The sequence below is a fragment of the Bos javanicus genome, chromosome 2 (genome assembly GCF_032452875.1).
Source record: "Bos javanicus breed banteng chromosome 2, ARS-OSU_banteng_1.0, whole genome shotgun sequence".
NCBI classification, from domain to species: Eukaryota; Metazoa; Chordata; class Mammalia; order Artiodactyla; family Bovidae; genus Bos; species Bos javanicus.
In genome coordinates this window covers 48,503,883-48,575,971 of record NC_083869.1, presented here as the reverse complement: position 1 = coordinate 48,575,971, position 72,089 = coordinate 48,503,883, and the positions used below count along the sequence as shown (strand labels likewise).

At 39.3% G+C, this 72,089-nt stretch overlaps 1 long non-coding RNA gene across 1 annotated transcript; it reads right to left on the bottom strand.

The window, feature by feature from the left end:
- Positions 1–39,738: 39,738 nt before the first annotated feature.
- On the bottom strand, positions 39,739–65,563 carry LOC133260298 (uncharacterized). Its single transcript, XR_009740734.1, has 5 exons — positions 65,261–65,563; positions 62,680–62,795; positions 48,224–48,615; positions 47,308–47,450; positions 39,739–40,084 (listed from the first exon to the last, which is right to left on the bottom strand). It is a non-coding gene; the product is annotated as an uncharacterized LOC133260298 (long non-coding RNA).
- Between the last annotated feature and the right edge of the window lie 6,526 nt (positions 65,564–72,089).

Here is a 72,089-nt window from a genome sequence, read left to right as displayed (position 1 = left end):
CTTAATATCTTCTGCTTCCATTAGGTCCATACCATTTCTGTCCTTTATTGTGCCTATCTTTGCATGAAATGTTCCCTTGGTATCTCTAATTTTCTTGCAATGATCTCTAGACTTTTCCATTCTATTGTTTTCCTCTATTTCTTTGCATTGATAGCTGAGGAAGGCTTTCCCATGTCGCCTTGCTATTCTTTGGAACTCTGCATTCAAATGGGTATATCTTTCCTTTTCTCCTTTGCCTTTCCCTTCTCTTCTTTTCTCAGCTATTTGTAAGGCCTCTTCAGACAACCATTTTGCCTTTTTGTTTTTCTTTTCCTTGGAGATGGTCTTTATTCCTGCTTCCTGTACAATGTCACTAACCTCTGTCCATAGTTTTTCAGGCACTCTGTCTATCAGATCTAATTCCTTGAATCTATTTGTCACTTCAACTGTATAATCGTAAAGGATTTGCTTTAGGTCATACCTGAATGGTCTAATGGTTTTCCCTACTTTCTTCAATTTAAGTCTGAATTTGGCAATAAGGAATTCGTGGTCTGTGCCACAGTCAGCCACATGTCCAGTTAAGCATCTTTTGAGGTAAACTTCTACAAATTTGCCAACCTCATCATCCTCTTAGAATTCTACTGTATTTCCATTATATAACTAAACAGATGTTTGTTAAGGTGCAATTAAATGCAATGAGTTAGCCCTTGAAGCTTTAAAACATTGCTCTTGGCTTTAGCTTTCAAAGATCTGGTGAGCATGTCTATACCCACTCTGCTCAGACCCTTCGTGACTTTATAGACTTCAATCACATCCCTGCCAGCCTTCATTTTTCATATTATTCCTTCCAAACTAAAGACATCTGAGGATTTGAAACATTTGGAAGCATTCCCTTTCATTTCCAGCCAAGACAAGAATAGAGGGTTCCATTGTGCTCTCAAGGGAAAAAAAGTTTATGTTTTTGGAACTTGGGGCTGCCTCCAAAAATGAGATCTTACAGAGTACATCTCTATAGAAGACATACAAACGAGAGACACTTAGACCTACAAAATACCCAAAACCAAAAAACCTACACTCTACCTCTTGCTGGCAGCCATCTTTCCAAACTGGAGATGCTGACCCATTTCCTTCTTTTGTATGCATAGAGGGAAACATTGCCAGAGGAGGAAAGTATAGTGTCCCAAAAGAATTCTTCCACAAAGTATCTTTTTATCTTTATCTTCCACATAGATGTTCGTGACTTCTTTTATTGAATAAATCCTATTGATTTTTTTCATGTAAGATTTTTTTTCTCCTAGCATAAGTTGTAAAATGCAAATGCCCCTGAGTTAATTTATCAGTTATCTAGATTTCATTGTGAACTGCTTTGATCAGATTGCTTTCCTTACTGATACTCAGATAAGATGAAGAGTAAAAAAGAACTGTAAGTTTTTGACTGGAAAATAGAAGCACAGGGCACTGACAAGAATCTCAGGTTTAAATTGGTACATCATCAAGAAGTACTAGACCACTAGTGGGTAATATAAGGTCCGTGATTCTTGGGTAGCAGAAGAGAAGAAAGAGGGAGCACAGACAGAAGAGACAAAAGAATGTAGGAAGGAATCTGATGCACCCAGACAGCTGTGCTGCTGTGCTTCGTTGTTCAGCTGTGTCCGACTCCTTTCAACCCCATGGTCTGTAGCCCTCCAGGCTACTCTTTCCATGGGGATTCTCCAGGCAAGAATACTGGAGTAGGTTGCCATGCCCTCCTCCAGGGGATCTTCCCAATCCAGGGATCAAACCCAGGTCTCCCACCTTGCAGGCAGATTCTTTACCATCTCAGCCACCCAGGAAGCCCCCAAACAACTGTAGGTATTTTCAAAAGAACATTTATTGAAATTTTACATTCACTATCTCATTTAATCCTCAAAACTGCCTTGCAGATTACAGATTATTATGCCAATTTACAGATACAAAACTGAGGCTCAGAGAGACTAAGGGAGTTTCAAAGTTCACACAGGTAATCTACCAACTATGGAACATTATGTATTTTATATAAATTTTTTCATAGAAACCTGATAAAAATTCTGTAAAGTAAATAATACTATCTGTATTTTAAAGTTGAGGAAACAGAGCCTTAGAAAATTTAAGGTATTTTTAGGCATCCAGAGCTTGTAAATGACAGAGCTGGGATCAGAACCCAGGTGTTTCTGACTCAACAGCCAAGGCCAAGCCACTGTGAAGCACTATCCTTCTACCTCAAAGTCAAAGCTTTTCTTCTACCTCACTACAGCCCAGTGCCTTGGTCACAAAGATCCTAGTTTGCTGCATGGGGCCTTGAGTCAGTGATTTTTCTAGGAGGCTTTTTTGTAACCCCTTCAGCCTTTTTTTGCTGATCAAGATTACCCAATAAACTATCATATTATCCTCAGTTACTCATGTTTGCTCACAAAGCTTTTGCCAGGAAATCAGATGTCCTGGGTATTGGTTCCAGATCTCCAAATGACTGGTTATCTACCTTTGCATCAACTGGCCTGGCATGCTGCGTGGTTCATGGGGTAGCAAAAAGTTGGATACGACTGAGCGACTGAACTGAACAGGACCACTAGGGGAAAAAGTCACATCGATGAAATGAGAGAATTGGAGCTCTCCTAGCATCACAGTTCTATAATCTTTTGCAGTCTTCTGTCATTGATGCAATGCAAATCTTTTCCTAAGTATTAAAACTTTGTGCATATTTAGAAGCTACTGGAAGAGGTAGGGAATAGGAGTAGAGGATTTGTCGTTAAAGCTCCATTGCTTCTCCCACCACACACAATGCAGTGTTGGAGATAAAACATTTGTTGTTTCTAAGTATGGATACTCCACAATACTAGTTTTGAGGCTTAGTTTATGTTGGTTTAAGTCCTTTTGCAAGCTGGATTCCACACTGTCACCAATAGTAAAGCATTTTTTTTTCATTCAACATCTGTTGAGTACAGAATATATGCCAGAAACTCAAGGAATGAACATGAATGCTGACATATGAATTATTCCCAGTAGGAACTCACAGGGCACAAGAGGGGCCAGATAATTATCATAGCTAGTAAATTTAATGAGCATCCAATGTATGCCAAGCAATGTTTTGAGCACTTTACATGGATTATCTCATTTAATCCTCATTTTAGTTCTGTGAGATAGGTACAAGTGATATCCTTATATGACAGATGAAGAAACCAAGACTAAAACAGTTATTTAACTTGTCTAAAGTCACACAGATAGTGAATACTAAAGCTTGAGTTGGACTTCAGGCTTTAGGTTTTAGCTTATACACTTGCCCTCCCAGCTGTGCTACTTTCTTAGAGTGCTTGGAGTAAGTGTTATGGTAAAGGCATCCGTGGGAAACTGTGATCAAGAATGTGATTTTGCTTCATTAAAAAAAAAAAAAAGGAAGGAAGAGAGAAACAAGGGATGTGGTAGATGTTTTCTGAAAACACCAACCTGAAACTGTCTCAGTTTACTTTAGACTTAGAGTAAACTCCTGGGCCAGGCTTATCTGACATATTTCTATTATTTTCCTCAAGCACAGATCCCAGTTGCAACTCCATCTTCTCCTGTTGTTATGTTATGGTTTTTTTTTAAATTCAGAAATCAAAGATGAAGTTCAGACTGGAGATCAAAAATGAATTGTCCATAGGATGCATTTGTGGGGATTGAAAGGGAAAAGTAATGAGAGCCAGAACTTCCTTGCCCATTATCATCCCTGCCCCCCACCACCACCCTGGGTTACTACAAAGAAGAGCCATTCATGTAACCTCTGGCAGATGGTGAAATTCTTGAGAGCATTCTCACCATAAGAAATGGCAAGGAAGCCAAAATAAACAACACAACTTTAAGGCTCATACCCATGAAGGTTTATGACAAAGGGCATTGATAAACTCATTCTCTCCCACTACCTCCCAAAACTCCCAAACCCACTGTACCCTAAAACAGAGTGGTAAGCCTTGCTTGACTTTGACAATTATTCTCAGGTCATTGCTGCTGCTAAATCACTTCAGTTGTGTCCGACTCTGTGCGACCCCATAGACGGCAGCCCACTAGGCTCCTCCGTCCATGGGATTTTCCAGGCAGGAGTACTGGAGTGGGTTGCCATTGCTTTCCCCTCTCAGGTCATTAGGCACCATCTATAGACTGAAGCCTGTACACTGGCTAGCTGGAAACTTTGTGATACCAAGTACCAGTGGGTAAGAGCTTTTAGACTTATTTTCCTTACCTTTCTTTGCCACTTAAGCTGTGGCCCATCTATACCCCCACAAATCTCCAAGAACAGATCTTACTTACCTACCTTTTACCTACTGACCTCCCAGAGAGTTGTTTATTTTTAAAGATGACTTCCTGAAGATAGCTGACTAGAAAATTCTGGGCTTTGAAGCATCTCTAATTGCTTCCTCATTTTTATCCAGTTTTTTTGTATGTTTCAAAATAAAATGCCTTTGAGCTCCTTTACCAAACAAATCTTGTTATGTTAGCCTTCTAATCATTTCACTGTTTTGTTTTGTTTTTTAAAATTTCATTCTAGTCCAGCCAAGAAGCAGAGGACTGAATAAAGCTATCCCCTTGATCTCACTTTCAATTTCAAGACTTCATGATCACTTTAGAATTTTTACTAGAAGTATTGGTGCCAACAAAGAAAAGCAACTATAAATGAAACAGGATTGGCTTAAGTTTAACAGAAAGAAAGAATTCCTAATGATCTGGATAAGTTAAAACTAGAACTTTATATAATCCTTTCCATGGTAGACTTAAGAGTAAACTCATTCTGCCTTTGAGGATAGAAGATGGAACTTGATTATTTCTTGACTCCTTCCTATTCAAAGACAATTTTATTTATACTTTAAATCAGTGTTTCTCAAAATAAGCTCAAGAGCCATCATTTGGAATTACTTAGGGAGTTCATTAGTAGTTAAGATTCCTAGGCGTCGTCAACCCAGAATGTACGTTTTTAACAAACCTTTTAGTTGATATTTATGTGTCCTAAAATTTAAGAACAATTACTGTAAGAAGAGACTTCCAGACAATATTGCTGAGTGTTTCTAAATAGGTACAAATTAGGTATTTATGTGGAAATCTTAGCTCCCAGAGATTGGCCCCCTCTGTTTAGTACCAAATCATAATGCTAGAGATTCTGAAGAAGAAAAGTGATCTAGTAAAAATCCCTTAATCTTTTCATCCGCTCTATCTAAGTTGATTCTTTAAAACTCACTACAGAATGTTTAAACTCTAAAGAGTCTCAGAATCTGTTCTGATCCAACCTTCTTACTTTACAGAAAAGGAAACTGAGAGTAGAAAGGTTCCAACTCATCCAAAGTCAGTCAGCTAGGAGGGTCAATGAACGGTTAAAATAAACCTCTTGGCTGTTGTTCTACTCATTTTACTTCACAAGGTGAATTTCTATCTATGTGGACTATTTCCACAATGTGCACTTTTGACAACTGTTCTGTGTTTGTTTTTTTTTTCATCTTAATGACTAAAATTTATTTTTAAACTCAAAGATGAACAAGACACAAAATGTACCACTCGGTATTACAGCTCAAATTTTACTAAAATTTTACCAGAGCTATCCTTTAGCACCCAATGTGGGTGGTGGTTACAACTGTATTTTAAATAGATCAATCAATCATTTGATATACAGATGATACACATACACATATGGTGGCTAGGCAATTCTTAGAGACGTTTCTAGCAGAGTTATTCAATATTCTAGAAACAGGGTCTCCTATCACACTGCTCATATATTGTATTAATGTTCATATTCATGTATTTAATTGATATGTGTTGAGTGCCAACCATGTCCAGGTATTATGCCTTTCCAGTGGAGTTGCATCTTTTGTGAAAATTGAGTTCTAGGGTCAGCACTTAAGGCAAAAATCATCTTCCCAGAATCAAAATTACCCTCTGAAAAAATTATTTATGAAGGTATAACCCCATTTCTCCCAGTTTTATCTCCGATTGAGCACCAGATGAAGTTGTTGTTTAGTTGCTAAGTCGTGTCCAACTCTTGCAACCCCACGGACTGTGTCCAATCAGGTTCCTCTGTCCATGCTATTTCCTAGTCAAGAGTACTGGAGTGGGTTGCCATTTCCTTTTCCAGGGGATCTTCCTGACCCAGAGATTGAACCTACATCTCCTGCTTTGGCAGGCAGATTCTTTACCACTGAGCCACTAGAGAAGCCAGATGAAGTTAACTTGCCTTTAATGGCCATGCTGTATGAAATTAAGTCTCATTAAACATTTCAGTTAAACTTGGTGCAAAGAAATGCCCTGTGTGCGAAGCACATCAAAACTGAGACCAACCCAGGGAGCAACTTGGGTTCACATCTCCTGTCTCTACTCATTCATTAGGTGGAATGGCAAGCCACTCCATTTAAATTATTTCTCTCTTTCTCTCTATCTCTCTGCCCAAGTAGATAGAGCTGAATTTCAGTAATTAATCCAGGTGTATTTGGACCTCTTGCTGTTAGTCATAACCTGTCCTCATTCTGCATTATCCTGCTTAATCTACATGATTTTATTATATTTTCTCATCTGTACTCACTGCAGGGAAAAATATAAGGTACTTTTTATCAACATGTCAAGAGGGGAACCTCAGTTTCAAACTCTGTTACTAGTATCTTCAGTCTGCTACTCAGTTGTGGGCTAGCATTTTACCATCTTTTTGACCTTGACCCCTAGCCCTCACTTTGGCAACTCAAACAGCTGCTGACCTGTGAATGAATAGGGTTCTCTGGATTGAGGATAGCTGATGTCTTCCCATAGTGCTCTTTATGTTGTCGAGCCAATCATGGATCCCAGCTTTCTTTAACTTTCAAGGTATTTGCTTTCTGTCATGTCCCATTTTACATATGAGCCCCAAATCCTGGAACAACTCCAAATAACATATTTGGAGCAGTAATAAAGTTTGGTTACACTTCTGTGGTTTATTCTATCAAATTGCCTAAGCACTGAGGAGGGAGAGAGAGATTGTTTCCAGAAACCGTTCAATTCACCGCTAATTTATCAACCCTATGGAAAAAAGGATACCATGTGGCACTGAATAATGGGGATTCCTGTACATTAAAAATAGGATTGACAGCAACAGCTTATTTCACAGGATCCTCTAACTGGAGGTCATTACATCCAATGACTTCTTGATTGCCTCTGAATTAGAAACCAAAAGATGAAAGAGTCCACTTTTCCCAACTCTAATCTTATGAGCCACTCAACCTAAATCCTGGATTTTATTGTCAAGCATAATACTACATGGAGCAGCATAAAAAACTCCTAACCAGATCAAGCTCATCCAAGCTATAGTATAACAGCATCAGGATTAGTAACTTCCAGGCTAGTGACCATAAACCATGAAGAGCTAACATTTCTCTACTTCAGAAAATCTGGAAACATCATGCCATCAAAAGAAACAGTCATGGAACAGCTTGCAAGCTCTGAAGTTTTGGACTCAGTTGTATTTTATTTGCTTTTATTCCTCAGTTTCATTTTTTTCTGCCCTTATCCTTTTCAATAAACATATCTTAATGAAAGACATTAAGAAAGAAAAAAGTTACTGGAAACATGTAAAGAAATATTCTTTAATACATAAGTGGTAATTAAAATGTAAGCAAAAACACAGACTGATTGAATGGATACAGAAACGAGACCCATATATATGCTGTCTACAAGAAACCCACTTCAGACCTCAAGACACATACAGACTGAAAGTGAGAGGATGGAAAAATATATTCCATGAAAATGGGAAGCAAACTGGAGTAGCAATACTCATATCAGACAAATATACCTTAAAATAAATAAGATTACAAGAGATAAGGAAGGACACTACATAACGATCAAGGGATCAATCCAAGAGAAAGACAACAATTGTAAATATCTATGCACCCAACATAGGAGCACCTCAATACATAAGACAAACACTAACAGACATAAAAGGAGAAATTGACAGTAACATAATAATAATAGGAGACTTTAACACTCCAGTCACACCAATGGACAGATCATCAAAATAGAAAATTAATAAGGAAACACAAATCTTAGATGATACATTAGATGAGATTGATCTCACTGATATCTTCAGCATATTCCATCCAATTGCAAAAGAATACACCTTCTTTTCAAGTGCACATGGAACATTCTCCAGGATAGACTTCATCTTGGGTCACAAATCAAACCTCAGTAAATTTAATAAAATTGAAATCATATCAAGCATCTTCTCTGACCACAACTCTATGAGACTATTTATCAATTACAAGGGGAAAAAAAAACTGTAAGAAACACAAACATAGATTAAACAGCACATTTCTAAATAACCAACAGGCTACTGAAGAGATCAAAAGGGAAATCAAAAAATATCTAGAAACAAATGACAATGAGAACACAACAACTCAAAATCTATGGATGCAGCAAAAACAGTTCTAAGAGGGAAGTTTATTGCAATGGAATTCTCAAGAAATAAGAAACCTCAAGAAATTTCTCAAGAAATCTCAAACCTCAAGAAATAAGAAAATAATCGAATAGACAACCTAACTTTACACCTAAAGCAACTGGAAAAAGAAGAACAAAAAAACTCCAAAATTAGTAGAAGGAAAGAACTCATAAAGATCCAAGTAGAAATAAATGAAAAAGAAATGAAAGAAACAATAGTAAACATTAATAAAACTAAAAGCTGGTTCTTTGAGAAGATAAACAAAATTGACAAACCTTTAGCCAGACTCATCAAGAAAAAAAGAGAGAGAATCAAATCAACAAAATTAGAAATTAAAAAGGAGAGGTTACAACAGACAATGAAGAAATACAGAGGATTATAAGAGACTATATGAGCAATTATATGGCAATAAAATAGATAACCTGGAAGAAATGGACAGATTCTTAGAAAAGTTCAATCTTCCAAGACTGAACCAGGAAGAAATAGAAATTATGAACAACTCAATTACAAGCACTGAAATTGAAGCTGTGATCAAAAATCTCCCCGAAAAACAAAAGCCCAGGACCGGATGGCTTCACAGGAGAATTCTATCAAATATTTAGAGAAGAGCTAATGCCTATCCTACTTTCAAAAAATTGCAGAGGAAGGAACACTTCCAAACACATTATACAAGGCCACCATCACCCTGATACCAAAACCAGACAAAGACAACACAAAAAAAACTACAGGCCAATATCACTGATGAATATAGATGCAAAGATCCTCAGTAAAATTTTAGCAAACAGAATTCAGCAACACATCAAAAAGCTCATACACCATGATCAAGTTGGGTTTATTCCAAGGATGCAAGGATTCCTCAGTATACAGAAATCAATCAATGTGATATACCATATTAACAAACTGAAAGATAAAAACCACATGATCATCTCAATAGATGCAGATAAAGCCTTTGACAAAATTCAGCACCTATTTATGATTAAAATTCTTCAAAAAAATGGGCATAGAAGGAACCTACCTCAACATAGTAAAGGCCATATATGATAAGCCTACAGCAAACATTGTTCTCAATGGTTAAATTTTAAAGCATTCCCCCTAAGATCAGGAACAAGACAAGGGTGTCCACTGTCACCACTATTATTCAACATAGTTCTGGAAGTCCTAGCTACAGCAAACAGAGAAGAAAAAGAAATAAAAGGAATCCAGATTGGAAAAGAAGTAAAATTCTCACTGTTTGCAGATGACATGATACTATACATAGAAAACCCTAAAGACAGTATCAGAAAATTACTAGAGCTAGTCAATGAATTTAGCAAAGTTGTAGGATACAAAATCAATACACAGAAATCACTTGCATTTCTATATACTAACAATGAAAAATCAGAAATAGAAATTAAGGAATCAATCCCATTCACCACTGCAACAAAAAGAATTAAATATCTAGGAATAAACTTACCTAAGTAGACAAAAGAATCAAATAAAATAAAATCAACTAAATAAATAAATTAACAATTTAAATAATAAATAATTTTAAATAAAAAATAAATAAATAAATAAGTTTAAATACTAAATAAATTATTTAAGCTAAATAATAAATAAACTAATAAAAGAAATCAAAGATGACATAAATAGATGGAGGGATATTCCATGTTGCTGGGTAGGAAGAATCAATATTGTGCAAATGAGTATACTACTAAATGCAATCTACAGATTCAATGCAATCCCTATCAAATTACCCATGGTATTTTTCACAGAACTAGAACTAAAAATTTCACAATTCATATGGAAACACAAAAGACCCTGGATAGCCAAAGTAATCTTCAGAAAGAATGGAGCTGGAGGAATCAAGCTTCCTAACTTTAGATTATACTATAAACCTCCTCTGAGCCACCAGGGAAGCCCCTGGTGGCTCAGAGGATAAAGCATCTACCTCCAATGCAAGAGACCTGGGTTCGATCCCTGGGTTGGGAAGATCCCCTGGAGAAGGAAATGACAACCCACTCCAGTATTCTTGCCTGGAGAATCCCATGGACAGAAGAGCCTGGTGGGCTACAGTCCACAGGGTCGCAAAGAGTCGGACATGGCTGAGCGACTTCACTTTCACAAACCTACAGTATGGTGCTGGCACAAAAACAGAAATATAGACCAATGGAATAAGATAGAAAGCCCAGAAATAAACCCATGCACCTATGGGTACCTTATTTTTTACAAAGGAGGCAAGAATATACAATGGGGCAAAGACAGCCTCTTCAATAAATGGTGCTGGGGAAACTGAACAGCTCCATGTAAAAGAATGAAATTAGAACATTTCCTAACACCATTAACAAAGATAAACTCAAAATGGATTAAAGACCTAAATTTAATACCAGAAACTATAAAACTCTTAGAGGAAAACATCGGCAGAACACTCGATGACATAAATCAAAGCAAGATCCTCTACGACCCACCTCTTAGAAACAAAAGTAAACAAGTGGGACCTGATTAAACTTGAAAGCTTTTGCACAGCAAAGGAAACTACAAGCAAGGTGAAAAGACAACCCTCAGAATGGGAGAAAATAATAGCAAATGAAACAACTGACAAAGGATTAATTTCCAAAATATACAAGCAGCTCATACAACTCAATACCAGAAAAACAAACAACCCAATCAAAAAGTGGGGAAAAGACCTAAACAGACATTTCTCCAAAGACATACAGATGACTAACAACCACATGAAAAGATGCTCAACATCGCTCATTCTTAGAGAAATGCAAATCAAAACTACAATGAGATATCACCTCACACCCATCAGAATGGCCATCATCAAAAATTCTACAAACAATAAAGGCTGGAGAGGGTGTGGAGAAAGGGAACACTCTTACACTGTTGCTAAGAATGTAAATTGATACAACCACTATGGAAGATGGTTTGGAGATTCCTTAAAAAACTAGGAATAAAACTACCATATGACCCAGCAATTCCACTCCTAGGCATATACCCTGCTGCTGCTGCTGCTGCTAAGTCACTTCAGTCATGTCCGACTCTGTGCGACCCCATAGATGGCAGCCCACCAGGCTCCACCATCCCTGGGATTCTCCAGGCAAGAACACTGGAGTGGGTTGTCATTTCCTTCTCCAATGCGTGAAAGTGAAAAGTGAAAGGGAAGTCGCTTAGTCGCGACCCCATGGACTGCAGCCCACCGGGCTCCTCCATCCATGGGATTTTCCAGGGAAGAGTACTGGAGTGGGTTGCCATTACCCTGAGGAAACCAAAATTGAAAGAGACACATGTATCCCATTGTTTGTTGAATCACTATTTACAATAGCTAGAATATGGAAGCAACCTAGATGTCTATCGACAGAGGAACGGATACAGAAGTTGTAGTACATTTACAGAATGGAATATTCAGTTCAGTTCAGTCACTCAGTCGTGTCCAACTCTTTGCGACCCTATGAATCGCAGCATGCCAGGCCTCCCTGTCCATCACCAACTCCTGGAGTTCACCCAGACTCACATCCATCAAGTCAGTGATGCCATCCAGCCATCTCATCCTCTGTCATCCCCTTCTCCTCCTGCCCCCAATCCCTCCCAGCATCAGGGTCTTTTCCAATGAGTCAACTCTTTGCATGAGGTGGCCAAAGTATTGGAGTTTCAGCTTCAACATCAGTCCTTCCAATGAACATTCAGGACTGATTTCCTGTAGGATGGACTGGTTGGATCTCCTTGAAGTCCAAGGGACTTTCAAGAGTTCAAAAGCATCAGTTCTTCGGCGCTCAGCTTTCTTCATGGTCCAACTCTCACATCCATACATGACCACTGGAAAAACCATAGCCTTGACTAGACGGACCTTAGTTGGCAAAGTAACGTCTCTGCTTTTTAATATGCTGTCTAGGTTGGTCATAACTTTCCTTCCATGGAGTAAGCGTCTTTTAATTTCATGGCTGCAATCACCATCTGCAGTGATTTTGGAGCCCAGAAAAATAAAGTCTGACACTGTTTCCACTGTTTCCCCATCTATTTCCCATGAAGTGATGGGACCAGATGCTGTGATCTTCGTTTTCTGAATGTTGAGCTTTAAGCCAACTTTTTCACTCTCCTCTTTCACTTTCATCAAGAGGCTTTTTAGTTCCTGTTCACTTTCTGCCATAAGGGTGGTATCATCTGCATATCTGAGGTTATTGATATTTCTCCTGGCAATCTTGATTCCAGCTTGTGCTTCTTCCAGCACAGCATTTCTCATGATGTACTCTGCATATAAGTTAAATAAGCAGGGTGACAATATGCAGCCTTGATGTACTCCTTTTCCTATTTGGAACCAGTCTGTTGTTCCATGTCCAGTTCTAACTGTTGCTTCCTGACCCGCACAAAGGTTTCTCAAGAGGCAGGTCTGGTGGTCTGGTATTCCCATCTCTTTCAGAATTTTCCACAGTTTGTTGTGATCCACACAGTCAAAGGCTTTAGCATAGTCAATAAAGCAGAAATAGATGTTTTTCTGGAACTCTTGCGTTTTTGATGATCCAGCAGATGTTGGCAATTTGATCTCTGATTCCTCTGCCTTTTCTAAAACCAGCTTGAACATCTGGAAGTTCACAGTTCATGTATTGCTGAAGCCTGGCTTGGAGAATTTTGAACATTACTTTACTACTGTGTGAGATGAGTGTGATTGTGCGGCAGTTTGAGCCTTCACTGGCATTGCCTTTCTTTGGGAATGGAATGAAAACTGACCTTTTCTAATCCTGTGGCCTCTGCTGAGTTTTACAAATTTGCTGGCATAATGAGTGCAGCACTTTCACAGCATCATCTTTCAGGATTTGAAATAGCTCAACTGGAATTCCATCACCTCCACTAGCTTTGGTCGTAGTGATGCTTCCTGAAGCCCACTTGACTTCACATTCCAGGATGTCTGGCTCTAGGTGAATGACCACACCATCATGATTATCTTGGTCGTGAAGATCTTTTTTGTACAGTTCTTTTGTGTATTCTTGCCACCTCTTCTTAATATCTTCTGCTTCTGTTAGGTCCATATCATTTCTGTCCTTTATTGAGCCCATCTTTGCATGAAATGTTCCCTTGGTATCTCTAATTTTATTTGAGAGATCTCTAGTCTTTCCCATTCTGTTGCTTTCCTCTATTTCTTTGCATTGATCACTGAGGAAAGCTTTCTTACCCCTCCTTGCTATTCTTTGGAACTCTGCATTCAAATGGGAATATCTTTCCTTTCCTCCTTTGTTTTCTGCTTCTCTTCTTTTCACAGCTATTTGTAAGGCCTCCTAAAACAGCCATTATCCTTCAATAAAAAATAAATTTTTTTTTAAATGTGAGCATACCCTGAGGGCAGAAAATGGATACCTCTTTTAGGAATTTCAAAGCTAATAAATACAGCAATATAAATATACCATTAAATTGCATTGTAACCAACAAATAGACTTATGAATTATTGAGCCATAGTTAAACTTCAGGACCTACCTGCAGAAAAGGGTAAACGCAAATAAAAAAGGTCCAAATTAACTGAGCAAGTAATAGAATACAAGAGGGTAAAAAGTTTAAAAATGGAATAACTGAAGCCCCAAAGTGTAGATTCTCAAGAGAATCCCAAATGGAGAGAGAGATTAGAAGAGAAGCAACATAGAAGAGGTCATAGGTTGTTCTGATAAATGCATACCTTGTGGTTTAGAGCTCAGCACCAATGCCAGTTTGATTCTGAAGACAATGTATATCTAGCAGCATAGATGTAGAAAGAAAATGGGATTTTGTTTTGAATACAACATATGGCACTGCCTCTTTGCTTTTATGAAAGTCTACCATAAGCTTCCACTTCTGGTCATGTTGGACTATCAGAGGCCAGATTTACCTGCCTGCCTTAAATAATTTTTAAAAACTGGACTAAACATATGAAACAATAGTTTTCAGACACTGAGCCAGAGAAGCAAGTACAGTGATCCCTGAATAAAGGTAAATAATCCAGATGAGTTCTACCTCCAACATCCCCTTTTACTCCCTAGAGATAATTTCTAGGCTGAAACAAAGAGAGGAAACCCCAACAGTCCCTGGCTTTCTCCCTGATTGGAGGAGATAGAGCTGATTATTTAACAAAGGTGCCCAAGAAGGCTCAAGTTGAGAGAACATGGTTCTGGAGAGAGGAGAGCTTCACATGCTCAGGACTTCTGCAGAGGATTCTTTGTGTCTTCAGCTAAGTACTAACTTATACATGCATCTGAGGAAGCTATCAATACAAGGCCAAGTAAAGACCACTGTAAAGAAGCAATGCACAGAGCTCACATGTCTGGAAATAGTTCCATTTTCCCTCACCCCATCAGAATGAAAAACCTCATAACACACCGGGCATCAGATAGAGTACTCATAAGGCTATTGACTCATAATGAGGAAAATCTTTCCGTAGACTAAGGGTTACTGTGGTCCCATCCAACAAAGTTTAAAGATTAGCCTATGGGATCAAACTGTTTCCAAGTAACTTAAATGTGTTCAGCACAAAGCTCAAGAATATTTTTAAAAATACAAAAATAACCAGCACCCAAAAAGATAAAATTCACAACTGGCATCCAGTGAAAAAATCACCAAGCATGCAAGGAAGCATAATGAAGAGAAAAAATTAATGGAAACAGATTCATAAATGACACAGATGGTAGGACAAGTGGACAAATATATTAAAACATACTGTAATTGGGTTCCATATGCTCAAGAAGGCGGAACATAGTTTCTCAACCTTTGCACTGCTGACATTTGGGGACAGATAATTCTTCATTGTGGGGGCTGTCCTGAACATTATGGGATGTTTAGCAGCACCTTTAATCTCTAACCACTAGATTCCAGGAGCATTTTGCCACCCACCTGTGACAAGCAAAATATCTCCAGAAATTGTTATATGTCTCCTGGGGGGAAAGATCACCCCTGGCTGAGAAACACTAAGATGGAAGAAAGTATGAGCACATTAAGGAGATGTTTTTCAGCCCCTCAGTCATGTCCAACTCTTTGCAATGTTAAGGAGAGATATGGGTAATACCTAAAAACCCAATTACAGTTTCTGTTGATGAAAAACACAATGTCTGAGATGAAGAACACACTGAGTAAAATAAGCAGCAGATTAGACACTGCAGAAAAAAAATTATTGAACTTGTTGTTGTTCAGTCACTAAGTTGTGTCCGACTCTTTGCGACCCCATGGACTGCCTCACGCTAGGCTCCCCTGTCCTTCACTATCTCCCAGAGTTTGATCAAATTCATGTCCATTGAGTCAGTGGTGCTATCTAACCATCTCATCCTCTGCCACCCTCTTCTCCTTTTCGCTTCAATCTTTCCCAGCATCAGGGTCTTTCCCAATGAGTCAGCTCTTCACATCAGGTGGCCAAAGTATTGGAGTTTCAGCTTCAGCATCAGTCCTTCCAATGAATACTCAGGGTTGAGTTCCTTTAGGGTTGACTAGTTTGATCTCTTTTAATGAACCTGAATCTGAAGCAATAGAAATACTCCAAAATGAAACACAGATTCTACCATGTTGTACAGTTATTTATTATAGTAGATATTCTATAGGTGGAGTTAGGAATACCAACTACAAGGCTATTGTAGCAAACCAGTCCAATGAAGAAGGTGACAGGGTGAAAATAGCAATACTGATGGTAGGAAATTAATACAGCTACTACTCCAACTAATAATGTAGTAGTATAAGGATTAGCTAACATTGAATTTTTGTACCAGTCACTTTGCTAAGCAATTTATATACACTTTTTCATTAAATATTCACAACAATCTTTAGAGACTGGTGTCACCATCCCCTTTTACAGATATGAAAGTTGACTTTCATACAGTTTAAAGAAATAATAAAGAGCACAAGAACATAAGGGCACACAGCTACCAATGGTAAAGGAGGAATTTGAGCCCAAATCTGCCCTGCGCTAGAGCCTGCCCTCTTAACCACTAGGCTTCCCAATATGGAATGATTGGTTGAAAGGAAAGCAGAACTATTTCAAAGAATCAAAATGAAATTGAATGACTGACTTGGGTATGGAAAAGGGAAAACACAGCAAATGGAAAGCATATTATTCAAGAAATAGCAGAAGAGTCAAAAATATAAATAAAGCTGTATACATGTACAGTCTACAGAGCTTTAGAGCTAGAGGGAGTATGAATGATAATCTCTTCCAGACAGAGATGTGCACACACACAGTACACACACCTCCAAATAGCAAAATAAGTACAGATTTGGAGATTTTGCTTTCCTTCCCCACATTTACTGAGTGTTTTAAATGACTTGCTTAGTTTCTCCAGCTAGTTAGAGGCTATGCCAAAATTGGAGCTGTAATTATCATGTTCTTTCTACTCTGACACCCTGCTTCCCCTGAATAAATATGTAAACATGCCTACCCCATGCCTAGCACATGGCAGATTTTTAATAAATATTAGATGTTTCTATTGACAGACAATTAAGCCATTCAAAATGACTTATGTATATAGTCACAGCATTACTGCATGGGGGCAGATCCACTCTGAAACTGTCTCAGCCTTTTCTTCATGGAATAATCTTATTTACTATCAAATGATGTAGCCAAGTCACAGTGACTCGGGAAAAGAACAGTTTTTAGGATTATTTCCCATCTTATAGTGTGTTCTTGAAACCTCCGCATGTTAAAGTGCCTAACACCCGAGCAGAATGGGAATAGAGTAACTGTCTTTACATAAACAACATTACCCATGTTTACAATCCTTTCCACAGGAGGGAATCAGCTGATGGAGGCAGCCAGGCTGTACAATTATAGAAGCATGACAGAAACCAGGTGAGCCATTCTCCACAGGGTTCTGTATTATCCAGATCCCATGTCAGCCCCAAACCAAAAGACTGGCCTTAATCGCCTCATCCCCACATTCGCCTCACACAATTGGTATGTCCAGTTAGAGATGTCTTTCTCTGCATGAGACTGCTGTTCCAAGCAACATGTAAAACGGTTTGCCTTTAAAGAGCCTATCGCCCTTGGCACCAATATTTCTTAATGTTTATGTTTTTGAGAGAAGAGTGTGGGTGATAAAGCTCTCGGTCACACGGAGGTGCCTTTTTGCTCCAGCAGTTCACAAGATATTCAGTTTTATTTAATGGCTTAACTGCTTCATAATTGCTCATATTCAGCTGCTCCTAAGCCTGAATGATCTCAGCTTTTAATATGCCTTGTCTAATTTTTAGCCACATCAATCTATACAAATAGCTCATCACTACTCTGAAATACTAATGCTTGTCACATATTTCAATCGCCTTTATAAGACCTTGTTCCTGTGTTCATAAATCTTGTTAACATTTCAGGTCCTTTATTTTCTTGTCCAATGATTCAGAGATATATATACACATATTTATAAAATGTCTAATCTTCTCCAAGGATGAAACTCTTTTAAAATGTGGAATAAAAAAGATTTGACCTCCTTTTTCACTAAATCTACATAACAGTATTTGTAATTATTTGTAGCATTTGCACCATTTGCCTTCTTTGTATAGTTGGCCTCATATTTTTCTTACCTCCTCTTCTTGTTTGTAAACACCTTGGGATAAACCAAAGAGATAAATAACAGCTGGGGGTGGGAGGCAGCTAGAGATTGGATGGTCAGAGGCCACTCTGTGAGATGAGATTTGAGCTGAGAGCTGAAAAATGGGAACAGTTAGCCACAGTGAAGACTGGTCCAGGACTCCTGCTTTCTGTAGGAGAAAAGCAAGCTAGTCATCAGTCACTGTGGGACAGTGACCTATTTCATCAGAATACTAATTTCTTCAGTAAAGTAACATCATCAGAAAGGGGTAGAGCATTAAGAAGAAAGTTTCCGACACACCTGAGTCGACTTCAAGTCTAAGGACTCCATTGAGAACAGGACACACTGGATATCAAGTAGAGATCCATAAAGGTCTTCTAAGTCACTGAAGTGTATTACTGTATTTATCTGATTAGTAAGAATATGCTGATATGTTGTTTAGTCACCCAGTCATGTGCAACTCTTTGCAACCCATGGACTATAACTCTCCAGGCTCCTCTTCTGTGGAATTCTCCAGGCAAGATATATTAGTCTCTCCAATTACACTGAGAGCTCCTCTGAGATATTATAGAAACAGTTTCTCACATGACAGCTCTGCATCCTTGTTATTTATTGTTTCTTATGTATCACCCCCACTAAATATAAGCTCTGAGAATCCAGAGACCCTGTTATCTTGTTCACAACAGCATACCCAGTCCTGGAATAGAGCACATAGTAGGCACGAAGTGTGCCTACTAAATAAATGAATGGAACCAACCTGGTATCAATGTGAATGTAAATTGTTTTCCAATAAAACTGTATGTCCCTTGCATCTAAAGGAGAGTCCTTATAACTAACTTAGAGTCTACTTTTAAATCCAATAAAATGTCCCTACGATAAATGACTATTACAGTGGTCCTATATTCTTTAGGCTATAAGAGGTAGATGTGGCAGAAATAATCTGCATGTCATCCCTGCCCCTCTTCCAACTCCATGTACCTCAGAAACCCAGGCCCAGTTAGAAAGCAAAAAGCAGAGGTCACAAGAACCCTCTCTCTCAACCATTACTGGTCATAGGAAGGACTGCTGTCTGACTCACATCTCCCAGCTCTCCTCTTCCTCACACTCTATTCTAAGCTGTGAAAATACAGGATTTCTCTCTTTTCAGGAATCTAATAACATGTAGCATCATAGATTGCACATTCAATGTTTGTTTCAATTTCTACATGTGAATATCCATTTGCCTTAAACCCAGTGTCATTACCTTCAGGGTGCAATCATTCACAGGACTGTTTCAGGTGTATATACCAGAATTCATCATTACCCAAGCACTATAAAAATCACTTACAGATCATGGTCTTCCCTGAGAGCTGAAAAATAAAGTACTTGTCATATTCTTAACTGCATTGACTGGACCTTCCACAAACACTACAGTGAAAGAATTGTCCTTTCTTCCTCCTCACATGCTTATTACCCTTAATAATACCTGTTATGACTGAGGCCTTTAGCAAAAAGAATGTTAGCTTAAAATTGTATGTTATTAGTTATAATTTGCCTGCTGGGAAAAATGTTGCCTAAGTAATAAATACATTTTATTAATAGAAAACTAGGTCAGAATAAAAAAAGGTCCACTCTCCAACCACCTATCTTCTCTTTCTCTAATGTGAGCTACTTTCCAAAAGCTGCGGGTGCTTGCAGAAACTACCATAGCAGCTGGGAATGGATTCTTCTTACATGACCAACCCTAGGGAAAACACTTGGATCAGTCAAATTGGTCTCCTGTGTTCTGGCCTCACTTTCTTCACCAATTAGCCCACATTTAACATTTCTCCTCTTTCAAGAATGTCATACAGCATCATGAGCTGATAAACTAACTCACATTAAACCTGAGGTATTGGAAGTATAATGTCACCTCACTCAGGAGTATTTTTATTTCAACAAGTGTGGGAAAGAAAGGGCAGCGTTTCAAATGGAGAAATAAATTCATAATGGTGGTCTTTTCCATCTACCTGTAAGATCCAATTATGTGCAAAACTCAGAAGCATTCATTTGTTCATTCATTTATTGTCAGTCACCAAATATCTTTTGAGGGCTTATTTTGTGCCAATCACTGAGCGAGGTATTTAAGATGTTATGACAGACCTAGTCCTTGACCTCAAAGAATTCATGATACACAATTGTTTTGACTTTGGTTCACATAAGAACACTAAGCTTTGATTTAACATTTTGACCAACATACTTCAGATACTCTTTATTTCTTTGGAATCCCCCAAATCTTAGAAGTTTCTATACTAATTTTAGCTGAAAAGCATTACCTAGTTCTCACTTCAAGTCTTTCATTTCTCTTCACCCTCTGTGGTGGAAGAGATGATCTCTCAGAAGCTTTCCAAAGTTTTTCTCTAAAAGGCTTCGAGTCAGTTTCAAACTAACAAACTGGGGAGATCTTTTAATTTCTATATAAAATAATCCTTGAAATGGAGGTAGCAACTTTCTTCAAGGAGGAAAGCCACTTAGCACTTTAGAAAGCAAGACACCTCTCTTTATAGCAGCCCGTCAAAAATATTTGTAACAGACCAAATGACCGCAGGCTTGAGAAAATTCAGACAATACCAATAATCTAGAAAGGGCAGTTGGTGTCAGGAAGCACTGGGATAATTGCACCAGATGCTTACATCCAGCCCCCACCTTCATTGTTGGTGTCTGTGCCTTACCCCTGGATTACACCCCTTTTAATCATTTCTTTTTAATATTCATATAGATTCTTTGTTTTTACACGAATCACTAAATATTTTTCTATTCTGTTTAACCTCATCAGTTTAAACTGGATAGTACATCTTTTTCCCATCCTGTGAAAGGGAAAAAAGGCAATATTTCCATTGAAACTCAAAGTATTTCATCAAGATATGATGAAATTTATTAAAGAAGACAGTGACAGGCAAAAGACACATTCCCATATTATCTGAAATTTCTAGGTAAAATGTGAGTGTCTGTACAGGAGCATTGCAAAATGATGCATGCTAAGTCACTTTCAGTTCAGTAGAGTTCAGTCACTCAGTCGTGTCAGACTGTTTGCGACCCCATGAATCACAGCACGCCAGGCCTCCCTGTCCATCACCAACTCCCAGAGTTCACTCAAACTCACGTCCATTGAGTCAGTGATGCCATCCAGCCATCTCATTCTCTGTCGTCCCCATTTCTCCTGTCCCAATCCTTCCCAGCATCAGAGTCTTCTCCAATGAGTCAACTCTTCACATGAGGTGGCCAAAGTACTGGAGTTTCAGCTTTAGCATCATTCCTTCCAAATAAATCGCAGGGCTGATCTTCTTTAGAATGGACTGGTTGGATCTCCTTGCAGTCCAAGGGACTCTCAAGAGTCTTCTCCAACACCACACTTCAAAAGCATCAATTCTTCGGTGCTCAGCTTTCTTCATAGTCCAACTCTCACATGCATACATGACCACAGGAAAAACCATACTCTTGACTGGACGGACCTTTGTTGCCAAAGTAATGTTTCTGCTTTTGAATACGCTATCTAGGTTGGTCATAACTTTCCTTCCAAGGAGTAAGCATTTTTTAATTTCATGGCTGCAGTCACCATCTGCAGTGATTTTGGAGACCAAAAAAATAAAGTCTGACACTGTTTCCACTCTTTCCCCATCTATCCCATGAAGTGATGGGACCACATGCCATGATCTTCGTTTTCTGAATGTTGAGCTTTAAGCCAACTTTTTCGCTCTCCACTTTCACTCTGATCAAGAGGCTTTTTAGTTCCTCTTCACTTTCTGCCATAAGGGTTGTATCATCTGCATATCTGAGGTTATTGATATTTCTCCCAGTAATCTTGATTCCAGCTTGTGCTTCTTCCAGCCCAGCATTTCTCATGATGTACTCTGCATATAAGTTAAATAAGCAGGGTGACAATATGCAGCCTTGACGTACTCATTTTCCTATTTGGAACCAGTCTGTTGTTCCATGTCCAGTTCTAACTGTTGCTTCCTGACCTGCACAAAGGTTTCTCAAGAGGCAGGTCAGGTGGTCTGGTATTCCCATCTCTTTCACAATTTTCCACAGTTTATTGTGATCCACACAGTCAAAGGCTTTGGCATAGTCAATAAAGCAGAAATAGATGTTTTTCTGCAACTCTCTTGCTTTTTCCATGACCCAGCAGATGTTGGCAATTTTATCTCTCCTTCCTACCTTATCTAAAACCAGCTTGAACATCTGGAAGTTCACGGTTCATGTATTGCTGAAGCCTGGCTTGGAGAATTTTGAGCATTACTTTACTAGCGTGTGAGATGAGTACAATTGTGCGGTAGTTTGAGCATTCTTTGGCATTGCCTTTCTTTGGGATTGGAATGAAAACTGACCTTTTCCAGTCCTGTGGCCATTGCTGAGTTTTCCAAATTTGCTGGCATAACAAGTGCAGCACTTTCACAGCATCATCTTTCAGGATTTGAAATAGCTCAACTGGAATTCCATCACCTCCACTAGCTTTGTTCATAGTGATGCTTTCTAAGGCCCACTTGACTTCACATTCCAGGATGTCTGGCTCTAGGTGAGTGATCATACCATCATGATTATCTTGGTGGTGAAGATCTTTTTTGTAATGTTCTTCTGTGTATTCTTGCCACCTCTTCTTTATATCCTCTGCTTCTGTTAGGTCCATACCATTTCTGTCCTTTATCAAGCCCATCTTTGCATGAAGTGTTCCCTTGGTATCTCTGATTTTCTTGAAGAGATCTCTAGTCTTTCCCACTCTGTTGTTGTCCTCTATTTCTTTGCATTGATTGCTGAGGAAGGCTTTCTTATCTCTTCTTGCTATTCTTTGGAACTCTGCATTCAGATCTTTCTTTTCTCCTTTGCTTTTCACTTCTCTTCTTTTCACAGCTATTTGTAAGGCCTCCCCAGACAGCCATTTTGCTTTTTTGCATTTCTTTTCCATGGGGATGGTCTTGATCCCTGTCTCCTGTACAATGTCATGAACCTCCATCCATAGTTCATCAGGCACTCTATCAGATCTAGTCCCTTAAATCTATTTCTCACTTCTACTGTATAATCATAAAGGATTTGATTTAGGTCATACCTGAATGGTCTAGTGGTTTTCCCTACTTTCTTCAATTTAAGTCTGAATTTGGCAATAAGGAGTTCATGATCTGAGCCACAGTCAGCTCCTGGTCTTGTTTTTGCTGACTGTATAGAGCTTCTCCATCTTTGGCTACAAAGAATATAATCAATCTGATTTCAGTGTTGACCATCTGGTGATGTCCATGTGAAGAGTCTTCTCTTGTGTTGTTGGAAGAGGGTGTTTGCTATGGCCAGTGCGTTCTTGGCAAAATTCTATTAGCCTTTTCCCTGCTTCATTCCATATTCCAAGGCCTAATTTGTCTGTTACTCCAGGTGTTTCTTGACTTGCTACTTTTGCATTCCAGTCCTCTATAATGAAAAGGACATCTTTTTTAGGTGTTAGTTCTAAAGGGTCTTGTAGGTGTTCATAGAACCGCTCAACTTCAGCTTCTTCAGTGTTACTGGTTGGGGTATAGACTTGGATTACTGTGATATTGAATGGTTTGCCTTTGAAATGAACAGAGATCATTCTGTCGTTTCTTAGATTGCACCCAAGTACTGCATTTCAGACTCTTTTGTTGACCATGATGGCTACTCCATTTCTTCTAAAGGATTCCTGCCTGCAATAGTAGATATAATGGTCATCTAAGTTAAATTCACCCATTCCAGTCCATTGTAGTTCACTGATTCCTAGGATGTTGACATTCACTCTTGCCACCTCCTGTTTGACCACTTCCAATTTGCCTTGATTCATGGACCTAACACTCCAGGTTCCTATGCAATATTGCTCTTTACAGCATCAGACCTTGCTTCTGTCACCAGTCCTGTCCCCAACTGGGTATTGTTTTTGCTTTGGCTCCATCCCTTCATTCTTTCTGAGGTTATTTCTCCACTGATCTCTAGTAGCATATTGGGCACCTACTGACCTGGAGAGTTCCTCTGGCAGCTGCGATGGTGCACAAGCATGGCTGAGAGGAGCTACCCCACGTCTGAGGTCGGGGCAGAAGCCCAGAGAACCCCATGCCCAAGGGGTGGCGGCCAAGAGGAGCTACCCCACGCCCGAGTTCAGGGGTGGCAGCCAGGAGGAGCTACCCCGCATCCGAAGTCAGGGCGGCAGCCAGGAGGAGCTACCCCCGCCCGAGGCCAAGGGCTGCGGCAGGGAGGAGCTACCTCATGCCCAAGGTCAGCGGTGGCAGCCAAGAGGAGCAACCCCACGTCCAAGGAGCAGTGGCTGCACAGGCGCAGGACGGCCTAGAGGAGCTACTCCACATTCAAGGTCAGGAGGGGAGGCGGTGAGGATATACCCCTCATCCAAGGTAAGGAGCAGCGGCTGCGCTCTGCTGGAGCAGCAGAGAAGAGATACCCCACGTCCAAGGTAAGAGAAACCCAAGTAAGACGGTAAGTGTTGCAAGAGGGCATCAGAGGGCAGACACACTGAAACCATAATCACAGAAAACTAGTCAATATAATCACACTAGGACCACAACCTTGTCTAACTCAATGAAACTAAGCCATGCCCTGTGGGGCCACTCAAGACGGGCGGGTCATGGCGGAGAGGTCTGACAGAATGTGGTCCACTGGAGAAGGGAATGGCAAACCACTTCAGTATTCTTGCCTTGAGAACCCCATGAACAGTATGAACAGAATGAAAAGTCACTTTAGTCGTGTCCAACTCTTTGTGACCCCATGGGCTGTAGCCTACCAGGCTCCTCTGTCCGTGGGATTCCCTGGGTAAGAATACCCAAGTGGGTTGCCACACCCTTCTCCAGGGGATCTTCCCAACCCAGGGTTTAAACCTGCATCTCTTACATCTCCTACATTGGCAGCCAGGTTCTTTAACAGTAGCACCACCTGGGCTACTACCATTGTGGTGGTTTAGTCCATAAGTCATGTCCGACTCTTGCGACCCCATGGACTGTATCCTGCCAGGCTCCTCTGTCCATGGGATTCTCTGGGCAAGAATACTGGAGGGGGTTGTCATTTCCTTCTCCAACTACCATTGTGGATGGTAACAGTAGTCAAAAGTGCATTGAATCAAAGTTATGCTTGTAGTGAAGGAAAAGGGTGTCATTTAGAGCAAACACCATTCGTAAATTTGGGGACAGCTGATTTAAATTAGTAGGTTGCACAGAAACTTATTTCTGGAAACAATTTTCAGGGCTGCTTTTGCCAGCTTTGAAGACCAGGAATTAGAGATACTTTTAAAAACTGTTCCCTCTATATATAGGAAAAAGAAGCTATATAAAGTAAGTAAAATATTCAGCTGGTTCTATATGAAGCAGAGCAAAGTCTTCTCTAGTAATTTTTGCATGTGAAACAATGCTGTAGTTACTTTAAAGTGACTAAGGTTAAGTTGGAGCACCCAAACAATATTACAGGTATTTAGACAGTTATAAATAGTTACTAGGACATTTAGAGGATAAGTTTAGACATATCATACAAATCATAATGATGACTAAAAATCCTGACCAAAAACTATAAATAATCACTGTAAAGACCTTAAATTTTCCTTTGGATTTAAGCCAAAAAATTTGCATATAAATTTCACCTACAGGTTTGATGTTGAGATATCTATTTTATTTATTTATTTTAATTTTTACTGAAATATAAGTTGATTTACAATATTGTTTCAGATATACAGCAAAGTGATTCAGCTATATATATTCAATATATCCACTCTTTTTAAGATTTTTTTCCATATAGACAATTACAAAGCATTGAGTAGAGTTCCCTGTACAGTACAGTAGGTCATTATTAGTTATCTATTTTTTATATATAGTAGTGTATATAGGTCAATCCCAATCTCCCAATTTATCCCTCCCCACCTCTTTCCCCCAGTAACCATAAATTTGCATCCTACATCTGTAATTCTATTTCTGTTTTGGAGATAAGTTTATTGTTCCATTTTTTTAGATTCCACATATAAGAAATGCCATATGATATTTGTCTTTCTCTGACTTCACTCAATATGACAATCTCTAGGTCCAGCCATATCGCTGCAAATGGCATTATTTCATTCTTTTTTATGGCTGAGTAGTATTCCATTGTGGGCTTTCCTGGTGGCTCAGTAGTAAAGAATCCACCTGCCAATGCAGGAGATGTGGGTTTGATCCCTAGGTCAGTAAGATTCCCCTAGAGAAGGAAATGGGAACCTACTCCAATATTCTTGCCTGGGAAATCCCAGGAGGACAGAGGAGCCTGGCAGGCTCCTCTCACAAAGAGTCAGACATGACTTAGTGACTAAAAACAACAATACTTCATTGTATATGTGTACCACATCTTCTTTAGACATTCCTCTATTGTGGATATTGAAGTTGTTTCAATGTCATAGCTATTGTAAATAGTGCTATAATGAACATTTAAGTGCATATATCTTTTCAAATTATCATTTTCGGGGGATATATATCCAAGAGTGGGATTGTTGAATCATATGATAGCTCTATTTTTCAGTTCAGTTCAGCCGCTCATTGTGTCCGACTCTCTGCGACCCCATGGACTGCAGCACGCCAGGCCTCCCTGTCCATTGCCAGGTCCCAGAGTTTACTCAAACTCATGTCCATTGAGTCAGTGATGCCATTCAACCATCTCATCCTCTGTTGTCCCCTTCTCCTCCTGCCTTCAATCTTTCCCAGCATCAATGTCTTTTCAAATGAGTCAGCTCTTCGCATCAGGTGGCCAAAGTACTGGAGTTTCAGCTTCAGCATCTGTCCTTCCAATGAACATTCAGGACTGATTTCCTTTAGGATGGACTGGTTGGATCTCCTTTCAGTCCAAGGGACGCTCAAGTCTTCTCCAACACCACAGTTTAAAAGTATCAATTCTTTGGCACTCAGCTTTTTCACAGTCCAACTCTCACATCCATACATGACTACTGGAAAAACCATAGCTTTGACTAGTTGGACCTTTGTTGGCAAAGTAATGTCTCTGCTTTTTAATATGGTGTCTAGGTTGGTCATAACTTTTCTTCCAAGGAGCAAGTGTCTTTTAATTTCATGGCTGAAGTCACCATCTGCAGTGATTGTGAGCCCAAAAAAAATAAAGTCAGCCACTGTCTCCACTGCTTCCCCATCTATTTGCCATGAAGTGATGGGACCAGATGCCTTGATCTTAGTTTTCTGAATGTTGAGTTTTAAGCCAACTTTTTCACTCTCCTCTTTTACTTTCATCAAGAGGCTCTTTAGTTCTTTTCTTTCTGCCATAAGGATGGTGTCATCTACATATCTGAGGTTATTGATATTTCTTCTGGCAATCTTGATTCCAGCTTGTGCTTCATCCAGCCCAGAGTTTCTCATGATGTACTCTGCATATAAGTTAACTAAGCAGGGTGATAATATACAGCTTTGACATACTCCTTTCCCAATTTGGAACCAGTCTGTTGTTCCATGTCCAGTTCTAACTGTTGCTTCCTGACCTGCACAAAGGTTTCTCAAGAGGCAGGTCAGGTGGTCTGGTATTCCCATCTCTTTAAGGATTTTCCAGAGTTTGTTGTGGTCCACACAGTCAAAGGCTTTGGCATAGTCAATAAAGCAGAAATAGGTGTTTTTCTGTAACTCTTTTGCTTTTTTGATGATCCAACGGATATTGGCAATTTGGTCTCTGGTTCCTCTGCCTTTTCTAAATCCAGCTTGAACATCTGGAAGTTCACGGTTCACATACTATCAAAGCCTGGCTTGGAGAATTGATCATTAGCGTGTGAGATGAGTGTGATTGTGTACCAGATAAAGCGTTCTTTGGCATTGCCTTTCTTTGGGATTGGAATGAAAACTGACCTTTTCTATCCCTGTGGCTCTATTTTTAGTTTTCTTTAAATAATACTATTTATTTTATAACTGTGCTGGGCCTTCGTTCCTATGCAGGTCTTTCTTTTGTTGTGCACAGTGTTCTCATTGTGGGGCTTCTCTTGTTGCGGAGCATGGGCTCTAGGGTGCCCAGACTTCAGTAGTCATAGCACGTGGGCTGAGTAGTTGTGGCTCTTATGCTCTGGAGCACAGGCACAATAGTTTTCGTGCATGGGCTTAGTTGCTCCACGGGGTGTGGGATCTTCCCAAATCATGGATCGAACCCATGTCTCCTGCATTGGCAGGCAGATTCTTTACCACTGAAACACCAGAGTTGCCCCTATTTTTAGTTTTTTAAGGCACCTCCATACTGTTCTCCATAGTGGCTGTACCAATTTACATTCCCAGCAATAGTGTAGGAGAATCCCCTTTTCTGTGCACCCTTACCAGCATTTATTATTTGTAGACTTTTTGATGATGGCCATTCTGACTGGTGTGAGGTGATACCTCATTGTACTTTTGATTTGCATTTCTCTAATAATTAGTGATATTGAGCATCTTTTCATGTGCTTTTTTTTACTCTTCTCAGATATTAAATGAGTATCACCCATCTTCTCTCTTAAGGTTTTATGATTATAAAGTATATAATGCCCTCTTGCTATCACCCTCAGCTTCTTCCTTGCAAGGAGACAGACAAGCTGTATTCATTGTATAAAGTTAAATTCCCCAATGCCCCATCTGTTGAATGCACACACACGTACACACACACTCTCTCACACACACACTGACACTTATCTTCTTTCCAAACAACCATCCTTCCCAGCTATGTAGAAGAGGCTAGGCCTTGGGAACAGTACTCTTGCCTGAAAACATACGTCCTCAAGAATCACAGTCTCAGTGAATATGAGGTCGAATAATTCACTTGTCACTATTGATTCATAGTCCTTGCTCATGAATTTTTTTTCATCTCCATGATCCAAAATAGTTTACCTTGTCCCTTGCATCAGACTAAATTCTATTAAGGCTCCATTCAAGTTCCACATCATCCACACCTTTTCCCTAATCCAGCAGATGACTTAAATGCTTTCTTCTCTCTGAGCCATGTGTCTCCCATAGTAACAAGCTTCCTCAATAAAAAAATTTAGGGAAAACTCAATCAGAGTAAATGCTTCTCAACCACAGACTGTGTAGGGTTAAATAATGCCCCCTCTAAAATTTATGTCCATCCAGAACCTCAGAATGTGACTCTATTTTAAAATGAGGTTTTCTAGATATAATTGGTTAAGATGAAATTTGGGCTTAGGGTGGGCCCTATTCTAAGAGCTAGAGTCCTTATAAGGATAGAAACACAGATACACAGAGGGAAGACAGCCAAGGAAAGACAGAGGCAGAGTTATGCTACCACAAGCCAAAGAATGCCAAGGATTTCCAGAAAACATAGAAGCTAGAACAGTCAAAATCAAATTCTTCTCTGCAGCCTTTGGAGGGAGTATGGCTCTATTGACACCTTGATTTGAGACTTCTTACCTCAAGCATTATGAGATAATAAATTTCTCTTGTTTTAAGCCACACGGTTTTTAGTAATTTGCTTTAGTAGCTCTAGGAACTAATTGACCATGTCTTTTATTTCTTCAGATTTCAGAGATTTGGGGGGTTATGGCTGGCGATCAATAATCAATGCTTATTGGTTGACAGGAAGATACTTTGATGATTGTTAAAGTCAGGGCAGTTGGTCTGTGTAGCCATAACTGAATAGCTTTCAGTTCAGTTCAGTCACTCAGTCATGTCCGACTCTTTGTGACTCCATGAATCGCAGCACGCCAGGCCTCCCTGTCCATCACCAACTCCCAGAGTTCACTCAGACTCACGTCCATTGAGTCAGTGATGCCTTCCAGCCATCTCATCCTCTGTCATCCCCTTCTCCTCTTGCTCCCAATCCCTCCCAGCATCAGAGTCTTTTCCAACGAGTCAACTCTTAGCATGAGGTGGCCAAAGTACTGGAGTTTCAGCTTTAGCATCTTTTCTGCCAAAGAAATCCCAGGGCTGATCTCCTTCAGAATGGACTGGTTGCATCTCCTTGCAGTCCAAGGGACTCTCAAGAGTCTTTTCCAACACCGCAGTTCAAAAGCATCAATTCTTCGGCACTCAGCCTTCTTCACAGTCCAACTCTCACATCCATACATGACCACAGGAAAAACCATAGCCTTGACTAGATGGACCTTTGTTGCCAAAGTAATATCTCTGCTTTTGAATATGCTATCTAGGTTGGTCATAACTTTCCTGCCAAGGAGTAAGCGTCTTTTAATTTCATGGCTGCAGTCATCATCTGCAGTGATTTTGGAGCCCAAAAAATAAAGTCTGACACTGTTTCCACTGTTTCCCCATCTATTTCCCATGAAGTGATGCAACAGAGCACTTGTGAAGCACAAGAGTCCTGATAGTAATTTCCTAGTACCATAGATAGATTCAAGTTCAAGAGGCAGAGAAGAGCAGGTGTTTTCACAGATTTATTATTGGTGGGGGGATTAATGCATCAAATATATTTTCTATTTAAAAGCATTTTCTCTTAGCTACAAGTTACTTATTTACTCCTCTCTTAAAAGGGAGCTGTACAGTTATAAACAGAGGCAAAGATTTTGCTCTAAATCTTTGATATGCTAATATGATCATTAACTTCCATGACCATACATAGTTTTCAAATTTCCTATTTGTTTTATCGTGGGATACTTTAGGTTGGAGAGCATAGCCAAGGAATAATATTTTGAGTTACACGTTTTGGGAAGCTGACCTAATTAATAACCTTTGCCTCTTATATTGAGATGCTTTAGACTGAAAGTAACAGGGAAAATGACTTAGAATGGCTCAACCAGTAAGAGTTATTATGTCATGTAAGAAGAAGTTCTTCACTGGGTGTCTCCAGGGATGGTTAATTCAGCTGGTCAGTGGTGTCACCAGGCCCTGTGAATGTCTCTCTTTTTTGCTTTATTCAGTGTGTTGTGTGGTTCCCTTCAGGGCTACAGCAGCACCAGCCATCAAAACTATATATGCCAGTCAGAAAGGCAAATCAGTCCCAGAAGCCTCCTGCCCCGTTCCCCTCCCATCTTACTGGCCAAGATAGCACCACATTTCCCTACCTAACCCAATCACCGGTAAGGGGAACTGGGCCACTGTGATTGGCTTAAATCACTTACACTCCTGATTCATTCTCTGAAACTGGGAAGGCAGCCTCCCAGGACAAATGAGTCACACTCCTGTGATAGTATGGAGGAGAAAACAAAACCGTGATTCTGTTAGTGGGGCTGTTGGTTGCCCCTCAACAGCAGTCTACCCCTTCTTCCTTACCAACAGAACCATTGTTTCTGTGCAGAACAGTGAAGTGTTCAGCCTCCATTGTTTGAATCATGATTAGTGAAGCCATTCCTAGAAATCTCATTCATTTTTGCCAGATACCAGCTTTCCCAAACTCTTGTATTATGGGTGCCATTGGACATGGTTCTGGCCAATGACACATGAGTAAATGTCTTCTGCAGTTTTTAATATATCTACATATCTATATCTACTTATAAATCTTATATGTCTAATATAGCACTCTGTAGAGCGAGACAGAGACAGAATCAGCTTAAGCCACTTCTCCAGCCTGCTGCTACTCCCACCTCTCCTTTAGGCCTTGGAATATGGTCATGTTCCCAGGAGTAGTGGTAGCCCTTATGGCCCTGAGTTAACCAGCACAAGAGCCAAATACCAACACACTGAGAATGACTGGGCAGAAGATGGAAAGGACCTGTGAGCTACAGAATCCACCCTGGATGCTCATACCCTGAACACTTTTTATAACACCTCTTCACACCAGGCTGAACATCCACAGAACACAGAAAGCAAAATGCCAGAACATCTAAATCCTAGAGTGAAGACACTATTGAGGCCAAATCCCCTAACCATGACCCCCTCAAAATAAAGGAACAAAGAGATAATTGAATTAGGGAACAGTATGTCAAAGACAACCAGAAAAGCACCCACAAAGGCAGGTATCCCCAGAACTTTGATTTCCTGCACAGTTTGGAGGTGATCAGGGAGGTGCTCAGAGGCGCCTCTCTGCTCCCAGTGTTGTGGGGAGGGGGCACACAGGGAATGGGGAAGAGCATTTCTCTGCTGTGGGGAAAGCGGTTGGAGGAGCCTCAGGGTGGTCATAGATCAGGAGAATAGGCAAGTATTTCCCTTAGTGATTTACACGATAATCATTTTAACCAGAGTTTATCTGCACAAATCTGTGAGGTAAAGAAAAATGGCCCAACCAGGATCATTGGCACTAATTCTATATCAACCAACTACCCTCACCCCCAGGATGATCACAGCAGCAAGCCACTCTCTGGGCTACCTCTCTTCACTCCCTCCCCCTAAACTCCCTCTAAATCTCCTAGTCATTTGTGACCACAGTTTTGTAAAGTACAGTCAAAACACGAAACTTCAAAAGTATGCTTGGAAAGCGGGGACTGAAAATGTCAGTAATGAGATGAGCTGGCAGAGCAGTACAGGCTTGGTTCTGTACCAGTAACAGAGAGAACTTAGCCAGTGCACAGAATCAGCCCACTTACTTTCCTCAAATTGTGACCACACCTTTATTCTAATCAATTATACAAAAACAATTTATATGTCATGCACTTTCATCAGATGTCATGTAAGTTTAAAACACTTTCATTTGTTTATATATTACATTATTCTACGAAGTATTCATTGATTCATGGCTTCTGAAATTTTAACAACTGAGTTCAGGTCAAATGAAGGAGGAAGAAAAGGAAGAATCAGGAAGGATGAGAAGAAAAATAAATGATTTTCTAACTAGAGGTCTCCCTACAGATTTCCTCATTCCATGCCCTTTCCTATTCAGGCAGGGAACAGAGAAATTAGTTTTGTGCCAGCACAAAAATCTATATTTCTACAATTCTCTTCCAGTACTATTCTCAAGGGATTCATCATTTTAATTTCACCACCAATTCGTCAGACTGAAGGGTGGGAGAATTTTAATCATAAATTATTTGCATGAAAGCACATCAAGAACTTGCCACAAAAATATACATTCCTTGAAATATGTAAAAGTATTGCTTTTCAAACTTTCTAGCTCTTTGACTGTAATGATTTCTGTTAGGCTCACAATAGACCCATGGACTTAAGAAGGCTTCTCAAACACAACCATGCTGTCTATCAGGGGACAAACAGGCCTGACAAATATTCAGCCAAAAATACCATCTGGAATCACAGTGTTTCAGATAAAGGTTTCTATTTCATTTAATTACTGGAGATCTTGTGGGTCCAGATCAAACCCCTACATCCTCAAGGAGGGGCATGGGCAGGGGGAGATGGGAAGGAATGTCTCAATGATACAATGAAGCTTCAGGCATTTCCTTCAGCTCCACCTTCCAGAACTTCCTTCTTAACTTCCTGGTTCTCCCTGGTTTGCACCCTGCAGCCCAAGGCCATGTAACTGATTTTCATATCTATTCAGTTCCTACATATGTTCAGATCCTCATTTGGACAGCTGTTGGAGCTCCCTACCTTGGCTCTGCTTTTAACAGTCAGTGAGCCAATCCCACCTACCCAATAGCCCCTGACTCCCCAGGTCCTGCTAACCCAAATCAAGACCTTTAAAACTGCTGAGGGATTAAACATTAGCAAAAATGAATCAGTTTTGCCTTGAAAGGTGGGCAAAGGGAAACAAAAGGATGATGAAACATAGATTTGGCTTTGGTCAACACGCTTAACTTGGCTTTGGTCAACCATAGGGAAAATCCTATGGTAATAGCTGTTCCTACCCCACCCATTTCCCCAGTTCAATGAATGTTTAAATCATGATGAGAAAAGTGGATTTACAGTATTGTAATCTGATTCTTTTAAAGTTCTGGAGGCTCTAGTTCAAAAAGAATATTACCAATTTGCATCCTACTTGGAACATCTAAATATTGTATTAGAAGGCCCAAACTTAAAGCATACATAATAAAATATCAATCCCCTGGGCTGTATCAAGTACAGCACAGAATGTATGTTTTGTTTTAGTTTAATCACATTCTCCATAGGAAAAGTACAACAAGGATACAAATGTTCCTGCTGAAGTAAGGAAGATATTCAGTAAGTAAGACTTGTCCCTGACAAATACTGCCTTCCATTTCCCTGATACATCAGATTTCTACAGCTCTCCAACCAGTTTTCATTTCCCAGAAGTCTTACTCCTAGCTGACTGTCAAGTGTTCTTTCTAGAGATAATGGCTTTTAGCTGATATTGGTTTAAGGTGTTTCTTTTCCCAGGTGTATTTGCATCTATAAGTGAAAGCTTCAGATCATCAGCCTTAGGTTTAAGAAGCTAATTATGATATGAGTAAGGGGGAGGCGGTGGGTTGGGGAGGCTGTGGGTTGGGGGGGTAGGGAGTAGGGTAGAAAATAGGAAAGTGTTTTGGGAAATTCTCCGTTTGTCAACCCGTCTATCAAACGTACAAGACAGAGGGATACAAATGGACATCAAGGTACTTAAACCAGAAACTGTCACCTGCTGGACTTTCAGATTTCTTTTTGTTGCAAGTGAGAAAAGCACAAATCATCTTGAGCAAATATGGGACTTTGCTGGCTCATGATAGTCAGGATAAGAGACATAGGAAGAGCTAGGTTCAGAGATGCTGCCGAACCTCTGAAATTATTGGAATTAAGTTCTCAAATGCAGTGTGCTTTTTCTCTGTTTCCTGTCCCTGCCTGTCCACTTCATCCTCTTCTCCTGCAGAATGATTTTGTTTTTTCAAATGACAGTTGCTAATTTTCACATCTTACAGACTTACCCCTAGAAAGAGGCTGCCCTCAAGTTCTCTCTGACCCCAAGAAAAGTACTCATTACCTCAGCTTAAATCAGCCCTGGGATCAGTCCTCTTTCGCCAGAGGGAGGGCTGCTGGGATTGGTTCAGTTCCCAGGGTGGACCTGGCAGGTAGAGCCTGGGAACAATACTCAGGTGTTAATTCCTGTGTTAACTGTGAAGATAAGGAAAAGGGGAAGAGACATTGCTGAGCAAAGGGATGTTGGCACACACTCCCAGGTGCCAGATGTCCTCTGCAACTGGCACAGCACAGTGCTGCTTAAAGATCCAGTGTCTCACGTTGGCAAAAAATCCCCACTCCATCAATATGGAACACCAAGTGGTTTCAAGTCCCTGGGGACTGTAAAGAACATAGCCTTTTGGGTTAAACTTGAAATATAGAGACAGCAACAAGATAATGTCATGGGGACACCCAAACAAGAGAAAAGGATTTGGAAGATACTATATGTCCTACCAGTATCCACTGGTCCACACCTTCCAGACAGTCTCTGGGAATAGTTGAAGGTGGGGGCAGAGGGGACCTTGGTGGAGGCTGGAGTTTCTGCAGTAGTAATTAGGAGGTGCTAGAAATGGCAACCCACTCCAGTGTTCTTGCCTGGAGAATCCCAGGGACGGGGGAGCCTGGTGGCTACCGTCTATGGGGTCGCACAGAGTCGGACACGACTGAAGTGACTTAGCAGCAGCAGTAGCAGAGCTAACTGAATAAGAATTAATGCTACTAGTATAGGACACTGCGGATAGGGCTAAGAGCTGGAGCCTTGCAGCTAGACAGGCTGGGTTCAAATTCTTGCTGCACCACTTCCTAGCTGTGGGATCTTGGGCACATGGCTACTAGTACCTCTGTCCCTTAGGTTTCTCACCTGAGAAACGAGAATAATAATAGTACTTACCTCACAAGATTATTTTGAGGATTAAAATATGTAATAGCACTTTTAAAAATTGATTTCTCAGATACATGCAGACAGAAACTTCTGGAAACTATAGCATCTCCAGATCCAAATGAATGAATTTCTAATGGTAAAATTATAAATATTATTACGATATTTCAGGGCAGAGAGTTATGCCTAATACCTCTGTCTGTCCAACATATTAACACCTACTTACTCTGATTTTAAATTCACAGTGCCAGGCAGAAGGGAACTATTTCCAACTCTTACTCTCCTCTTACCGTATCACTAAAAGTCTGATCTCAAGTAGATTTTGATGGCTTAGAAATTCTTGGGCCTAGACCATGAAGACCTCTCAGTCTGGGCCACATCCCCACTGACCTAGTCTCTAAAACCTGGAACTTCAGAGTCTCTAAGAATTATTGGGGAGAGGTCGGGGAGGAAGGGGAGATAAATCCTGAGAGGACTGAGAAACATCTCGCAAGAGCCCACTAAAGGAGATAAGAAATAAAAAGGAAAAGTATACATCTGTGCAGCCTGGCTCTGTGGTCCAGGCTGTCTTGGAGACAAATGATAACACCCAGCTGTCCTCCAAGACAAGGTCAAGGCAAACAATTCATCTTTGGCCACCTACCCGCGGCTCTGAAATAACAAGGAGTTTGAAGACAACCAGGTTAATCTGGGGCACTTAAGATCAAAGAATAGCAGCATCCAGGTCAACTGAACTACTTCTTCCTGAAGTCAGGGAAATGTTAGCTCAGATACAAACTGGAAAAGTGGACTCCTTGGAACTGATGACTGAAGATAACCATTGGTTATGAGTGCAGTGAGTGTTTTTCTTCCTCTCTCTTTTAAAAGGAAGTTCTAAACTTGTTACTGGAAAGAGTCAGATTCCTTAGATTGTTCCATATGCCCAAATCTGACAGTTACACTGGCACACTTTGATTCCCCATTTCAAAAACGTGTGTGGAGACGCAACTGAGCGGCTTCCATGTCACATCCTGTTCTCTCAATCCAGCTTTTGACATTTGCAGAGGACTCTTCCAAGGGAGTAAACTAAGCACAGATAGAACTCAGTCTTTTCCCTTTCAGTCACCTCTTCCTTTAACATATTCTTCATCAAAGATGCACTAGAAAACACTGTCTAGTGCGTAGAGAAGGTGTAATTTTTCAGTTTCTCACTGAGATGCAGGTTGGCAAATAGGTTAATTTTAACTTAACAGATTGCAAGGTGTGTGAATAGAACAGCTCTATCAAGAACAAAATAGAGCTGAGAAGAAAGAGCTGCTCTGAACTACTAAGCTGTTTCCTCCCTAAGGTCACAGAGGGCATAGGGGCTATTGCATTAACTGCTGAAGCAGCACTGAGTTAAAGAACTTCAATAGTAACTGCCTCTTTGGTTCTTATCAGGAAAATAGAAGGGTGTGGAACATGAAAGAAAGAAAAGGATATCCAAATTTTTCATGGATAATAATTATAGCTACGTTGATTAAGTGCTTGCTGCCTGCCAGGCACCTGACCAGGAATATGACACACGTGATATTTAATTCTCACCACAACTCTATGAGAAAGGGACAGTTTCAATCTCCTTTTATAGATGAGGAAGCCAGGGCTCAGAGAAGGTAAAATATTGCTTGAAATCACATAACTGGTAAGTGGTGGCAGTGAGATTTGCACCAAGGTCTGTCTGGCTTCAGAACCCAAATCCCATTTCTCTATCCTGGCTTGTGCCATAAACCCAAAGATAAGAGAAAATTACTTACTGTCAGCCTTGAGTTGCCCAGGGCCTCTTAACACAGTTTAGGGATTACCCAGCCTCTCAACTCTGTCTTCCTAGCATGCATTTGTTAGACCCTTCTTGAGAAGAACAGATGCTTAGGGGCTAAGGGCTGGGGAAAAAGGAAAAAGCACACAATTGATCTGACACACCCGGAACCAAACCCATGGAGGAAGTAATTAAAACCAATGGGTAGAATGAGATTTAAGGATTATCTGCATGTTTCAGTTATCAGAAGTGTTCACTGTTCTTCATAAACCTTCATAATCAAGCTGCTCCACAGCAGTTTTGTTTGCTCTGCTCTTTTACCCACCCAATTAGCCTAGACAAAGACTTCACCTCTAATTTTAGATGAACGAAGTCATTCTGTATAAAACATAACTGGTTTTGCAAGTTGTATAAGAGTAAGGGCCCACCCTTAGATTAAATACAATTTAAGGCCAATAATGAACAAGGTCATTAACTCATTTTAGACCTCTTACTCCTACTGCCTACCTAATCAGGGTGTGCTTATTCATTTTCAAAAGTCAGAAAATTCTAAAGAAGGGGATCTTGCTCATCATAATAATGCATGGATCTTAAAGGGTGTAGCTTTAATACAACTGACTTGGATTCATAGTTTGGTCATTCTCTGGGCATAGACCCTTGTCTTGGTGAGAGAAAATATAAAAACACACACATACAAATATATACTCAAACAAATGTTTGCAATGATAATATAATGAATCAAGTAAAGCTTTGTTAAATTCTTTGTTAAAAAAAAAATAAAACAACTGAGTATTAGCCTGAGGATATTAAATGACTGTCTTGGAGAATAAAGGCAGAAAGCTCTTCCTATTTGATCTAGGGGCAAAGCAGATAGCTTAGGGCAACATGGAGTACTGAAATTTTGTAAGCTTGTATACTGAAACAAATATTTCTTCTTGGATGAATTCACAGTTATAGGAATGCTTTGTAAAAGAGGCTCCCTTTTAAATCTTTCTGAAAAAATTTATCCCTTGAATAAAACCTATCTGTTTCCATAGGTCACAACAGCCATTGATAGATAGATGAACACTGTGGCAGAAATTGCCAGCTGCTCATTAAAATCTGTGTTTTAAACTTCTTCCTGGAAGCACAGGTAGCCTGTGTTCACCATTCTTCTCTGCAGTTAGAGGTGACCATTTAGCCAGGGGGAGATGGGCAGAAGCGATGGGTGCCACTTCCAGGCCCATAAGAGTCTTCCATGCTTACTCCTCTCTGCCCCTTTCCCTACCAGCTGTGTACCTAGAGCCAAAGGGTAAAGATGGCTCAGACTCCCTACACCTCAGCCCTTAAGTGACTTCATGAAAGAGAGTCACCCTCTGCCCTGTTCACTTGCCCAGGATCATCCTGTGAGCAAGAAATAAACTTCATTGTGTATTATCCATAATATATTTTGGAGTCTATTCTTCTGGCAGTCAGTCTACCCTAACTAATACAGACACATTTTTTTAAGGCAAAAATCAGCTCCAACTCTTTTAGAATCATTTTGGGTTTGATTGACCTCCTAGGTGTGACTCAGTGGAGGCATTAACCACCAACAGCTAAGTCCCTATTGTTATTTACTTAACAGCAAAGCTCCAAGGAGTAGCTTGACTGCAAATTAACATCTGTAAATCAGAACATCTGCCCTTGAGACTTTTCACTTAAGACTCATTTTGAAACACCTGTTGGTTTTCTCTGTCCAGGGAGCCTTGACACATGCAAAGTAGCTTTTCAGATTCACGGGCCAACAGTTTCTAATGATGCCTCCATCTCAGCCTATCTAGAGAACGAATACCTATCTCTTTGAAGTGGTCCCCCGGAAACTCACAAGTGAATTTCTGGTATGCCATATCGTAATTGCCTGAGTAAGGTTACTTAACTTTCTTTAAACAAACTGTGCATCAATTCCCATCTCAATTGAAAGCATAAAAAGAATTTTTAGTTTTTTTGAACAATGTGAGGACCAACTAGAAAACAATGTGCATAAAACTAGTGTAAGGTAAACGCTGTTTTCTTCAATATTCCATGCAATTACTCTGAAGTATTTTTAAGTGGTTTCCAAAAAACATTTTAAGACGATTTTTTTTAATCTGCATAAACAGCATGTATAAATTATCTTTTGAAGTATGCAAATTATTAGTTCACATACAAGAACACCACCGCCCCCTTCTCCACCCTCCCCTCCCCACTGTTGAAGAACAAGTATTGTGAGCAAGTTATTTAATTCCCTAGTTCTGACTTCACAGATTGCTGAAACAGGAAATCAGAATAGGGTTCAGGGCAGAAGCCAGTTCTAGAAATTGAGGAGGGAGATTAGGAGGAAAACAGAATACGAGGGGCAAGAAAGAAGCACTAAGCTTGAAAACAAGAGAAAGAAAGCGCCACGCTCAGACAAACAGGCAATAAAGGGCTGGAAACAGAGCTGAGGGTGTTAAGTAGTTAGTTATGCAGTGACTGAAGGGGAGGATGGGTCAGGGACACCCCTTCATAGGCTTCTTGAAGCAGCTCAGTAATGTGACCAGTATGTTATGGTTTCACTGACCTGTGAATTATAAATTCAGAGTATATTAACTTTTAATGCTCAAATCATAATAGTACTCTCGACAGATGAAATTCTTAGCCTCCTTGCCCAACCCCTGCAAAGTGCTACCCCCACGTTATTTGTGGAGCCCCCAAAGGAGTGAGTACTTTGTGTCTACTAGTAACCTGTTGGTGTCCTCCGTGGTTGGTGTCCACTCTTTGACTTGAAGGAGCCTCTTGGTTGCCACTGATAAAACATCTGTTATGAGATCACCGACCAGCTCAGAGGTGAGAAGTTGAGGGTGCTTATTGCTACAGTAAAATGAAAAAGTCAAATGAATGACCTGAGGCTGGACATCCACCTGCCTTCTCACCCAAATTCAGCTTATGTTCATCACTGGCCAAATTAAGTAACTCTTTGGTGTTATGTCCTCTCCACACTGAGTTCTTCCTCTGTTCCTCTAATCTTGATTTCTCTGTAAACATGTGTTAAAGGCAAAAGGAATTTGATCTCAAAATGGATTCCTGTTTTGGTTTTTGAGGTCTGCCAGTGATTTGTACCATCTAAGGACATCAGAAGCAGCTATTTTGACCATAACCAGATGGCTGCAGCTTCCCAAATTATCTGTATCTTCAGTATAACATTTTTTTCCATTTGTTTTATGAAACTTTTTGTGAATCTATTGGTATCTTTTATTTCAGCAATTAAAATTCCCTCAAGGAACATCTTTTCTGTCTCCCTCTAAGCTTTTTCCTAATAGTTATAAATTGTGAAGTTAAATATGAATTAAATAATCTGTTCAACTTTATAATGCTGCAAAGAAACATCAGTAACTCCCCAGTAAGCCATGCTAGTTTATATAGAGAAACTAGTCTAGCTCCAAATCTCAATGTTTCAATAACCATGACTTGGCTTCTCAAAAAACCAGCCTCAACTCAAAAAAAGAAAGAAGAAAGAAAGAAATTTTTAAAAATCACAATGTGTACTGTGAGGGCATAAAGTTTTACATACTTATTATATGTATCTTTACATATATATTGTATGTATATATATTTACATATATAATATATATATTTATATATATTTACAAATATATGGAAAACTTTATGCACTTTATATATAAATAAAATGAATATTATATATGTATTTTAAAATTTATGGAGATATGGTTACATGGGAGTCTAAATTTCAACCAAAATTGGGAAGAAGATGAAAAGGAAACCCTGAACTCAGGTTCAGTTCAGTTCAATCACTCAGTCGTGTCCGACTCTTTGTGACCCCATGGACTACAGCACACCAGGCCTCTCTGTCCATCACCAACTCTCAGAGTTTACTCAAACTCATGTCCATTGATTTGGTGATGCCATCCAACCATTTCATCCTCTGTCATCCCCTTCTCCTCCTGCCCTCAATCTTTCCCAGCATCAAGTCTTTTCAAACGAGTCAGCTCTTCTTATTAGGTGGCCAAAGTATTTGGCTGATTTCCTTTAGGATGGACTGGTTGGATCTCCATCTTCTCATCAGGTGGCCAAAGTATTTGACTGATTTCTTTTAGGATGGACTGCTTGGATCTCCTTGTACTCCAAGGGACTCTCAAGAGTCTTCTCCAACACCACAGTTCAAAAGCATCAATTCTTCAGCGCTTAGCTTTCTTTATAGGCTAACTCTCACATCTGTATATGACCACTGGAAAAACCATAGCTTTGACTAGACAGACCTTTGTTGGCAAAGTAATGTCTCTGCTTTTTAATATGCTGTCTAGGTTGGTCATAACTTTCCTTCCAAGGAGTAAGCATCTTTTTATTTCATGGCTGCAATTACCATCTGCAGTGATTTTGGAGCCCCCAAAAATAAAGTCTCTCATTGTTTCCACTATTTCTCCATCTAGTTGTCATGAAGTAACGGGACCAGATGCCATGATCTTAGTTTTCTGAATGTTGAGCTTTAAGCCAACTTTTTCACTCTCCTCTTTCACTTTCATCAAGAGGCTTTTTAGTTCTTCTCCACTTTCTTCCATAAGGCTGGTGTCATCTGCGTATCTGAGGTTATTGATATTTCTCCCAGAAATCTTGATTCCAGATTGTGCTTCATCCATCCCAGTATCTCTCATGATGTACTCTGCATAGAAGTTAAATAAGCAGGGTGACAATACACAACCTTGACATACTCCTTTCCTGATTTGGAACCAGTCTGTTGTTCCATGTCCAGTTCTAACTGTTGCTTCCTGACCTGCATAGGTTTCTCAAGAGAAAGGTCAGGTGGAGGGCCACCCAAGACAGATGGGTCATGGTGGAGAGTTCTAACAAAATGTGGTCCACTGGAGAAGGGAATGGCAAACCACTTCAGTATTCCTGCCTTGAGAACCCCATGAACAGTATGAAAAGGCAAAAAGATAGGACACTGTAAAATGAACTCCCCAGGTCAGTAGGGGCCCAATATGCTACTGGAGATCAGTGGAGAAATAACTCCAGAAAGAATGAAGGGATGGAGCCCAAGCAAAAACAACACCCAGTTGTGGATGTGACTGGTGATGAAAGCAAGATCCGATGCTGTAAAGAGCAATATTGCATAGGAACCTGGAATGTTAGGTCCATGAATCAAGGCAAATTGGAAGTGGTCAAATAGGAGATAGCAAGAGTGAACGTCAACATTTTAGGAATCAGTGAACTAAAATGGATTGGAATGGGTGAATTTAATTCAGATGACCATTATAACTACTACTGCAGGCAAGAATCCCTTAGAAGAAATGGAGTAGCCATTATAGTCAACAAAAGAGTCTGAAATGCAGTACTTGGGTGCAATCTCAAAAATGACAGAATGATCTCTGCTTGTTTCCAAAGCAAACCATTCAATATCACAGTAATCCAAGTCTATGCCCCGACCAGGAATGCTGAAGAAGCTGAAATTGAATGGTTCTATGAAGACCTACAAGACCTTCTAGAATTAACACCCAAAAAACATATCCTTTTCATTATAGGGGACTGGAATGCAAAAGTAGGAAGTCAAGAAACACCTGGAGTAGCAGGCAAATTTGGCCTTGGAATACAGAATGAAGCAGAGCAAAGGCTAATAGAGTTCTGCCAAGAGAATGCACTAGTCATAGCAAATACCCTCTTCCAACAACACAAGAGAAGACTCTGCACATGGACATCACCAGATGGTCAACACCGAAATCAGATTGATTATATTCTTTGTAGCCAAAGATGGAGAAGCTCTATACAGTTAGCAAAAACAAGACCAGGAGTTGACTGTGGCTCAGATAATGAACTCCTTATTGCCAAATTCAGACTTAAATTGAAGAAAGTAGGGAAAACCACTAGACCATTCAGGTATGACCTAAATAAAATCCCTTATGATTATACAGTAGAAGTGAGAAATAGATTTAAGGGACTAAATCTGATAGATACAATGCCTGATGAACTATGGAATGAGGTTCATGACATTATACAGGAGACAGGGAGCAACACCATCCACAAGAAAAAGAAATGCAAAAAAGAAAAATGGCTGTCTGAGGAGGCCTTACAAATAGCTGTGAAAAGAAGAGAAGCAAAAAACAAAAGAGAAAAGGAAAGATATATCCATTTGAATGGAGAGTTCCAAAGAATAGCAAGGAGAGATAAGAAAGCCTTCCTCAGTGATCAGTGCAAAGAAATAGAGGAAAACAATAGAATGGAAAAGACTAGAGATCTCTTCAGGAAAATTAGAGATACCAAGGGAACATTTCATGCAAAGATGTGCTCAATAAGGGAGAGAAATGGTACGGACCTAACAGAAGCAGAAGATATTAAGGAGAGGTGCCAGGAATACACAGAAGAACTATACAAAAAAGATCTTCACAACCCCGATAATCACAATGGTGTGAGCACTCACCTAGAGCCAGACATCCTGGAATGTGAAGTCAAGTGGGCCTCAGGAAGCATCACTACGAACAAAGCAAGTGGAGGTAATGGAATTCCAGTGGAGCTATTTCAAATCCTGAAAGATGATGCTGTGAAAGTGCTGAACTTGTTATGCCAGCAAATTTGGAAAACTCAGCAGTGGCCACAGGACTGAAAAAGGTCAGTTTTCATTCCAATCCCAAAGAAAGGCAATGCCAAAGAATGTTCAAACTCAGGTCACTGGACTTTATTTGGAGTTACTAATAAAAATTGATTTGATTAGGAAAGGATTTAATAGAAGCAACAGAAAAGCCATAATTACTGTTCTGGACTGAAACTCACTATGAGATTATGCAATCTCTGTCCTCTCTCACTGAGGCATGCTCCTCATTAGAAAGACAGCAAGTTTAATCCGCATCTCTTCCTTGCATAGGGCATGCATGATTGAGAAGTCCACACTTTGCCAGCAGAACTATCTTTTGTACCCATTCCAGTCCTTCAACTGGATCTTTGTGCAGACTGGTGTTATTACTCTGACAACAAGCTGATAATAATGTAACTTGCCCCGGTAAAGGCTTCAGTGACAGTTAAGGAGAAAACGAAAAAAAAAAAAAAAGGCAAGATGGCTGTGAGTTAGGGTGAAGTAATAAAACTGGAGGACATTAATGGAGAAGCAGAGAGGCTGAAGTATTAGTCTGCGTTTTTCTGCACCTGATTTACATTTCTTACGCTAGTCCTTAAGTATATGGGAAACGATCAGCAGCTTGTGTTAAGGGATTGATTTGATGAATGGCTCAAGGTCATTCTTTAAACCTCTCTGGGCCCTTGTTTGTTCCAACTGTAAATTAAGAACAATTCCTTATATTCTTAGGGCAATTCTGAGAGTTTAAGATGCTAACATGCTTGTCATTGAACATTTGCATTTTGCATTGTCATGATGGACTAAATTATGCTGTGGTTAAAAAAGATCTAAACTAAAACTTTTAGCTTTAACATGACACAAGTTGATTACCTCATACATAGTCCAGAGCAGACCTGGGTCACTCTTCAGAGTACCTGTTCTCCAAGAAGCAGGGTAGCAATCCCTGATACTAAGTCCTAAGGATCCACCATCTCAACACATGTCCCCCTCCATGACAGCTGTGGCAGGAGAGACTGGCACCACTGACGACCTGTTGGCCAGAGCTTGTCACATGACTTCTCCTAAGTGTGGGGGTGGGGTGGGGGCAAGTTTTCCCATGTACTGGGGTGAGTTAAGTGAGAGCTCGAAGTCTTCTCCACTGAGTTTTGTAAAAAAGTGCATTTAATATATAAAAAAATGATATAAAATACTTAAACCATAGACAATAGTATAGGGACTTATAAATATAATCACAAATACCTAAGAAATAGAATCTTTGTGCCCAAGATTCAGCTTCATGCAAGGGAAGCTGAAAAGAATTCTAATAGCTCCTTCTCTTAGAGAGCTTTCTTATTAGAGACACAAGATATCCTTCAGAGAAACAAGGCAGCTAGAAATAGTGGAAAGAGCTCAGTTAGGAGCCAGACTACTTAGATTCTGCTACCAGCTCTGTCACTTACTAACTGCATCATCTTGGGCAAGTACCTCAGTCTTTCTCAGGTTTTCATCTAAAAGCTACATAAAAGCATCTACTTCATCTGCTTACAAGGCTGTGGTAAGGATCAGATGAGGGGACCTGTATGCCTGAGAACTGTGAATGACAAAGTATTCTCCACATTCAAGCTATATATGGAGGACAATACAAAATACTACAGTAATAGCATTTGAACCATTTATTGAGCATCTACTCTTTCATAGACTTTATACTTTACATAGGATTTCTCTTCTTGGAGTTTGGTTGGATTTAAATAGGAAGAGAAAAGGAAGAGAAATTGTGTGGTGAGTGGCTTGAAACAGTTGGAAGTGCTGGATTTGTAAGAGTAAGGCCTAGTGTTAAAGGCAAAAAGAGTTGAAAAGTTTCTGGAGATATGTGGTTGCACAATGTGACTATATTTAACATTACTGAATTGAACACTTAGAAATGCTTAAGGTGGTAAATTTTGTTGTGTATTTTACCACAATTAAAAATTTTTTAAACAAAGCAAAAAGACAAATAAGGTAGATCTGAATAGTACAAATGATTTAGGAGAAATCAGTTATAGGGAAGGGCCCATTGATGGAAAAATTTTAAAGGTAAGTTGACAAGAGTGGCCTAGATCCAAGTGTTAATAGGAATCCTGATAGATTCTTGAATAGGAAAATGACATGACAAAAATGCTGTTTAACAAGATTAATTGGATACAATATTCAGGATGAATATTTACATCTGGAGAGATTCTGTAAGAATGGACCATATACAATTATTTCTTGAATCTAGAGAAACATGACTAGAAACCTGAGCCAGGAAATGGAGAGAAAGAAAATGTGGCTGTGAAGACAATAGCCAATATATTGTGTCATTGATTGGATAAGGAAGGTAATGAAAAGAGGAGAGTCAAAGATGCCCCCAAGTTTGATCTGGAAGGTAGCAAAAATGACTTTGCACCTTTCATCCGCTGTCACAAAAGGAGAGCCATCTTAAATATTTTGACACAAAAGGAATATTATATGATTACTCACTAACAGAATAAGAGCTTAAAAACAATTTGTTCACTTTTAATCTCTATGAAGTGGCTAGACGAGCTCATTGTTAGAAAAGTGGAGTCAAACAGATTTAAACTATGGTCATCTCCCTTGATAGCCACCTCTCCATCACCTGTGAATGGATCCACGGTCCTGAGCATAACACAAAAGGTCTGGCCACACAACACTTGCTTGAACCTTTACCTCATTCTATCCTCTCATATGCCTTTAAGGCTTCCCACACTAAACTGCCTAAGGCTTCCACAAGCAGGCTGTTATGCCTTTGTTTCTTCAGTTCCTGCTAGATGAAATCCTCTTTTCTTCTTTTTTGTGAAGGAACTTGCCATGCCTTGCCCTGTACCTCTAAATAACTTTGTTCTTCTAGCATATTTGGTTCATTCCATTTGGGATTTTGACTAATGGAAAAATGTGCTTATGTCTCTAGGATAACCAGTTTATCTGGATTTGCCCAGCACCATCACCATTTTAAAACTGAAAGAACTGTGTCCCAGGAAACCCATCAGTATCAGGCAAACTGTGACAGATGGTCACCTTACACCTTTATTAGATCATAAGCCAGAGGACAGAGAGAGCAGCCTAGGTATTTCTATGTGCACTTTTTTGTATTGTTTCAATCACAGATGTCATTATTCCATTTTACAGATGAGGAGACAGAGGCTCAAAGAAGGTAAGTAACATGTTTTGGAAATGGCAGAGCTGGGATTGGAACCTAAGATGTCTGATTTTTAAGCCCATTCAGTGGAGAGCCAAATATTAAGGCTTTGGAGCAGGAGACTGACGCGTACTTCCCTAAATCCTGCTTTCTGTATTCCAAATGTGACAATGACTAGCTCAAATAAACGTTAATTGGACTGCGATTAACGGATTGATAAGCACCTAATGTGAAGGAGAAATGATTAAAGAGTAAGGGAGCCAAAATAGAGAAATAATCACTAATTTTCCACAGCGTAAAGGAGAAAGAAGGATAGCAATGGTGCTTCTAGTTAGAGCTTAAGATAAAATTATATCTAACCTGCATGTTCTCCCAAGTCTTATCTCCTTTCAATCAGATGGAAACCAGATCCTTTTTTCAACATTTTCTCAGAACATTTTCAAGTATTACTTCTCATTATTCTTATATTATTCCATTTGCATTTTAAGCATACAGTGCAAAGGCTGGAAAACAATGAAACATGCAAATAAGGAAGCTGAAAGTGTTCTTTGAAAAGTTAAGTGATGAAAAGTAATAGCATTCAGGTTCTTTAAATGCAATACATTATCTCTTAAATTGACTTTTCTGTTCCTTTTCTGCCTTCCCCTGATTTTGTTACTTTTTGTGTTGAAAAAAAATAAAATTCTACAATAGTATTTTTGCAGGGTAAAGTAACTTTTAGAGTTTGAATCATTTGTTTTTAATCTTAACCTGGGCAGAAAATTCTGTAGCAATTCTCCATCATTACTATTTGAGATAGATTATCAAATTAATCCAGATGCATTTAGTACTGAATATTATTAAAGTCTAGGGTATCCTGAAAGTCAAGGCTTTTTCCCCTTCTCAGGCCCAAATTAGTCCTGAACTTCACTAAAGGGTGTTTTTTAGCCAATTGGATCATCATATGGCCTTCCAGGGCATCCTTGTGAGGAGCTACCTTTTATAATTTCTGTTTGCATAAAGTAAGCTTTTAAATTGTTCTCACTCATAATATGCAAGCTCTTAGAAAAAAATACAAATTATTTCTATTAACCTGCTTTTTTAAAGTGCCCAAAATAGCACTCCACACAGATCAATTGAGAATAAATGTATCTTCATGATGGCAGTAGGGACAGTAGTCACAGAAACCTTCTTCAAGGATACTAGCACAGTCAGTAAAGCAATTTGTATCTATTTTAAAAAATCCAGAAAGATCTCTGCACTCGCAGAATGACTATGTGAGCCCAGCCCCACTCACCTCACTGTAAGCCCTCAGCTCCTTCCCTTCACTCTCAGCTGAGCCCTGGCCAGAGTCTTTCTGGATTCTAGTTCTGCTCTCCTCTGCCCCTTGGTAGAGAATCCTGGAGAACATCAGTCCTCAGGCAGTGTGATGTCAACATAAAAAAATTCTGTATCTCAGGACATTTGCTAAGAGTTTTGAGGGAAGCAGGAAGTAAATGAAGCCTATCTTTAGCTTGACCTTTGGGGTTTTATAACCTCCTCATTGGGTAGTTCCCCCCTCCATGGGCTTTCTCAGTGCTTATGAAGGGCTCCTCCTTCATCTCCGACCTTCATAAGCTACTATCCCTAGGTTTTCACCAGGTCTCCTCCCAGGAGTATTTGCATCTTAAATATAAAAATCTTCCCTTCCTGGAAAAAAAAGAAGAAATTTAATTATTATTTTTAATAAAAAGATGCATACTTACTTTGCAAGATATAGGGAATTATAAAGAAAATAAGAATCACACCCATCATCCCACCATCTCTGGGATGGGATATCTCCTTCAGGATTACTTTCCAAACTTACATGCCTATACAAGTGAATGAGACCATGCAGTAATAACCTCCTTTTTTCCTCTGTATTATAACATTCATAAAGGCCCTCAAAGCTCTTTTTTAAAGTGCCTTAATAAATGCTGGCATAATCTGATTCTAACATTTTGTCTTTTCTGGTAGAAAAAGACTGCTGCTCTCTCTCTCTCTCTGCACCTTACCACCAACACACCATTTGGTCAGATGATACAGAGAACACTCTTTGTTCACAAAATAAATCACAGATGACTCTTCAAATAGGATTAAGAACAGCCCACCAAATGTGGCAGGTCTGTCTGCCCCCTACACCGTGCTATCCAAGAACACATGCCAGGCCCTGGTCGTCTTCTTTGTACTCCTCAGTCCTCAGAACTTGGACATTTTTCATGCACTGAGTAGCCTCTGTCAAGCTGAAAATCCACATTTCAACTTGGCAAACTATCTTCTCTCACTGCTTTGAGTATTTCCTCCCCTTCATTTTCTGTCCTTTTCATAAGATGTTGGACCTCCTGGTTTGGTCTCTTATCTCATTGCATTTTGAATTTCTATTTCTTCTTATTATTGTTTTATATTCCAGGAGATTTACTCTACTTGATTTTCCAGATTTTGCACCAAATTTCCTTTATGTAGGTAAGAATAGTTTTATTCTTTAAGAGTGCTCACTTTTCTGATTGTTCTTATTTCATGGAATATTTTCTTGACTCTCTGAATGTTTTTCTTTTAAAGTTTTTTCCTGTTTCCCAAATAATCTTGGTTTCAGGTTTAATTTTTTTCTGTTTATCTTGGTCTTTCTCTTTTGTGGCACTACACCTGTATCCCCACCATCCCCAAACAATGAATACAGGCATCATCACCAAAACCTTAACTTTCCTCCAAGGGTTAGTTCAGTTTTTCAAGATGAGGGTCTCTGAATATTTTCCAGGGAATAAATGACTCTTCAGGTTTCCAGGGACAGGAATATACATATTAATAAAGATGCACAGTCTCTTACCCACAATTATGGAATCCAAAGACTTCTAAAAATCAATGTTTTTTCCTAAGCTGACAGCTGATTAATTATGTTGCAAACCCAACCTGAATTGACTGCAACTGACTTCATGTGATCTTTATTTGTCTATTTAGTATAGAAATATTAAAGGGTTTGTTTATGAGGTGCTTGCTGTCCTAGGCCTTCCTGGGATGTTATGTAATATATGAGATACATATTCCCCCAAGACCCTGTTTTGTTTTGTTTTAATTTATTTATTTGGCTGCACCATGTCTTCATTGCAGCACATGGGATCTTTAGTTGTGATGTACAGGATCTCATTCCCTGACCAGGGATGAGCCTGGGCTCCCTGCATTGGGAACATGGAGTCTTAACCTCTGGACCTTCAGGGAAGTCTCAAGACCCTATTCTTTTAAAAGGATGTTTTCAAAACAAATAGTAGATTGCTCAAAAGGTAAACTAAAGAATTGATTTACACTTTTGAGTGTTGCTATTTTAATAGTTTTGTTGTTAAAGGTCTTTATTGGTTGTTTTTTCTTTCCCATTTATACCTATGAAATGTCCAAAGGAAAAAAAGTCTTAGGACTCAGTTTTATCCAAGGTACCCCATTCATACAAAAACAGGAAAATTATCAGTGATCCATTAATTTGTTTGTTTTATCACTTGGTGTTGATTGAATATTGAGTTTTCTTGTCCTCTTCCTGATTTCTTTCCATGCCTGGACCAGTGTTTTAAAGGCCTGGGTCTTTTCATCCTGGCATGCATATAATGGTGAGGCAAATTAATTTAAAATCTATAGCGAAATATTGTGAAAAAAATGTGAAAATGAAACATTGATTTAGAAGTGGTTCCTCACCCAGAGCCATTTATATTGGCCACACATAGTTTACTAGTTATCTCAGTTAGGCAAAATCATTTTTCTAGTTGTATGTGGAGTCATAAGGTGGAAATCAGATTAGCCTCCCTCTTAATAGAGCCCAAAGCTATTAATAATAAATCCAGGAGATATAGTTTAATTAAAAAAAAAAAAAACTAGAAACTATTGGCAGACAGAAATCACCTAATAAAAAAGTAATTTATAATTCACACTCTAATTAATAATTTATTCCTAGGGTAAAAAAATTATCAAAAGTAATTACAATTAAAATACACTATTTCTTCTTTAAGGATAATAGGATAACACTAAGAAGCTAGAATAATCTTGAGCAACAAATTCAACTGCTGATATCTCCACTTTCTGTCAAATATTGTAATTAATTTTTAATGCTTTGTTTTTTATACAGATGTTTCTTTCCCTCAGCTAACAGTCCATTAAGCTGATAATTGTAAATTTATAAATGGTAAAAATTTCTAAACATAGTCTAGTATAATTCAACCCAAGAAAGCTATCCACTAATTTAAAAGGATTTAGAAAACAATAGCCAAGTGCATAAGGCTTGGATGAGAGATTAAAATTGGCTTAAATTAGGCTATATTGAGTTACTGACCTAGAACCAGTTTCTGATTAACCAAGAGACTTTAAGGAAGGAGATTAAATACAAATATCCTTCCTTAGACTATAAACATTACAAGAACAGTAACTTGGTACATATACATATTTTTCATTGTCATTTCCCCAACCTCTCACACAGAGCCTGGCAGAAAAATTCATACTGAAAAATTTTATTTTGCTTAAATAAATGAAAGAATAAAGAATTATAGTATATATATATATATATATCATTATATTATACATCTAAAACCAGTATAATGTTATATGTCAATTATACTTCAATTTTAAAAAATACTTTCTCCAAACAATTTTGCCAAATTAAAGGAAGAAAAGAATTCCAGAAAGAAAAAGTGTGTATATAAACAGTTGTGCTGAATGCCCAGATCGCCCTTAAGGACCAGAGGACTTATTTTCCCCTGCTTGTGGCAGGTGCTGCTGGATAAGAGGTGTCAGTCTAAAGAGCACTGCCTTACCTAAAATCACACCCCTACCCCAGGGTGGCCTATATCCAGTGACAGATCTTTGGTGGTCGAAAAGCCTCTACTCTACAACTCTGAACAAGTTATCATATCTGAACTCCCTTTAGGGCTGTCTAAGGACACTTGAAATTTCATCACGGCTCAATTTTGTTCCTCTGCCCAATTCTACTTCCTTCCGTTTCCTTGAGCATTTCCTAATAAATCTCTAGTATACTAATCTCCATTTTAGATGCCTCTTCTCAGGGGACCCAACACATCTTTCCCTAAATCCCTTCCTTTATTATCCGGAGTACTACTAAACTTAATAAGCCAGTAAAGAAAGGCTGAAGAAGGAAGTTTTCAGTTGAGAGAGAAGAGAATCTCCATGGCAGATCATTGGCAATGGCACCTTATTTGAGACCAGTCTCTCAAAACAAGAATGGATCAAGTTTGCCTGCTTGATGCCTGGGAGTAGTAGTATCCCAAAGGCGTCTAGAATGGTCACTAACAACATGGAATTGGGCATCCAACTGACCTGGATTTGAATCCTTTCTTCACAACTTACTGGTTGAGTGACCTTGGGTAAGTTACTTTTCCCAAGCCTCATAATGGAGATAATAACACATAAAAATGTAAAAACTTAACAAAGTTCTTGGCATCATAGTAAACACTCACTAAATAGTAAACATTCTTACTTCTTTTTAAATATTTGTTTCCAAAAAAGCAGAAAAATAATGCCCTTCCGTTGTCAAATCTCCAAGCCTGAAAACTAAATGGCAGCTATTGTTGCCAAGGGGAAAAATAATCCTCTGCACCCTGGTTATCAGCAATCAGAAATGAGAACACTGAAAATTCATTCACAAGGAAATAGAGAAAGAACTACGGATAGAGAGCTTAAGCCCGTTTGCTTCTTGATGTATGGATGATGGATGGAGTATTTCTTTTGGGGGGATGTAATGGCAAATATAGTGCATGACTTTTGGAACAGGGGCTGACCTTTTATTAATACATCCACATGCAAAAGATATGGACGCATCTTCAATGAAGATCTTGTCATGAAAACTAAGTGTAGGAGACTTCCAACTTCCACTATGACAGCATAAGGAAATCAAAAAATCCTATCTCCCAAAAGCAGCTTTAAAGCTGGACTAAAAATCTAAAACATCTATCTAAACATTCTGGAATTTAACCAAAAACATACAACAAACTGAGATGTATTTATTGATGAAAATGACTAAACTTGGGGTAAGAACAGCACAAACCTGTGGCATTTTGCCTGGGGTTGCAACCACCCCCTCCCTCAGTAGTTCAGCCAGAGTGGGACAGGCTGTGAAAACAATAAGCACTGTTGCTGTTGCTGCTGCTGGAGAGGACTCACTTATTTTGGAGTACTGTCAGTTTGACTACGCCTAAGCCTTTGACTGTGTGGATCAAAACAAGCTGTGGAAAATTCTTAAAGAGATGGGAATCCCAGACCACCTGACCTGCCCCGTGAGAAACCTGTATGCAATTCAAGAAGTAACAGTTAGAACTGGACATGGAACAACAGACTGGTTCCAAATCAGAAAAGGAGTATGTCAAGGCTGTATATTGTTACCCTGCTTTATTTAACTTATATGCAGAGTACATCATGAGAAATGCTGGGCTGGATGAAGCACAAGCTGGAACCAAGATTGCCAGGAGAATATCAATAACCTCAGATATGCAGATGACACCACCCTCATGGCAGAAAGTGAAGAAGAACTAAAGAGCCTCTTGATGAAAGTGAAAGAGGAGAGTGAAAAAGTTGGTTTAAAACTCAACACTCAGAAAACTAAGATCATGGCATCTGGTCCCATCCCATCACTTCATGGCAAATAGATAGGGAAACAGTAGAAACAGTGACAGACTTTATTTTGGGGGGCTCCAAAATCATTGCAGATGGTGACTGCAGCCATGAAATTAGAAGATGCTTGCTCCTTGGAAGAAAAGCTATGACAAACCCAGACAGCATATTAAAAAGGAGAGACATTACTTTGCCAATTAAGGTCCATCTAGTCAAGGTTATGGTTTTTCCAGTAGTCATGTATGGATGTGAGAATTGGACTATAAAGAAAGCTGAGTGCCAAAGAATTGATACTTTTGAACTGTGGTGTTGGAGAAGACTCTTGAGAGTTCCTTGGACTGCAAGGAGATCCAACCAGTCCATCCTAAAGGAAATCAGTCCTGAATATTCAATGGAAGGATTGATGTTGAAGCTGAAACTCCAATACTTTGGCCACCTGATGTGAAGAGCTGACTCATTTGAAAAGACATTGAAGCTGGGAAAGATTGAAGGCAGGAGGAGAAGGGGACGATAGAGGATGAGATGGTTGGATGGCATCACCAACTCAATGGACATGAGTTTGAGTAAGCTCCAGGAGTTGGTGCTAGAAAGGGAAGCCTGGCATGCTGCAGTCCATGGTGTCACAAAAAGTCGTACACAACTGAGCGACTGAACTAAAGAGAACAGTTAAAAAGAAGATCTGGTGACAAAGAAGGACTAGGACTCCATTAGCCTGAGGTTGCTGGCATGTTTGGAGCAAGCACTGGACTGGTGGACTAGCCAGAGTTTTAATAGAGAGTTGTGGGAAGTGAAACATATATATGGGATAAACTCTTCAATTATCCTGGGTTGATCAGAGGTTATGCATGTGCACAGCCACCTGTATGTTCCTGGCTGATGAAGCTGAGTCTGGGTATATGAAGAGGAAAAACAAGAGAACCCAGCAGAAGGTAAAAGCTGATGTGGACTTGAAACTAATCTGAAGTTTGAATATACTTTCTGGCCTACCTACAAACACATTAGCAGTGAATAGAAGCCACATTGATTCTGTATTTGAGGACAGCCTCTGATCAATTATTGGCTGAACACTAAGCTACATAGGCAGAAAAATGATCTCTACAAAGTCAGACTTAAAAATAAAAGAAAAAAAAAAAGTAAAGAGAAAGAGAATATGGATATCAGGGGCCATGCATTGCAAGGAGACAGACTTCACATATGTATTCCAGACAAGTTATTAAACACACAAGCAACAAATCTTTCAAGGAAAAAAATTCAGAATCTAGAGTTGCTACAAGAGATTGTCTAAAGTGTCCAGTATTCAACAACATAATTATGAGTATGCAAAGAATCAAGAAATTATGACCCATACTCAGAGGAAAAAGCAGTAAATAGAAACTGTCTCTGAGATAATCCAGATGTTGGATTTATCAGACAAAGACCTGAAAATGGTTATTATACATATGTTCAAAAGATGAAAGGAAACTATAATATTTAAAGATTTAAAGGAAAATATGATGACAGTGATTCAGCAAAAAGACTGCCTCAATAAGAGATACAAATTATATTATTAAAAGACCTAAATGGAAATTCTAGAATTGAAAAATACATTTACTGACATGAAAAACTGACCATATAGTTTCAACAGAAAGTGTAATATGGCAGTGAAATCTGGGAGATACTTAAAAATAGATCCACAGAAATTTTCCAAGCTGAAGAACAGAGAAGACAATAAAAGAACACCAATGCATTTAATGACTAACTTTTTTTCAGAAACAATGGAAGCCAAGTGACACTGGAATGATAAACTCAACGTACTTAAAATTATTGAGTTGTATACTTGCAATAAGTGAATTTTAGGACAGGTCACTTATAACTCAATAAAGCTGTTTTTTAAAAACAACAACAACCTAACAGTGAGAGACCACAGGACAAATATACTTGGAACCATTTCTAGAAATATTCTACCACACTCCATTCTCTCCTTTTACTCCCTCCGTTGCTTTTTCTCCTGCTCTTCCTTTTTCTTTATTCCCATCACCATCTTTTCCTTCTTCCATGCCATGACTTTTATGGCACCTATAACCCATGAAGATTACTCAAACCCAGAAATAATACTCAAAGATAGTTTTGAGTCACAGATATTCTAAGATGGGCCTTCTCTATGTTCAGATTTTTCTCTTTTCTTTCTGGAGGAAGAATTTCATTCCCGCTGAGCAGTCTGGCTTTATAAATTTTTCAGAAAACAAAAACAAAAGAGGGACAAGTTGGATACCCAAAATGATGATTTCAAGATGCCTAGTATTCAAAACAGACAGCTTAAGAAACCCCAAGGATAAGTCTCATATGCATACTTGGCTTTGGCTCCATGATTTAGCAAAATAGCTATTTTTATGTAAACTTAGATATCTCAACTTAATATTCAATTAGTTTGTCATTTATGTTCTTATTATTTAAGCTGATATTTTCTGGAAAAAAATAACTCAGTTTATTTCTGTGCATTAATTTGAAGCAGGTTTAGGGAGGGGAGATTTCTTGAAAATCACCATACACTAACAGTAGCGTTTTCTGTAAGATTAGTCACATACAGGAGAAATTGGGCAGCCTTTCAGAATTAAATCTGAACATGACAGATAGGGGCTAGCATCAGGTGGGAAAAGTTACACAGTGTTCTTGGAGCCTGGTGATGGTACTGTACTGGCTAAGCTGGTACACTTGTTGGTGCAGTATGCTACAAGGACATTCAAATTAAGCTCCTTTTTACGATGCTGAAAGGACATAATGTGATGCAGGCTTCACAAAACAAACTTTTATCAGAATTATTAGAATTCTACCCAAGCCAACAGATCTGGTAGGAAAATCTAAGGCAGCAGGCCCTAATAACAAAGCCTTGGGCTGGGAATCAAGAATTCATTCTGGTTCTACAGCTGTTATGTAACCTAAATTGTGGCATTTATGTTCTTTGGTCTTCAGTTTTCTCGTCTGTAAAATGAAGGTGTTGGTCCATCTGACCCTAGGACTCCTTTCAAGCTTAAATATAAATGAAGCTTATAAAATAGTCTCTAGCCCCACCTCTATTTTGTTAATTGCTAATTCACTTTTTAAATATTTGCCCAGGACTAATTATTATCCTTCCCGAACAGTTTGGCAAATGATGATCCTACAGCAGATCATGAGGGCTCCAAAGATGCCAGAGAACAAGTTGTTATAAAAATTTACCAAATTCCTATATTACTAAGGAATTTCTGGAGCCCAGTCATGATTGGATATGAAAGAGCTTGAGATTAACATCCACAAAAATAATGCCTCCAGACATTTTTGTCTTTTGTGGAATTGTGTCTAGATTTTCATAACAAAATATTTTAAATATTACACCCACTTTCCATGGAAATTTTTTAAAGGTGTAGTCAAATATGAAGCAGAGATCAATTTACCAGTCTTTTTTACCCCATTTATTTGCTGCCTATATGTCTCACAAAATGCACCCCCTTATGCTTTGAACTTTCTTTTGGAATGAATTTCCCAATGAGAGACTTAGGGAAATGCATACAGCAGAAGCACATACTGGAAAAGAGAGTCTCTCCTATGGTGTTCTGTTTCACTTTCAGCAGATAGTCAACACTGAGCAAAGAGAACCAAACGAGAGATGAGGAGGAAAAAAGAAAGGATCAAACCACAAATTGAGAATCTGGTTAATCTGCTTCCCAAATAGAGAAATAATTCTATAGTAAAGAACCTTATTGCCCTCTATGCTCCTTAACTACATCAAAGCTCATATTTCTGTATTTTTGTGCAGGACCTCACTGCCAAGAGGTTTGTGTGTCAAGCTAGCTATTTCCCTGAATCAAATGGTGGAAATTCTCTAATTTGCATTAGCTCTAATCTAGTCCTGGGAGCTTGTCCAGTAAAACAGGAACAGGGAAATTTGCATCTGGGCTCACAGATTTTTCACAGTTTAATCAGCAGGTGAAAGAGAAGCACCTTGCAAAACTTTGCTTTATCTTTAGATGGTCCTTAGCTGTCGGTAACGGAGTTCTTCAGTGATCACATTTGACTAGAAAGCAACATTTGCCTTGTTCTACAGCTGTTGAAGAGTGGTCATGTTGTAAAAACCTAATTAGAAACTAAGGTTTTATTTTAGTAAATGCATACTGTCTTTCTCTGGGACCTCCTAGGTGGCTCGGTGGTAGAATCCTCTTGCCCAGCACAAGATGTGGGTTCTATCCCTGGGTCAGGAAGATCCTCTCGAGAAGGAAACAGCAACCCTCTCTAGTATTCTTGCCTGGGAAGTCCCATGGACAGAAGAGCCTGATGGCTACAGTCCATGGGGTCACAAAGAGTTGGACACGACTTTGTGACCAAACAGCAACAGCAGCATTGTCTTTCTCTAAACCATCTCTCAAACGTTACTACTTAGATTTTTTCAATATAAAATCAATTCTTATTAAACCAACCAGAAATAAATTTATTTCATTGAACATCCCCCCCCCTACTTACCCCCTCTACATAGATACAAGATTATTTCACTAACCTGGATTTTTATTGACTATACTGATTCTCACCAAAAATTAGGGATGAGGATTCAACTGAAGGTACATGTCAATTGATTCAGGGATATTTTATTTGAAGAAGTTTTTCATGGTCATGCATTCTTCCTTCTCTTGACCAAAGCTTATATCAGTTCTTATGGTGAGAAGGATATACTACCATCTGTGATTTTTAATGAAAGATGATCCCAAGCCATAAGAAGCAGCTAACCCTCACCACAGCAGCTGGCCTCTGTCTCCAAAGAGAGTTATAGGAGAATCGTTGTATGCATAGCATTGCTTTGCAAGAATCTGATTAGATACAGTATGGTAACTGAAAAATGTGAAGGAGCACAGCTTCAAAAAGTGAGAGTCACTATTCTATTCTCTATTCTACATACTTTCTGGGTTTCATAAGTAGAGAGTCACAGTTTCTCTAATTTTCACAGAAATGACAATAAGTTATTTTACATTATCTATCTGGAGGTAAAATCATCGAAGGAAAAAATTTAAATGCGGGTACAAAAAATAAAGCCGAGGTTTCTCCCCCGACTTTTGCCCATAAAGAGGGGGCAGAGGACAGGCCATACATAGGTAGAGAGCTGTATCCCTTTTAAGTGTGTAAGGTCAGAGTGGCATCAAAGAAAAACTAAGACATTGTAAGACAGCAAAAAAAGTAACTTGTCAAATGACTTTTAAGAGGAATTAAACTTTTCCCACTATGTTTCTTGAAACAAAGCCAAAGAGTCATACCATTTTAGAAGATCAAGGGAATAAAATTCAGACAAGTGCTTGGATGGCAAACCAAGAAAGCTACAGGGCCCAGGAGATTGTTGTTTGAGAATGCAGGCTCCAGGTGTCACATCTTTCTATTTCTTAAGAGATACTAGAAATCTTAGGTGAAGTTTCCTGACTTTTAAAACAGTATGTAGCCCAAACAAAATGCCTGTGCACATTAGATTTAAGCCATGAGCTGCCTGTTTACAAATCTTTCATTTCACAAAATAAGTACACTTAAGCTCAGCAAGTTTAAGTTAAAGTTTAGTAGCTACTTGTAGGCAAATCCAAACCTGGATTCCAGGTCTCTGCTCAGTCTGTACCCTTCAATATAACTGGCTTACCCAAACTATGCCAACAATGTAAAGATGATGGAAAGGATAAAAAGGGAGACAATTACAAGTGGATAAGCACCCTTCCATTATTCCATATTGGTACCCAGTTTGCATTTGCACTGTGAAGAATCTAAGCATTTCCAGTATGCATGTGCTGTGCTATGAGAAGCGAGATGTTTACAGTTGGGGGGCCACAGATCCTTTGAGAGATATGCAGGGATACACAGAACACTTCTTAGATTAGAATCTGACCCAAGGAGTGCAAACCATCTTCTTCTAGGATTATGACACTTTCTCAAAATGACAAGCGTGTTGACATAAGGCAATAAACACAACTGACCAGTATTTTCTAAGAAATTTTACTCGTTAATGCCTTGAAATAACAAACACTATTTAAAAACCTTTAAAAATAACTTGTCCTGCAGTATTTACTTGTTCCTTTTGAGAACTAAGAGCAAAAATAGCCACTCATGGAGACTTGCATAAGGATAATGTTTTATATCCTTTCCATAAGATCACAACCAATTGTCTAAGGTCAAAGTTAAAATTTACCAAACTTTCACAAAACAAGATCATGCCAACTCAAAGAGATATTTCATTCCTGCAAAGGAAAAAAATGTAATGTGCTATGTAAGAATGTTATTAGGGGATAGTGACTTACATCTTGCAAGAGTGTGGAATGTATTATGTATGCAAAATAGATTTTCAATAAAGTTGGGGACTGGTATTTAACAAGTTTGCCTTAAAGGAACTTTCAGCCATGGGTTGTAAGATAAGAATTTTAGTAAATAATACTACAAATAGTGTAAGTACAAGTCAATTTTTTAAATTAAATGCATATATTCCTATGCAAATAAAATGTGATATATGTAATACATAGATTAAAATATATTTTAATAATCAAGTTAACAAAGCATGGCTTGGCACATTCACTGGCTGAGTTTTTTATCTGTTTTATTTAGAACTATATAATCAATAAAGGGAAATAGTTGGATGAAATTCCTTTTCAGAAGGATCACCTTAATTTCTTATAAAATATTACTGTTTAGTTCATCTGTTTTCTGCCATTGCACAGTTTCAAAAGACTCTGAGAGTAAATAATCCTTACCGAAGACCATACAACTAAATGTCCTCTTATGTTATCAAAAGGAATCAAATTAGAACACCAGCACTTTGTAAATAGCTGATCATGTGATCAGACATTAAATAGGAGGTCATTCTGTAAGGACATAAGAGCTTTAAAAAGATCTAAGAAGACAGAAAACTGAACCAATAACTAAATACTACCATGATCTCATGCTTCATTTTAGGAAACAGTGTAGTGGCAATAAAGAGAATTTTAGGACTATTTTAGATACAAGTATGCAAGGATGGTGAGCTTGCTGTCTGCAAAAGAGCTAACTGCTCCTTTATAAATGTCAGAACCAACTTCAGAAGGATCTGGGCCAATATAACATCATCTCAAAAAATAACAGCAATTATTATAGGTCATACTGCAAATGGTATTTTAAATCATACCATCCATACCAAATTAAGTTTCCAAAAGGTAAATCATGTGATTCCATAATTTTGGTAGCAGATGTCTAACTGGGTTCTTCGGACCCAACATTCTCATACACAACAAAGGTTTGCTCATTGTTTTATGATTATATTTCCCAAAGTGAGAAATAATTTTGCTCTCCCAAACATGCCATACTTCTTTAATGAACATGAAAATATTCATCCTTGTATTATAGCATTTGTCATCTCTCAGGGATCAGGATTTATTCATCTTTTTATTTACTATCTAATTGTATTTTGCACATAGTAAATGCTTAATACATGTTTGTTGATTGATATTCACCAAATCCCCTTTCATTCATCCATTCAGTCAATCAATCTAATATCTTTTCAAGTAACTCAAATCAAGGAAGAACACTGAAATGTGAAATTTGTGCTATTTGCTTCCCTTGCTTTGATACATTTTCACCAATTAAGGCTTTTTAAATCAAGTTTTCTGCATTCCATGAAGTACATTCTCTCCCTTGACATTCCTAGATTTAGTGTTGCAATCAAGGGGAAATAAAATACTGATTTCTAATACTGTTTATAACAGGAATATGGTTCTTAAATCTCTTCCCTACATGTAATGACATATAAGAGCTTCATCTTCTCATGAGGAACTTACAAGGATTGCAGTACCAACCCCTTGTGTCATGAAACTTAATCCCCCAGTGTCTGGCCAAGTTTAAATTGGAGCACGTTCACTGTGCTTTCATAATCCAGTAAAATGTAAGCAGGAATTCTGGGACCATTTGCTTCATCCTTCTCAGTTAATGGTGAGGGTGGTTCCCTTCGCCCCTTTAACCTTAGAAATACTATTTGGCGTGGTCTTCAAGCCACTGCTTCTTTTGGATTTTCAGTTAGCACCTTGAGCTGACACAGTCAAATTCCTGCTGTGTTAGGGCAGAGACTGTGGCCACTCTCTGAGAATCACACCTTTACTGACTGCCTACCTCATACCAATTCATATCCGTTTTCTAAGCAGCATACAGCACCAGGGAGAGACCAGCACTGGAAGGCAGAAGACCTGGTTTTTCATCCTTGCTGTCACTATTTTCTGTCAAAAAGGATAACCCTTTAAACTTCTCTCTTCATGAGTAAAATGCAGAGTGTGAATAAAAATTTTTCTAAGATACTTTCCAGACTTGAAAAGCTACAGTCACAATCTCAGTTTTGTGTTCTATCAAATGAGAACATTGTAAAGATTAAACTAGACAGTGGACATGCAGGATCAGAGACATCACCTATTTAGTCACCACTCTAACCCAAGTGACCAGGACAGAGGCTACTACTTTGTAAGCACCCAGTAAATACTTGTTGAGTGGATCAGTAAGTGCTTTAAACAAGAACAATATGAATGTGATTCACTCTTAATGGTTACTACACTGGTGCTAACGAAGGAGATGATCCAATATTTCTGCCTGTCTACTGAGCAGTATCAGCCACAACAGCTGTCCCACACTTTATATCTTGCCTGCTTATCTCTGGTGCAATTTAACACCGTGCCTATTTTGGAAAGGTCTCATGATTTTTGCTCCAAATCTCTTAACTCCCTAGGCAGCAGTGTTAGGATTGGTCTGGATCCACCCCATTTTTAATATTTGCATACACTTTTTCAGTGATGCTGCCAACTGCTGAGAATAATATCAAAGATCTCTGTCTTTCAGATGGCTGCATGGCAAAGCTGGCCATGGATATGCCATCTTGAGGTACACATTGATCAAAAGTTCTGGATTATTTGAAGCAGATCCAATTTCAAATTTTCCTATTGTCATAGAACATGTCAGATCATGTATACCAATTTTTATGTCAAGATATGTATCTTCTGTCTTCTCTGTTCTACAGTTCTTATTTAAGAAATTTAGGACACCATTTTACCAAAGCAATTTCCCCAAAACCTAGTCTTCATAAATGCTCTGTGATAAAAAGACTTTTATGGGAAAATAATTTGAGGGAAATATTACAACCATAGTGAATAGTACCTTGTTAAATGCTCTGATAAGTCCTGTACAGAAGAAACCAACTTGTTTTTCTAGAATTTCTCAGATCTTTTTTCATCAGGAAACATTTTCCTTTTCCAGTACCACTTACAAATACTCTGAAATAAAGAAGCACTTTTTCAAAAATGCTCACAGATCTATTTTAATTTGGGGGCAATGAAGGATATGCAACCAAATTTATGGGAAAAAAATGACAATCTTCAAATTAGTACTGACAAAAACATTTTAACCTTAAATCTTGCCTGTGAATAAACTTCATAGTAAAGAGGCAGCTCGAGGTTTAATAGATGCTAGCTTTAAACTGTTAAAAGACAGAGCTCCAGTGAGGCACGCTTCCCTCGGTCTGTAACCTCAGCTATTACAGCCAAGTTTAGTCAGGGGAGGGGGGACATTTGAGAGCTTGAGACAGTAGACTGCCCCAGAGAAAAGAACTGACCAATAAAGGGAAACCTTCCAGAAGATAGACGGACAAGAGATCATCTTCTCTTTACCCAGATAACTTGTCACAAATTTATTTTAGGTATGGAAGCAAGTTTTGTTGTAAGGCTCTTTTAAAGAGTACATTCACATTGGAAGGAAAACACATCTCCTATATTTCTCCCATTTTACAAGAACAATGGGAAAATTTGAGTGAACGACAAATGCCAGGGACAGAGGTCATGTGTGAAGTCAGAAAGTGCCTGTAAGTAAAGAATGATGTCCAGACAGGTCCGAGTCCTATCTGGGCACTGGCCCCAAGAGGCATGTGCAGAACCTCATAACTTCAGGGGCATGTTTACAGGTCTCATACCAAGAGAACATTTCATGCAAAGATGGGCTCAATAAAGGACAGAAATGGTATGGACCTAACAGAAGCAGAAGATATTAAGAACAGGTGGCAAGAATACACAGAAGAACTGTACAAAAAAGCTATTCACAACCCAGATAATCACGATGGTGTGATCACTCACCTAGAGCCAGATAGCCTGGAATGTGAAGTGGGCCTTAGAAAGCATCACACGAACAAAGCTAGTGGAGGTGATGGAATTCCAGTTGAGCTATTTCAAATCCTGAAAGATGATGCTGTGAAAGTGCTGCACTTATTATGCCAGCAAATTTGGAAAACTCAGCAGCGGCCACAGCACTGGAAAGGTCAGTTTTCATTCCAATCCAAAGAAAGGCAATGCCAAAGAATGCTCAAACTACTGCACAATTGCACTCATCTCACACACTAGTAAAGTAATGCTCAAAATTCTCCAAGCCAGGCTTCAGCAGTACGTGAACTGTGAACTTCCAGATGTTCAAGCTGGATTTAGAAAAGGCAGAGGAACCAGAGACCAAATTGCCAACATCCGCTGGATCATCAAAAAAGCAAGAGAGTTCCAGAAAAACATCTATTTCTGCTTTATTGACTATGCCAAAGCCTTTGACTGTGTGGATCACAATAAACTGTGGGAAATTCTGAAAGAGATGCGAATACCATACCACCAGACCTGCCTCTTGAGAAACCTATATGCAGGTCAGGAAGCAACAGTTAGAACTGGACATGGAACAACAGACTGGTTCCAAATAGGAAAAGGAGTATGTCAAGGCTGTATATTGTCACCCTGCTTATTTAACTTCTATGCAGAGTACATCATGAGAAATGCTGGACTGGAAGAAACACAAGCTGGAATCAAGATTACCGGAAGAAATATCAATAACCTCAGATATGCAGATGACACCACCCTTATGGCCGAAAGTGAAGAGGAACTCAAAAGCCTCTTGATGAAAGTGAAAGAGGAGAGTGAAAAAGTTGGCTTAAAGCTCAACATTCAGAAAACGAAGATCATGGCATCTGGTCCCATCACTTCATGGGAAATAGATGGGAAACAATGGAAACAGTGTCAGACTTTATTTTTGTGTGCTCCAAAATCACTGCAGTTGGTGACTGCAGCCATGAAATTAAAAGACGCTTACTCTTTGGAAGGAAAGTTATGACCAACCTAGATAGCATATTCAAAAGCAGAGACATTACCTTGCCAACAAAGGTCCGTCTAGTCAAGGCTATTGTTTTTCCTGTGGTCATGTATGGATGTGAGAGTTCGACTGTGAAGAAGGCTGAGTACCAAAGAATTGATGCTTTTGAACTGTGGTGTTGGAGAAGACTCTTCAGAGTCCCTTGGACTGCAAGGAGATCCAAACAGTTCATTCTGAAGGAGATCAGCCCTGGGATTTCTTTGGCAGGAATGATGCTAAAGCTGAAACTCCAGTACTTTGGCCACCTCATTCGAAGAGTTGACTCATTGGAAAAGACTCTGATGCTGGGAGGGATTGGGGGCAAGAGGAGAAGGGGACGACAGAGGATGAGATGGCTGGATGGCATCACTGACTCGATGGATGTGAGTCTGAGTGAACTCCAGGAGGCCTGGCGTGCTGCAATTCATGCGGTCGCAGAGTCGGACACAACTAAGCAACTGAACGGAACTGAACTGATGTGGTTGCTTAATACCGCCAAGGTCCTTGGCTTCTGATTTGACAAGGACAACATGGGGCATTGTAGGCTGCCCTCTGTGGGTTCAGCATCAGGCACCTGGGCACTTACCTTTATTAACTAATTGTGACACTGTCAGAATTGAGGACCATTGCTCTATTCTCTTCCAAAAGATTCTTAATTTCTCTGGCAATCCACATTAAGAAAGAAGGAAATGAAGAGATGCTAAAGATGGATGAAACCAGAGTCAGGATCTCTGGCCTCTGTGGCAGACTCTTCACATGTCATATGGAAAGGCCCTATGAAACAAGTGAAAAGAAAATGTTAGTTGCTCAGTCGTGTCCAACTCTTTGCAACCCCATGGACTGCAACCCACCAGGATCCTCTGTCCATGGGATTCTCAAGACAAGAACACTGGTGTGGGTTGCCATACCTTTCTCCATGGAATCTTCCCGACCCAGGGATAGAACCCAGGTTTCCTGAATGACAAGAGCATTATTTACTGCCTGAGCCACCATGGAAACTCCTTATGCAAGCTGGTAATTGGTTTTGGGTGAAGAGTTATCAGGGCTAGAGACTAAAAGTGATTTTAAATGACAGCAGTTTATAGAATACTGTTGATTATGGTGACAGTGAGTGAAAGGAAAATAAAACTTTTACAAACCCCAAGGACGCTTTTATGAGTTGTGTGCTCAGTCGTGTCCAACTCTTTGCAACCCCATGGACTATGGCCCACCAGGCTTCTCTGTCCATGGAATTCCAGGCAAGAATCCTGGAGCAGGCTGCTATTTCCTACTCCTGGGGATCTTCCCAACTCAAGGATCGAACCCGTTACTCTTGCATCTCCTGCATTGACAGACAGATTCTGTGCCACCTTGGGAAGCCAAAGAATGTTTTTGTAGTATAGGGTTATTTCTTGTAGCAAGTCCACTGTAACCAGATCCCCAAAGACCAGTTTCTTAATGCCATGACATGAAAACATCTTTATTTTACAGAGCCCTTTGTTGGAATTCTCTAGTTCCAATTGCATCTGTCCATCAGATAGCCACTGACAGCACCAGTTATTTATTGAACTTTCATTACATGCCAGGCAACAGACTAAGCACAGTAGTTCAGTTACTTTTCATCCCAACCCAACGTGGTGTATAATGTCATTCTCCATCTACAGAGAGAAAAATGAGGTTTGGAGAGTTTAAATAATTTACTCAATTGAAGAGTTTAAGTAATTTACTCAAAGTCACCCTGCTGGGACGTGAATAATGGAGGCATGAACAAGCTGGCCCCTATCTGGTAGAATCCCTGCCCTTAAATTGCCTGTGTCAGGGTGCCTGCATGGATGAAGTTTAGTTATCTACCATAGTACCTCTAAGGTGTGTGTCCATGTTCTGGGTAAAGACCAGGCAGACTTTGCCTCTTTCCACTGTGAAAGGCTGTCAGATTCCCCTTACTCCTTTGTTTTCCTATGGCAGGGTAGCATTCACTCAGTGGGTCAGACATCATCAGAACTCACACATCCAGATGATCCAATGGTCAGATTTACTTGGATTTGTAAGCAAGACCCTTACACAATATCACAGAAGGGTATGCTTAAGAAACACTATGTTTCTCTATGGTGGATCTGCCCAACCTGTGTCATAGCTCTGTATCTGGTGGTATCCCTATTTCCACTGATAATCAACTTTGGTGCTCCCTGTTCCATGGTTCCCTCTTTTCTGAATGGGTCCCCTTCAGTGTTCACATGTTGCATTTATCTGATTGTGGAGGGAGTCTGTTGTCTATAGACAAAAAATCACAAGTCACAGCCCTAGAATATAACAAACGGTATAGTCCTGTCCTTGATTACCCCCGGCCAAGTAGTAGCAACAATTTTCAAGAACAGATTGTGAGTTTTATTCCAAACAAGTAAAATACCTTTTAATCAGTTCCGCTTAGTATAGCAATTTCCAGGTCTCTGTGGATAGGCCATAGTAACAGTGCTTTGCTGATCTGGTTTCCACACACACAAAATTATCTATTAAAAGAAAATTCTTTAGAACAGATGCATTGACAAATCCCTCTCCACAAAGCAGTTAAGCTATTTAACAAAAATGTTGGTTCAGTATTTGTTCTCTCTGTTGTAAGTGTGTGTGTTTGCTGAGTTTCAGTAGGGGTGGATTGGAGGAAGCAAACAGGAGAATCAGGAAAGAAGCATTAGCAGGCCAGGTGAGGATGAAAGAAAACTGCAGTGAGATAGAGTAAGAGGGAGTCACAGACAGAAAGAAAGGGAAGATAGGGCAGGACAATAAAAAAACAATGTTTTAGAGAAGTTACCAGAAGACAGAGCCAGGAAACCAAGATGCTTACCGTTCCAGACAATGCTAATTTCAACAATTCTTCCCCCAGTTCGGCAATCTTAAATCATCTTCCCTTTTACACCATCTCTTAAAAGAAAGTACTGGATCCTCAACCTAAAACCTGTGTCTTCTAGACTCTTCCTTCTCACTCACGAAGTTCCAATAACTCTTCCACTTTCGTGTTGCTTAAACTTGCCCCCTTCTCTCCATTACTGCCATGGTCTCTTATTTAGCCTCCTCATTCATCCCCAATATTCCCTGGTGGTTCAGAGGGTAAAGTGTCTGCCTGCAATGCAGGAGACCTGGGTTCGATCCCTGGGTCAGGAAGATTCCCTGGAGAAGGAAATGGCAACCCAATCCAGTACTCTTGCCTGGAAAATCCCATGGACAGAGAAGCCTGGTAGACTACAGTCCATGGGATCCCAAAGAGTGGGACGCGACTGAGCAACTTCGCCTTCACTTTCACTTTCATTCATCCCCAACTGCATTTAGTCACACTCATTCTCTCCCAACCCATTCCACCCCTGGCAGCCCAGAGGGCTTTATTTAAAATGCAGAGCTTATCATCTCATTGTATCTAAGCACACTCTTCCTTGTCTCATTTCTGCTGTTTCTTTTGGCCCCTCCTTCTGCCCCCAGCACTAACAAAATGCTTAAATTCCTCAAATGGTGCCCCCATGGCATTCCAAATAAACTTTGAACTTTTCCTATTCTTGTCTCTTTTTCCAGTCCCCTTCTACACTCCAGCCGGCATCCTCAACTCCTGAATATTCCCATCTCTATATTTTTGCACATGTGCAGCTCTCTACAGAGAATGGCTCATCACCATCACCAACTCTTTTACCAGGTAGAGAACTAGAGCACAGATCAAGCTGATTCTCCTAACTGTCCCTCCAGTGAGCTCCCACAGTCCTTTGCGCTTGTATCTCTAGGAGCCTTTGTCGTGGTCACACTGTGTTCTAATTCCAAAAGATTTTAATCTCCTCAGGAGCAAAAACTCTGGCAGGACACCCCCAATATAAGCCTCATGCTCACCACATAATAGCTACCTAATAATTACTTCTTGAATGAAACAGTCTCTGCCTCCACCAAAACTTTCAATGTTAACAAGCTGTTATTTGCCAAGTGCACACCAAAGAAAAGGTAGGAAAAGTAAATTTTTTGTAACCTGTGACACTAAATTTTTACTTTCATGTAATTTGAATTTAACAAAATCATCTAAATAACCCATCTGGTTGATTAAAATGTAATTTTTACCTGAAAATACGAATAGGAGTTTAGGGTTTAAAATAACTTTGTATACTATTTGAATTGTTCTCTCTGATGGAATTCTATCTACAGTTTAATCACAGTGTTTATTGATGTTTCCATAAATGTATCTGCACTGAAGCACAGTTTATTTTCCAGACCGCAGAGCTCTAATTTCAACTACCCCAGAGAATACCCATCATTTTCATCCAATTCCTTGACTTCATAGGAGGTCTTCCTTTCTTCTCAATGGGACAAATGAACCATTTCCCATCATTTAAGCTCACAGAGGCTGCTGTAGTGGAAGCCCTCTGCACCGGAGAGAACAATTCATTAAGCACTCAACAATACTACACTAAGTGCCAGGAGGAGAAATTAAGGACCTAGATAAAGACCCTGTTGTTGAGGAACCTCCATTTTTGGGTGTAAGCAGACAGCAACTTGGGAGAAACTGCTGTCAGCAACCCTGCATTCTGCTCCATCTCTCCACCTCTTGCTGGCTTGCTTTTTCTTTCCTAAAGCAGAAAGCTTTCCTAAAGTTTTTGTCCCCTCTCTCTTTTTCCTTTCTGAGAATTCCTTCACCCTTGCCTTGGATTTAGGCCTGATATCGACAATCCCAATAGCTTAAGACTCCTAGGCTAATACCAAATATTTTTCTTGCTTCTTCCCTCAACTTCTACTGCCCCAGGTTCCACAGTCGGAGCATCCCCTCAACCCCACCAGTGGGGAGTATTTCTGCAAAAGATTTGACTTCTCTGACATAATTTCTGTTGAAGGAAGTCACACCTGCACAATCTTTACAGAGTGATGTTACATCAGATAAGATAATGAGTATAAAAATATGCTAACACCATAAAGTGCTGCACAAATCCCATCATTGTGATGACGTTTAGGATAGATTTTTAAGTAAAAAGATAAGAAATAAGCATGTGAGTGTCCCATGGACCAAAATAATTCATTTGATCTTGATTTATAACTCTGCCTAAATTTTCTGTCCCAAAGCTAACCTTAATCTTCGAGAATGTATAATGGTGGGTGAATGGGAGTGGTGCAAGGGGGAATAAATTATGGGGGTAGGGGTAAATTTAGTGACAAATACAGGAATTTCCACTCAATCCCTTTGGGAAGTGTTGCTTACATTAACTACAGGGACTATAGTAATAATGACATTAATAATAATAGGAAATATTTATTAAGTAATTTACTATGCACAGACACTCTTTTAAGTGTTTTACTTTTTTCACTCTCTATCCTCCCAACAACACTGTGAGACAGGAAGTGTTTTACTCTTGTTTTACAGAGAGAAACTGAGGCACATATGGTTATGTAAACCCCAAGTCTGGAGCCCATACTCCCGGCCTTTCAGCATTGACCTGCACTTGAGCCATGGGCTGAAGAGCCAAGTTGCACAGAGTTGAAGCTGCTGCGCCACTTGGCAATAACCTTCAGATTCATGAGATAATAAATTCCCGATGCATGGTAAGCATACAGTAGATGTAAGCTAGCAACACATTGCCTCAGTGTGCTTTCTTTGCTTCTAGAACAATGAACTGGCTCTGCTGATTGTCCCAAAGCAAAACAGTCTTTGAAGATCATATGTTTAAAATAATGTGCCAAGCTTACACCCATGCAGATCCACAGTGAACCAGCAGAACTGGGAGCATTAAATACATCAGGCTCGGACCCTCCCAGGCTTGAGAGCAGAATGGGGCAGCCAGAAACCAGAAGCATTCATTTTTCCATTTGCTCTATTCCATGAAGGCCCTTTGTGAATAGAATTAATTGAATTTTTTGGCCCCAAATCAATCCATACAGGGTAAAGCAGACACAGCCTAAGGTCTGTCTCTCTAAAAAGATAAGGTGAAATAGAGAGCAAGGCAATTTTAGATAATTTTAATGTAGTTAGTCCAGTTGAATAATTTAAGCCAAAAATCCCTGTTTAGCCTTAATGAAGGGTTTTAAAAATGAAATAATTTAGGTAATTGTCCCAGATTTCCATTTCACTTTGCTTGTATCCACAAGGCTTAAACTTGCATTTGAGAAATTCATTTTAAAAAAGGACAAGGAACTTGGTTCTCTGTTCAGGTAGAAGAGAAAATCTTTGCAGTCTTTACCTGATCGGAACCTTCCTTAGCCAGTTTTCTTTCCCAAGTCCTGCATCGGGACTTCCCCTGTAACTCCTCCTACCAGAGAAAAGACATGATCAATTATTTCATAATAGGGTGTGAGTTACTTAGTATATTACTCCTTCCTGGAATATCTGCAATTTAGAAAAGAGCCACTAAACTAGAGGAAAGCTTAACAGAAAGCAATGCATCATTATTGGTGCATTTCAGATATCCACAGTAGGCCAATATCTTTGAGCAGTGAAACTTCCCAGTTTCCTGTCAAATCCATGGGCATCTATTTGTGCTAGAGAAACTGAAACACTTCAGACTTTTTGGCATTTTAAGAATTAGAAACAATACATATGATATTATAAATACTAAGTCAATATGAACTTTTATTAATAAAAATGACACACAATGGGATTATCTCTCAATATACCAGAAAGCTATGACATTGAAGGTATTTTCTCACTCACAATGTAGTTTTCTTTTTCAATTTTTTCATGTATTACATAAGACTATTATTTTCAAATGCAATGAAATATATGGTAAGGACTGGAAAAGGTCAGTTTTCATTCCAATCCCAAAGAAAGGCAATGCCAAAGAATGCTCAAACTACTGCACAATTGCACTCATCTCACACGCTAGTAAAGTAATGATCAAAATTCTCCAAGCCAGGCTTCAGCAATATGTGAACCGTGAACTTCCTGATGTTCAAGCTGGTTTTAGAAAAGGCAGAGGAACCAGAGACCAAATTGCTAACATCTGCTGGATCATGGAAAAAACAAGAGAGTTCCAGAAAAACATCTATTTCTGCTTTATTGACTATGCCAAAGCCTTTGACTGTGTGGATCACAATAAACTGTGGGAAATCCTGAAAGAGATGGGAATACCAGACCACCTGACCTGCCTCTTGAGAAACCTATATGCAGGTCAGGAAGCAACAGTCAGAACTGGACATGAAACAACAGACTGGTTCCAAACAGGAAAAGGAGTTCGTCAAGGCTGTATATTGTCACCCTGCTTATTTAACTTCTATGCAGAGTACATCATGAGAAATGCTGTGCTGGAAGAAACAGAAGCTGGAATCAAGATTACTGGAAGAAATATCAATAACCTCAGATATGCAGATGACACCACCCTTATGGCCGAAAGTGAAGAGGAACTCAAAAGCCTCTTGATGAAAGTGAAAGTGGAGAGTGAAAAAGTTGGCTTAAAGCTCAACATTCAGAAAATGAAGATCATGGCATC